The 72,089-nt window shown below is 36.1% G+C and overlaps 3 protein-coding genes across 3 annotated transcripts in view; 2 read left to right on the top strand and 1 right to left on the bottom strand.

Moving 5' to 3' along the window:
* Positions 1 to 8,214: 8,214 nt before the first annotated feature.
* LOC107190296 (paramyosin, long form) lies at positions 8,215 to 35,301 on the top strand. The gene is made up of 16 exons (XM_015579085.1): positions 8,215 to 8,707; positions 10,190 to 10,246; positions 13,544 to 13,630; positions 13,968 to 14,134; positions 20,408 to 20,645; positions 21,091 to 21,210; positions 21,677 to 21,826; positions 22,154 to 22,300; positions 22,633 to 22,849; positions 23,079 to 23,206; positions 23,816 to 23,928; positions 30,592 to 30,787; positions 30,862 to 30,990; positions 32,099 to 32,470; positions 33,720 to 34,179; positions 35,183 to 35,301. Exons 1-15 carry the CDS (start codon positions 8,594 to 8,596, stop codon positions 34,110 to 34,112), a joined length of 2,628 nt encoding a protein of 875 aa, XP_015434571.1. The 5' UTR covers positions 8,215 to 8,593; the 3' UTR covers positions 34,113 to 34,179; positions 35,183 to 35,301.
* A 5,902-nt stretch (positions 35,302 to 41,203) lies between these two features.
* Positions 41,204 to 56,415, top strand: LOC107190290 (dipeptidase 1-like). Its single transcript, XM_015579079.1, has 10 exons — positions 41,204 to 41,256; positions 45,715 to 45,868; positions 50,766 to 50,928; positions 52,132 to 52,415; positions 52,687 to 52,744; positions 54,167 to 54,343; positions 54,418 to 54,508; positions 55,096 to 55,171; positions 55,248 to 55,395; positions 56,296 to 56,415. Exons 1-10 carry the CDS (start codon positions 41,220 to 41,222, stop codon positions 56,413 to 56,415), a joined length of 1,308 nt encoding a protein of 435 aa, XP_015434565.1. The 5' UTR covers positions 41,204 to 41,219.
* A 1,948-nt stretch (positions 56,416 to 58,363) lies between these two features.
* LOC107190291 (ornithine decarboxylase 1-like) overlaps positions 58,364 to 72,089 on the bottom strand; it is a 14,666-nt gene continuing 940 nt past the window's right edge. Inside the window, exons 2-7 of the mRNA XM_015579080.1 lie at positions 64,445 to 64,521; positions 64,178 to 64,350; positions 63,811 to 64,111; positions 60,677 to 60,916; positions 58,498 to 58,706; positions 58,364 to 58,407 (exon numbers count right to left, since the gene is read on the bottom strand). Of these exons, the coding sequence (XP_015434566.1) occupies position 58,407; positions 58,498 to 58,706; positions 60,677 to 60,916; positions 63,811 to 64,111; positions 64,178 to 64,350; positions 64,445 to 64,521 (1,001 nt within the window). The 3' untranslated portion in view covers positions 58,364 to 58,406. The remainder of the gene's footprint in view (positions 58,408 to 58,497; positions 58,707 to 60,676; positions 60,917 to 63,810; positions 64,112 to 64,177; positions 64,351 to 64,444; positions 64,522 to 72,089) is intronic.

The following is a 72,089-nucleotide window of genomic DNA, read 5'->3' on the forward strand; positions in this document are numbered from 1 at the left end:
AACTCAACATGTGTCCGTGAAATTTTTTTTCCTGCACTTCGAGGAAAACGTAGTTTCTACTTTCTCTCTCGAAACAGTGGATATCCTGGAGTAAATTAACGAAGCCCGCGCTTCGCTGAAACTGCACGACGGTTTGTTCGTTGCACTTTTGCAAAGCACGTGTTTTCCTAGAGCGCTGGTTTCTTTGTACCTAAATCTTGTTGCGGCAGTGGGAGTGGACTCACAATGTAACGATGGGAAACTTCTTGGGGGTAGAGGAACCCTTACCGAAAAATTCTGTCAGTCGGTTAGCAATCGAGGGACAAAGATGTTCAGTTCACGGGAGTATTGCGCAATGTTCTGGTGGTACGTATAGAATAACGGATATGTGGTTGTTGCTGTGCAAGCGTTTGGCTACGTGAAACATCTGATAAATTGAAAACAATCGGCCCCTTTCGGGGCCACCAATTTTCCTAACGTAGGAACAACACGTTGGATTAAAAATACATTTAGTGATTGTGTCGGGTGATCAGTGTTAGTAGACGTGCGGTGTAGTGAATACGTATTCGGTGGAATATCCCGGACGCACTGGACGTTACAACCCTTAACTTCGGCTGGTGAAGTATACTTACAATCACCTTCGAACTGGGCGATACCCTGCCATAGTCTAGTGACCTAGTGACACAGGTTTGCCAACTGCAAGTGAATTGACGAAAGGGTGAGTTCTAATCAATTTATTGCTGATTATTATTTTTTTAATTTAACGCAAGCTATGACCTATTTCCGGCGACAATTCTTCAAGTTTCTGTACTTAAATTTTTCTTCGAGCTTTTTGAAGAAACTTATACATTATCAGTAACATTGTTGCCCGTTATTAAACTACGAATTTTTATGCCAATACCGAACTACAATCACTTCTCGTTCGTTCTCTGTTACAATACCTTTTCGTTCACGCGTTATTTGAAAAGGAAATTTACAAATTCGTAAAAAGGAATTTACAAGAAAGTAAGTGTGCATTCGTCTTTTTACGTTACACATAATTTGGCTGCATTTACGTTTCATTCATTAATCTCTTTAAATAACAAACGACAGATGATAAGAAGTATGATTTTATTTCTTACGTCTTTTTTATTTGCTATTATACGCAGTTTCTTGCGATGCGTTATTAAACTACGAATTTTTATGCCAATACCGAACTACCATCACTTCTCGTTCATTCTCTGTTAGATTACCTTTTCGTTAATACGTTATTTAAAAAGGAAATTCACATATTCCTTAGCCCTTCTCTACAAATAATTATTAGTTTGCATTCTGTTTAAAAAAGTAAACGTGCATTCGTCTTTTTACGTTACACATAATTTTCCTTATATTTATGCTTCATTCATTAATCTGTATAAATAACAATCGACAGATGATAAAAAGTATGATTTTATTTGTTACGTTTTTTTTATTTGCTATTATACGCAGTTTTTTTTGCGATGTATGTCAACTTGCTTGTTCGGAGATCTATAGCACAAGCGCAGCGCGTAGGCACCGCTAGCGCGGGAACTCGGCTGGCAAACTCGCGCTCTGATTGGTCGCGGTTTTTCGTTAATATCTCGGTAACGAAGCCTCAGATTACATTCTTGCTAAGGAAAAAGTTGTTCCAATTCACTCCCCGAGTGCCCCATTTCCGGTTACACCTTGTATACTAATTTTATCTGACCTTGAGAAGGAATGGGTTAATGTTCTCTGCTTACAGAAACTTCCTAGAGACTATGTGTGCATCATAAATTCATAATTAGGCTGCATATGTTTATGCAAATATAGAACTGTATACATTATTTTTTCGAAATTGTACGCAAAGAAAAATTATTTATCTTGTTAAAGTTTGAATAAACTTTCTACAAGTTTCTACTACATCTAATTTTAGACGATCGGATATTCTATAAATGCATCAAATTCGCAATCTATTCAAAATAATATTCACATGTTGTACTAATAAACAATTAATACGGGTAGCATTACCATAATGTTTATATTTTTAAGAACTTTGCAAATTTAAAACGTAATTCTTAATTCTTTTTAGTATGAACTCTCAATTAATTTTAGAAGCATTATTTCAACGTGACTAGAATAATCTTTGTATTGTGTGCAATTCCTAGTTTCATGTAGGTATATCTTGAATACTGTAATAGGCATAAAAAACATTGTTGACGTGAAATTATTAAAGAATGATTGTTTAAATGCATAGGTAAACAAATTTTTAACAATTTCATTGCACAGTCTGGTAGATCATAAGAAGCCATTAAACTTCACGTATTTCTTTTATTATTGATTTAGTAAGAGAATAACGTGCCCAATAATATGTCATGATTATAATTACAGAAAAGTTCTTAGATTAAACAATCTCATTAAGAATGACAAAATCCCGTACCCCAGTTAACTAGTTCATACTAAAAATCGTAAGATGGAATACTGTAAAACAAAAAATTCATCTAATAACAAATTGAAGTCAGACTATAGTCGAGAAAACAAAAACAAAACGTTTGGTCGCGTGAATATAGTCGATTTTGTATAAATTAAACCCGCACAACAGGCCCGAGTTAACTCAGGATAAAGGACATTTTACACAAAAGCGAAAATGAGTTAACTCGTGATAAGTCCTTAAGTGGTCAACCCTGAAGGAATGGTTGCATCCTCAAAACTCAAAAAGTAACAAGACAGAAAATTCCCTAATAGTTGTTTTGAGGTCACCTACCAACCTGCAAAGTTTAACAAAAAATTAGAATATTCGGGTTAAGGAAGTTCTTTTACGAAAAGAGTGACAGTGATCGATGACTCCCAAAACAATCAGTGGGTTAGTAACTCAAAAATCATGTAACCCTAAAAGAGAATGTTCCTCATCAATCCCCATTTTCCTTCAGCAACCTCGCCTGATCCACCCTGTAAACAAAATTCACAGTTGGTAGGGTGTCTTGGGTCAGTAGCCAAATATCCGACAAACGTGTCGTGTCGCGAATTGGAAACGTGGATGTACGAGGAAATTTGTGCACGAGTCCCCCATAGGTGTACACCCTGCAGGTCTCTCGGACCTCACTAAAGCTAGGTCCAGACACGTGCAACGCGCATTGCAGAACACTCTTGAAAGGGTCGATTTTAATGGGTCTACGCGCAGGTAACGACTTCGTGCAACGTCAAGCCGAACGTGAGCATTCTGACGCGCATCGTAGAAAATATCAGAAAGAATGTCTATTTGTTATCATGCCTATCCGAACATTAATTACTGTGTTAAAAAAGGAAAATTATATATTTATGCCGGGAGTATAAAAAATTAATTTTTAAAGAATTACGAGCCTACTTTTCTATTGCATGTTGCTCGAGTGTGGACGGGATTTTGGCTGTGCGTCGTGCTGCGCGTGTTCATGCTCGCTGTTGAACGTGTTTGGACCTGGCTTAATGGAGAACAGGAGTCGCTACTGGGTTGGAAAAAGAGAGTAAGAGCCAGTTATTCTGGTCTGAGGTCTTCCCGATGTGCTTTCCGATGCCTGGAATTCTCCACCAGACGGAGCCACGCGCTCGTCGGCCCCCGAAAGTGGGGAGCAAGGTGATGAAGATGACGCAGAAGAGAAGGGGCCAATCTCAAATTACTTGGTGAGCTCCGGGCTAGGCCGACCGAACATCTTTGCCCACCATCGCCACGAGCGACCTTTTATAGACACTCGACGGGAGTGGGGCGGGCTGGGTGGTCGTGGAAATTTTGTGAAAACTGGAAGTTTTCGGAAAACGTGACAACTAGCGATTTATCTTTCGGCGCCATCAGCAATGGAATATTTGTATTCGACGGTTTCGATAAGATTGCTTTGCGGATGAGAGTTAAATGTTGAACACAGAACAGTTTGCAGTGGATACTGTTCCCTGTGTCTTGCTGTTTTTTGGGTAAATAAAAATGGATTATAGGATATAAATACGGGAGGAATTCATGGCGGTTGGAGTGGGACAGTATGCTAGTGGAATGAGAATTCCTCGCGCAGACGGGTGGCTAGTAGTGAGGGTAAACGATAACGTAATCGACGCTGTTCCGGAAACAGTATAGAAAGAAGGTGGAATATTTTTTATGTGAATACATAGGATTTATAACAAGAACATTTATATTTGTGTTTTAAACATTTTTTAAGTATGAAAATATATTATACCCTTACAGAAATGTATGTGGAAGACGAAATATTATTCTCTCTTTGTTGTAGGTTTCAGTGCAGTACTACTGTACTTCTTTCTAATTATATCTAATTATACACAGCTTCACAAAATACACAGAAGTGTGAATTTTTGACACCATTATGCTTCGTCTCAAAGTTTATGTGTGTCTTTACTTTACTTTTAATCGTTAAATTAAACATTGATCGTAAAAAAATTCAGTCACTTATTCTTCTTTCATAACAACTATACTGCGGATTATATGCATTTATAAAATATTCGATCGTCTAAAATTATGTATTATAAAAAGTTTCAGAAGAATTATTCATGTTTTTTTTCTATATAGAACCTACTAGAATCCTTAATAAGATATATAAATGTTTCTTTGCGTCCAGTTTTGAAAATTAGTTTATAAAGTTCTATATTTGTATTTATATCCGCGGTCTACTAATAACAAAGCAAAAAGGTTTGAAATTAATACAATAACCTTATTTTTATTATAGGTTTATTAATAAATGTAACGTTATTGCCAATACAAATTATATTATTAATTTGAAACCTTTTTGCTCTATTATTAGTAGACAGCGGATGTTGATACAAATATAGAACTTTATAAATTAATGTTTCAAAACTGGTCGCAAAGAAAAATTTATTTATCTTATTAAGATTTCTAGTAGGTTTTATATAGAAAGAAAACATGATTTAACCTTCTGAAAGTTTCTACTATACATAATTTTAGACGATCGAATATTTTATAAATGCATATAATCCGCAATATAATTATTATGAAAGTAAGATAAATGACTAAATCATTAATTTCACGTATAAATATGAATACCTTTAAAGGCGCAACTAATATCAGAGTCAATATTTTTGAAATGTCCAAAAGGGTGATAATTAATGCTCAAGATAGTGATTAATCACAAAACCAAATAAAAACAAAGTTTTGTCATGGGATTGATCGAGGGCATATTGAACTTAAAAATTGTTTCCCTATAAGAAAGGCAAAATGTGATTTATCATTAAACTGTGGGTGTTTATGCATTTGTAACATCTTCTAATCCACAAAAGGAAGTAGAAGTTACTTGTATATTCTTATTAACCGATTAAGTCCCAAGCAGTGAAAAGTGGCGATTTTTGCACATGTAATTATTTACTACTTAAAAAAGTGCATAAGAAATAATAGGAATCCTATCAAACAAATTTTTTGATTGATACTTTTTATGTAACAAAATGGTGCGTTTATGCATCTTCGGGAAATTTTTTCAACATAGTAAAGTTTCTAACACAAGAAATACAATTCCGTCCAATATTAATTTCTGTATATTAATATCAGAAACTACTAATTTGGATATACTTTCCTAGTCTACTTATCATGTTTTTCTCCTGTGTGGTGTTCATATATTCGAAGAACATTGTTCGAGAAGAGGTAAGAAAGCCGCAATACCAATTGCGATGGAAACGCGCCCGGAATTCTCGTCAGCCATCGTCGCGTCGTCAACAACGATATTGCGTGTAAATACCGAAAAGCCCGCAGACGTTTCAACGCAGCTGTAAGATCAGCGAGAATTCGCGGTGGATTCGGGGAATCCGAACGGTAGACGACGATTTTTCAGAAGAAATTCCTTTCATCTGTTAAATCACCAGTCAACCCACTCTCCGATGGAAAAAAAATTAAACTACTCATATGACACTTGGAACGGCGTTTATGGTTTGAGCAACACGAATCACTTGAATTGAAGTTTTTGAATAAATTGAATAAATTGAATTGAAGAATTTAAACATTCATGGCTTCTATCTTGTTTCATTAATTTATAATAAATTGCAGCAAATGTTATTTATTCTTTAGGTTGCCTCTTTTAAATCGTAATAATTTAAATAACATATGTAATACATTGTAAATTAAATGAAACACTTAATTGTTTAAGTACAAAGTAATTCGTTGCTTTAATAGAAACTAAGGCAAATCGTAACTTTTTTGTAGTGCGAGTGGAAATACAGTGAAACAGCAAATGTTAAATGATTAAAGGTGGATGATTCTTCTGTAGGTAATATTCATCATATAATAGTCTAAATAAAATACATACTATTTCTAATAAAAGCATACTTCTATTTTATTCTATCATTTAAACGGAAAATTTATAATTTGTAAGATACTTGACTATCTTGAAAATATTGAAGATATTGATATACATTGGTGTTTGCATGCTACATCGTGCAAAACATAAATAAATTATCGGACTTTTATAAAAGACTCATTGAAAAAGTAATTCAAACGAATTAAAAATTAATTACCTGCGCTGATGTATTTACATTCCTCCGAACAGAACCTGTCTACACAAAGACCATGCATTTAAAAAAACAAACTTATATTCTATACATCACGCAAAGGAATCAGTAAAATTATTTCGTAACATTTAGTATCATCTATAGAAAAGTTTCTCTATATTTTATTTGAACCAACATTTCAGTAAAAATTCGCATATCATCCGTTCACATATTTCTTTCCTTTAATCATTATTATTATCTCTCAATCATTCTTTATTAATCATAAACCACATCACATATTCCCTTTATTTTAATCATTGTCATTTTATCATTGCTTCGTGATCAATTTCTAAAATATATATATATATATAGTTTATATTCTGTGATCTAGATTGCTTCCCCTGTTGGTACAAACGGTTTATTATTTATCACCGCGTACCATTATAAATCATATTCCCAACGTGGTGATTCGACCAGTAAAAATAGTCACGGATGATTCGGCGAGTTCTAAAAACGCTTTTGGCCACGATATTACTCCCGATTGGTGACGCGTCGCGAGCGATTGTTACACTTTTTTTAAACGGTTACGCTCACGCCGCTATTGGAGTTTCGGGTGAGTCAACGACTTCTCTGATCGATGGCCGATCTATGCGAAGTGATGACCCTGCAGCTTTTCAAGTACGTTATATCTAAATCGGTACGAAGAGCGACGCAGTTGCACGGCCGAATGTTGGACGAATAATTCCACGGCGCGAGAGGCGTGGGACGCTAGAAGCTAATTCTAATTCTAATTGCCGAGAACCACTCCCGAACAATTTCGAGCGTGAATTGATTTTTGATCGTACACTCGTCTCCCGTACACCTGTTGAGGCGTACACCATTCGTAAACTTCAAATGTGGCAAATTTATTTTCCCCTGTCGTTGAAAAAGTTTTACTTCGAAATCATTGGATTCGCGATCTGTACCCCCTGCGATACGCAGTATTCATGATATTTTATATGTTCTAAAATTATTCACCTACACAGCCGCTCACGAAAGTACTTGAGCAAGTTGTTTTTATGACATTTTTACGAAAAATTGTATGCTCCACACGTACTAAACTAACGAACAATTAACTATAATTTAAATGTATTCCTGATGAATTAAAATTATTTAATTTTGATCGCACGTAATGTTTCCTTATCCCCGTGAATTGTCCAGATACTCCTGTATCGTGTATAATAATTTTCTGTTTCATTTTGTCACAACTTCTGGAATTCTACTACTTCAAAACATGAAATATATAACGCACTAAAATGTGTAAATTACAACTGTATAACTCATTTGTATACACGCTAATACATACAGAAGCGCTGGCAGGCGATCAACAGGGTAAAAAAAACATTATTTCCCATTGTCACGAAACTAATCTAAATAAAGTAATTAATTAACAAAAAATTTCTTTCAATTCAATAGTAAATACATTATTTCATATATTTTAATATTAAATTCTTCTGTAGCCCCTATATTATTCTCAATTCGTTTGATGAAAGAAACGTTGGTGTCGACAATTAAAAATTAATAATAACCCTTCCTATTCACAAGTTACCACTAACCACGTGAGCATAAAATATGTCTCCGAAGTACAGGAGTTTTTCAAATCAATCGGACACGTAACGGTTCGAGGGGGGCCAAGGCAGATGCGTTCAGGAAACGTGGGCGTCCTCGGAACAGCGGTGGTCGTCGGCTGGTGGTTCCGCTCGACGGTGGTGGAGAGGACGTGGAACAACGGCAATGACGAGTCGTTCGTCGCGGCGTTCCTGGTGGGGCGGGGGCGCCGACGATCTAGCGCGCACGCGCGTAATCGTCATTTTGACGATGCCATGGAGCCGGCGGCGCGCCATACGAACGACGACGGGTCGCGCACTACGAGTAGGGCGCTGGTCGGCTCCGAAACCCCCGAAGAAGAGAAGGAAGAAGAAGAAGAAGAAGAAGACGACGACGAAGGTGGAGGAGGAAGTGGTAGCCTGACTACGACGATTTAAATCAAGACGACTTAACTACTAGCACCAGCCAGTGCATCGAGGCGAAAACTAAAGGTTTAGCGGACACAGCCCGAGGAGAAACAAAACTCGGCCGAACGGACGGAACGGAGGGATCGTCGAGAAATCAAGTGAACCAAGCGGACAGGATGTCTTCAGCGATCGCTAAAGCTTCCAAATACACGTACCGCTCCACCGGCGGTGGTACTGCCGATGTTAGCATCGAATACAGCGCTGACCTGAGCGCTCTCACTAGACTGGAGGTAGGTTTTCCCCGAAAAACGGATCATCTCTTTCTGTATTCGTCATTATTCTTCGTGTATTAAGTCTGGATTTGCGGCGCTGCTTCGTTTCTCTAAAACATGCAATTAGATAGTTGGAACTTTTTGCTTCTGATTAAACAACATTGTTGTCGGATCTGGATTACATTCATTGAACGAGTCCCTTTTTATTCCCGATTGTTAATGGTTCTGGTAGATTAGGGTTAACGAAGCATCACTATGTCTAGATCTTTAAATACTCTCTTCAGATCTATATGGGATCTCGTAAAACAGGTTGTAAAGTTATCAAAAAGTGAAATGGAACAGGAGATCGCTGAACGGCTGATGATTATGTGTAAAGTATTGAATAAAAACGTAATGACTGAATTTTCGATGAGGAGGATTCAAGATGACGGTAACATCTGATGTATCCAATGAAGAGGAACCAAAATAATCTATTAAACTTGATGTGTTCAATAAATATGTATTGAATAATGCAATACATTTAACAAAAAGAATGTAAGGTATTCTGAGAGCCTAAAGTATAGTATACCCAAGGTGTCTCGTGATACTCGACATATTTGAAAGAGATATTCAACAAGGAAAATTCGAGGTATCTCGAGTAATATCATATCGGAAGAAGAGGATTTCGGCCACGATTAAGGGGACGGAAGAGGTTCAATCAGCTAGAGGAGAACTCGTTGCATCCGCCAAGAGGATCAAAGACACGAAAGCCACGTAAAGATACCCTTCGAACCTATCCAGGTTGAATTTGAATCGAGGTGGATGAAAAATCGGCAGGATCATTACAGTGACTGTCGTTGGTGAATACGCGAAACGGAGAGCAGTGACCGATTTCGCGGTGGGGGACAGTGCAACGCGAGAAAGTTCAGTGACCATAAGGGATATTAGTGCCAACCCCGACGAGGAAAGTGCCGTAGACGGTTCCGTGGCTATCGGATTGCTCGTGTACGAAAATAGTCGTGAATATCGGTCCCAAACGACGATCGTGCCGCGATTACCACCACACCGAAGTGACATCTTCGATAGCGTCCGCGAAATGCTCGGGAAAGACGGACGACGCTATCGATACAATCAAACCCGACTGATCCACGATTTTCACCACGAAACGACGGACCGTGTGGAAAGAGGAAACGTGTGTTCGCCTCAGTAACCAAGTAAGACTGTCCTTTTTGCTTATCGATACGAGGAGAACCATCCCTGCTAGCTCGTTTAGAGCCATGGATAGACGAGTTCGCGTTCCCTCGTCCCCGTTGAAAACGACCCCGAAATGGACGGTCGCCGGGAGCGAAGACTCTCCTGTTCCCCTGAAGAACGCAGCCCGTTCGGAGGCCGTCCGTCTTTTTGAAATACCCGAGCCGTCCGCTGTTGGATATTTTCGTCGGCCGATTACGTAAAGGCACCGCGACCCCTCTATAACGAGACCCGTGACACACTCTAATCTTTTCTTGCCTCTCGTTTCAGGACAAAATCCGCCTGCTGCAGGATGACCTGGAGTCTGAGAGAGAGCTGCGTCAGAGGGTGAGTTACACGAATGCTTCTCCGACCTGTATATGTCATCCCTTTCGTATCGTCGAGATCGAAAATGATCGGAGAGATTGATCAAGCGTTAAGTTTCCACATTCAACCGCTATTCTATGAGTCAAATGATGACAGGCTAAAGTGACTAACTCCATTTTAAGATTTTTCTCAAATTTCAGTGCCAAACCATTTGACTGATGCTTAACTTTTTATATTTATATATTTTTGTGGATTTAATCACTTTGGCAAGTGAACGGCTCATATTAATCAAAGAATCTCCCGACTTCCTAAAACACTGGAGATACTCTATTCACCTATCGTTTGCTTATTACTTATAACTTTTCCATTAAATGGTATATTTAACGAATTTCATATTTTAAGTAGAACTGTTCACTGCGAAATTTGAAGCATATTGCTTTGTAATATATAAAGGAGTAGGCATTGAAGTAAGGAGAATCGAGATTAGAGCGTAATGTGGGGACAAAGATAAAAATACCGAGACCGCGGTGATAAACGTCAATCTTCGAAACGTAATGTAATGTCGGTATTGTGAATTTTGAAACTGATACAAAGAAAGACGAGAGTGGCCCGCTCCACCACAGAGTGGGGAGCAGTAGGTCGAAATGTCCAGCTCACGACTCGCGTCTATTTTTGGGGATGCGCGACTCTTCAGCGAACGAACCCGCATTCCTTTTTCGTGTTCGGCGTACATGTAACACATCGCATTTAAAGACAAAAAAATAACAACAATATAAAAAATTTTCGAAAGGCAGAACTTTGCAAGTAAACAGAGGTAGAACTAATTTTTATCTTAACGAATGTCGAGAATGTTAGGAATTGTTTATTTAATTCGTGAATTTGGAATAATTACAAATAAACTCGCGAGAGACCTGAAAATTTTGCTTAAACGACGGGATACATTTCTGAGAAGCTTGTACTGTTTCATTATTCGGTAAAGTAACCCATGGAAATCGAATTCATATGTTGCGCTCGTCAAGATACGCGGCTTGAACTGGTGCCAGAAATGTTCCTTCTGATTATGAGACGCAAAAAGCTGGAAACTATGATCGTCTCCTTTGTCTTTGTTGCAAAAAATAAATGCGGCTTATGTCCAGATACTTATTATGTAATCTTACGAATTTCTCTTTTTACGATACTGTGTGTGGCATGCTTAAATATTGTAAGTTTAAATGTAATAAGAATGTACTAACACTATTACGAATTTCTCTTTTTCCATAATTCTTAACAAAGTGTTCAATAATTTTCCTCGTGTTTTCCTTTTTGCATGTGTACCGGATAAGTAATCAGAATCTTGTAGACTTTTATTAGTTTCATAATTCTTTCCACACGGTTGTCTAAAATTTGCGTCCGCGAATATTACTTTTATTCATTTATTACATATTTCAATAGATTGTCGATGTACATTCATTAATTTCGTAAAATTTTGTATGTCTATACTTATTATCTCCACGCACTCGATCATTTCTGTTATTCTTCCTTATCCATAGAAAACATATTAAATAGAATTATTTATTTACTTCAAACAAGAATACATAAACGAACATATAAAAAGAATATAGAAAAATAATAAATACTCAATTTCAAGTAGCTTCTATTAGATTTTGAACACTACTTCTTACACATTAGTTTACAGACTGGCTGCAGACCGCTGTTAGAAATTCGATTAAACCAATTATTAGGTGTAACAAAAAGTATACTATTGTTCTTCGCATATGAAGCGATATATTTTAAATTAAAGATGTCTTGACAACTTCTCACTAAGGAAAAGAGGTGTATGATGATGGGAAACCGTTATCAGTATGAATAAAACAGTATAGATTGACTTCTACAGAAATGAGTACCGATTTCGCCAAGAAAAACTGGGTCATTTATCGGTACACCTAATAATGTCGCTTTTGATATGGAATTAAAGATTCGAATAGTTTTCATGTTTTAAAGTCAAATTTTTGCTATAAAAAAGATAGGTATTACAGGAAGTACGTGTTATGTCAGGGTCGGTAAATACAAGGGAGTGCCATGGAGAACGCGACGATTTCCGGAAAAGGGACAGTTATGGCGTTGTCGCGCGTTTCTCTTTTCCAGATAAACGCCTCGTTCGTAATATGAATAAAGCTCCGAATATAGAGCCGGTTCGTCCGGAATTAGATCGTTCTATTCGCGGTCCGAAGAAACCTGACGTCAAGCTTGCACCAAGCCGTTCGCGTCGTTCCTCGAGGCCTCTTTCCAAAACAATGCCGCGCATCTCGATTACACTCGACACGCATCAACATGTTCCTCCGACAGTGTTTGTACTATTGCGCTATGTACAATGAATTCGTTTAGTGATTACCCTTGGAAACAATTCGATTAACCTTTTAACTGGTGAAGTGTAACCTCTGTTACCAAACTAGTAAAATAAGGTCTGCGCATACCTGAATTTTCTCCCTATTTTAACGGTGTTAGTTTTTTCTTTGGAACAGAGAATTCTAGTCATTTTAGTAAGTACACTAAAATGAACAATGTTAATAAAAATTTATTTATGAAGTTTCTAATGGAATTAACTCTGTTAGATGAGAAAGAATGCGCAGAAAAATAAAAACAAACAAATAGGTATCTTTTTGAGATTTTATAACCACTTGGAAACCTAACCTCACTATTTAGGAGTTAGTTTCATTTCATAATTTTAAAAGAAAATAACAGTGATTGCATTGTAGAAGTCAATTACCGAAAAAAAATGGATTATGAGGAAGTGTAATAACTAGGTAATACAAATACCGTAGGAACTTGGTAATCAGATTCTGATTAAACATTAGCTTTGCATCGTTCTTGATCGAATCAACGTCATGATCTTTATTTCCTTTACTAAAGATCTTAGTAATACTTCCGATATATGACTTTTTTTTACTAATACTGTAAAATGTAAATACAGTTTTTATTAATCATGTATTTTGCAATTCTACAGTTCATTGACTAACATCAATGATTTTTAATAAATCCCAAATCAATTTGTATATTTAAATATTTTGGAAACTAGAAATTTAATAAATTACTTTTGTGAGTATATTAAATGTTTTTAAAGTTGCTACTAGTTGTCTGTTCACATTAACCACTCTGTAAGTGTAACATATGTATTAATTTTTACGTAAATAATGAAAGAAGAATTCTACCAGAATATCAATTAATCTGTATTAACAATAATGAAATCTACTTTTATTCCCCTTAGCTCGGAATAATAAATCTGTATTAATAATTTTTCATAATACAAATTCGTTCTTCATTTGCCACGTGCGTTTGCAGATCGAACGCGAGCGCGCTGATTTGAGCGTGCAAGTGATTCAGCTCTCCGAACGTCTCGAAGAGGCCGAGGGTGGCGCCGAATCTCAAGTAAGTTTGAAACATATTATACGACATGTACTATATCCTCTATATAATTCAAGAAAAGATATTAAATATATCGACTTTCTTCAAAGGTTCCGTGGTTTCAAGTTCAAAGGTTAAAGTGACTAATTCCACTTACCGAATTTTTCCAAATTTTTGTGCCAAAGCAATTGATTGGTGTTTAATTGTATAATTTTAGAAATTGTTTCCACTTACTGTTTTCACTTTGGTAAATGAACAGCTCATTCGCCAATGTGTTACATTCGATCTTCAAACTTATAAAATATATTCTTATTCCGGCGATGAAGGTTTAATATTGTTGTTTTCCATTGTAACTCTACAGTTTGAGATCAACAAGAAACGGGACACGGAACTGGCCAAGCTGCGCAAACTACTCGAAGATGTCCATCTCGAGAGCGAGGAGACCGCGCACCTTCTGCGCAAGAAACACCAGGAAGTCGTTGTCGATTTCCAGGATCAGATCGATCAACTTGCGAAAGCACGCGCCAGGTCAGTAGAATCTTGAAACGCACTATACCAAATGTTTTCCTCGCATTTAAGACTACATTTACGTACATACAGTACAACACCTAAGATATTACATTGCTCGAAAATAAATAGAGAAAACGTTTTATTCACAACAACTGGCGAAGGAAACAAAATTATACAATTGTTATGTCGAAAGCTGTAATCGTTTCAAATAACGTAATCTTTTCTTCAGTACACCAAGCATAAAACCTCCCTAAGATCAATGTACAACCACACACGCTCCTCAGAACTTCTGTTTCCCAATGTTTCACTATTTCCAACGATCTATTGTCCGCACGGACGGCTCAGAAGCGAAGATCTCGCAGCGGTCGGTTACCCAAATCCTCCTCGAGTAATATTAAATTTTGAGTATCAAAGCAGACCGCGATAACACGCTGTCGGGAATTGAACCTAAACACGCTCCGGATACGGCACCAAGCACTCCTACTCGATACCATACGAAACGAAATCGGAACACCAATAAACCGTGGTTAATTATATACACCTGTGAAAATAAAATCGTGCGGCCTCGGTATGCTCCGCTCGCGATTCACTCACACTCTTTGAGGTCAAAGCGCGGCGAGCGTCAATAAACAGTCCGCGGGAAGTTCGAAAGGTGCACCGAAACGCGAACCAAACTTTCGTATCCATCCGGGTTCCTCGTGGACAGAAGGAAAAGGGGGGAGGGAGGGTGTAAGAGGGATGTAAAGACACGATGGATGAACGAGGATGAATCACGACCCTTTGCTTCGTTAAGTATAGCGGGACATCGCGAGGAACGAAAGCATATTCGAAAATTGCGGGAATTATGCTCGACGGGTACTGGCCACCGGCCAAACAACCAGCTCACTCGCACCTGAAATACACGTAGACTCGTTCCCTCGGCTTTTCTAAACATAACCCGCGTCCTTTTCGACGTCCCGGCGCCCCGACGCGCGATACCACGCTACAAGGACACCCTCCGTTTCGAAAATTCACTCAGCTGTCATCGAGACGCCGTCTATTATCTAATTAATTCTATCCTACCTCGAGAGAGCGAGAGAGAGACTTCTTCGCCGCAACTTTGTGTTTCCTCAGATGTTGCGTAAGCTTCTTGCGTAAACACGAAGCGAAGGTTCAAGGGAAACGTGGAATAATTCTCTGAATTCCATGACGTTTTAAAAGCTTCTTTTAGGTGTGATTGATCTATCGCTTTAGTTCAGTGGAATTTATGTTGCTTGGAATCTGTTTGTTGGATGGATACTAAATTTTATGTTGAGTTATTTTTTCTTTAAAAGTAAGAAGTAAGTTAAGATGTGAGAAATTGAGAAGTAATTAAGTAGTAATTAAAAAGTAGTTAAGAAGTAAGAAATTACGGTCACCAATAGAATAAGTTTTTAAGTTACAAAGACTTATGAGAGATTCAATTTTCTGTTCTTTTTAAAAGTGTATTTAATATAATCGGAATAATATTTTAATATAAAAATAAGAAGTTAGAAGAAAAAATGGAAAAGTTTTTTCTACATTTATGGGCATAAATAGATGTTCTTACGTTATTTTGACCGACATCGAACTTCTCATTCCTATTTTAGAAGTCAAATTTACTTAGATTTGTTTCTTGATGTTTGCTACTTATATTGTTACTATAGAAAAATGATGAATTATAGACAAAAATGGTAAATTACAGAAAAATTATAATTTGAGTTGTTCTCTGTTCTTCCTACAAAATATAATACATAATCCTCTTTAGATTAAATAAAATTCTAAGAAACTTCTTTTAGGGAAGAATTCTCGTAAATATTATATTTCCTAAAATTGATTCTAAAGATTATGCTTAACGCCAATAATGCACATCTTAATTTATTCACAATTTGTTTTTTGTGTTCGTTCTGTTTACCGTTTTCATGTATTTTCTTTCTATAAAGATACATAATCAATAGATCACCTACTCATGCAAGAGGTCATCAAAATTTTCGAACAAATTCTGTGCAATTCATATATTTCACAGAAATTAAAGCTGTATTAATAGAAACATTAGATCAATTAATTAATTCTTTGACTCCAAAAAAATAGTGGAGGTTATGTTTCTGCACATTTTTGAGTAATTAATTTCTCGACACCTATTCTCGATTTTGGCCCCTTTGAACTCCACGAAGCATCATTTTCATTAACCTCTGTGACTACACAAAATTTCAATGGTTTCTTCGCAACACAATATCACACATTCCCAACTTAACAGTAACAGCAGATCATGAATATACTCTGAAATTGGATCCCAAGGGATTCCGTTCTAAGTGTACCTTTCAGTGAAAGCAATTACGACATTTATGCGTCAACGGCGTCGCGGCGGAGTAACAGTTAATTGCCTCTTAATAATTCAACCTGCAAAATAGAGCGAGCTGGTCCACCATTACGGCGACCGGGAGTAATAAATGGAAAGTACATTCCAGTGAGCACTTCCGAGACGGTCTCCGAAAAATTAAAAATTATTTTACGTCTGTTTTATTTTCAATTACCTTCGTAGAAAGAAAAGAACATAAAAAGGTGTCGGGGACATAAAAATTCGCGGTGTCCAGTAAAAAAAAGTCTCCACCTGTTGGTGGAGAACCGACATTTCAGACGCTTTTAAAATAGACTTGTCCCACCTTCCAAGTTGCTTTCAACACTTCCTTCATTCCACTCCTTTTTTCCCACTTTTCCGCACTCATGTGTTTCATCATTCTTAACTTTTTTTCTCATTTCCTACTTGGTTGTATATGTTCTTCCTTGTTTAGGTTGTTACTTACATAGTTTCTTTCTTCAAAATACCAACACTTTTCTTTCCGTAGATTCTCTCCAGTTTTCACAACTTTTCAATTTACATCTACAACTTTCATATCTCCTTCCTCACATCCAGCCTTCCATTGTATTTTCACAACAACTTCTGTTATCTTGTTTCTTTTCATGACATACAAATAACAATTATTTTTCGTTTGTTTTGTTCTCTCAATTTTTTCAAAGTGTTTGTTTCAAACTTTTACATGCATAAGGCATTCTTACAATATTAACTGCACAAATTTATTTATTGACAAAGATGTTAGGAATGAACCATTTAATTGTCTCAGAATGATTATTAAGGATCATTAATTTTATACATTCAAAACATTTGAAGTATCCCATGATTAACATTAACATTAACATTAGATATTTTTAAATTTCTTAAATGTTATTACACACTTTTCCTTCCGCTTGTTGATAACAAATTGTTAATCGATGTTGAATTTTTATATCTATAAACTGTATTTGACGTTCCTCAATTGATTAAACCGCGATAAAAATAGTATTCGCGTACGTAATTAGTTCACAAATGTTAGAACTAGTTCAAATTTGAAGCAGAAACCTAACGTCAAAAATAAAAACAAATCTGCAAAATACTGTCAAAATTTAATTCAATATTGTCAAAACAAATTACTCGTGTCTCATATATGTACATATATCTCTTTTTCCCAACTTTCCGTCTCTCGAACCACAAAATCTTTATCCTTACAATTTCTACGTCATCCACGTTTCATTTTCCAAAATATTGTAATCCTATCATCCAACTCTCCGGAATATTAGCACATAGCAACGAAAAAGTTCAAACTCATAATCTTCATCTTCCACCACATTCCAAATACGTAACATCCAAAGGAAATTATTTTTTCAACTCTCTTTAGACTTCACCACCTTCCTTCAGATCTTCAATTATCAATTATCAAAGATAAATTCTTGTTCACAAGAAAGAAAACGTTAGGGTACACACGTGCGTCGTAATGACCCATCCCCACAACATTTTAAATTTAAATCTCCCGTTTTCCTTGACCCAATTTTACAAACTTTTACAACTTTCCATCCACAATTCTTTATTTTTCCGTAATAGCCTGCTCCCCTTGCCTCTTTTACCCCCTCGATCCGTCACTGTCTCTCTCTCTCTCTCTCTCTCTTCCTAGGTCTACCGTTTTTATTCTCTCAGTCTCTCCCTCTGCGTGTCGTTTTGCTTGCTCGGCCACTACTCCGCTTATGACTATTTTTAACCGTGCGAGTCGCGCGCGGCAATTCTCAACCCCGTGTTACGCGCCATATTAGTACAGGCGACCGGCCGCCTGATCCCCACTATCCTCGGAATCGGCCGACACCTTACACCCTCTGTTACGTGTAGGTGGACGATACCAAGAGGACTCGATATTTCTTTGCCCCTCTCCCCGCCACACCTCTTTCCAAGATGCTCGCTAGATAACCCGCCGCGGGGTAGCGTAGAGGCTTGCAATATGGAGTATCTCTAGAATATCGCGCGACTTTTATAGTATTCTTAACATTTTATGAGGGGACCAAACATCTTCGACTCAAGTACAAGCATAAATAAGTTAACTCACTAATGCAGATTTCGTTCTTTTCTTCCATCCATTTTCCAATGATCATTGAATAACGACTGCCACTTGGTACCGCGAAAAATAAATTACTTGTATGCTGGTACATTTTCGTACCAATCAACATTAACCCTTTAACTACCACTGTTTTCAACAGACGTCGAAATGAAAAGAACTAAAAATACAGAGAAATAATACAATATCTTTCTACCGCATTACACTCGTTTTGTTATTTTTTCCATAAAACCAAACATTTGCTTGTTTGTATGCCTACCTGTTATTTTCATTAGTATCACTTATTGAACTAGTTTTTTAGGAGATCAGTTTCATGAATATACAGGGTGTCCTGTGACTGGTGATATAGCCAGCTAGGAGTGATTCTACGTGAAAAAATAAATCAAAAATATAGAATAAAATTTTTTCGTTTCAGACTTTGTCTTCGAGAAAATCGCCTTTGAAAACCTGTTGGATAGGTGCGTAATTGAGTAATACTTGGCTGACGCGTCTGTTCATTGCATTCCATTTCTACTTACTTCCATGACGAATACACGCATTTCAGATTAATTTTCAAAGCCGATTTTCTCGAACATTGAGTCTAAATTGAAACAATTTTATTGTATAATTGCGACTTATTTTTTCACGTAGAATTACCATCTACTCAGTTGTACCACCAGTTACATGATATCCTGCATACCTGTAGTTCAAGGATCAATGGGGTTATAGGTAAAATAAATCTTTGAAACACGATGTCGTTTTTTTACAGTCATGTTATAGTCTATTTACTGGAGAAGACGAGTTAACTCGTTTGTCTTCGACTGTAGTTCTCAACGATCTTTTGCGGTCTTATTTATTTACATGGAGATTTGTGTAGTTAGTTGTATCCTATTATTTGTAGTAGTGTTAGTTACATTGTACTTACAGTAGTGGAAATATCTAATGTATTACTCGAATATTAAACACGTTGTCACTTATATCTGTCTTGTTATTAGTACTAGGAAAACTAATAAAAACAAGTACTTATTGCAAAAATGTGTAGCTCGCTATCTTCGTAAAAATAAGTTGGATACGAACCATATTGTCAATTATATTACTATGAAAATTGTGCGTACTACGTGAATTTGAAGATGATACAACAAATATTTCCAGTAGTGTATGTTTACTTACTTTACTTTAGATTCTTATTGTTTGTCTTTAATTATGTACATATAAGTGGTCATTGTCGACGAACCATCCGCTTGACAAGTTAATGACAAAATAGAGAATCCTTCAGTGAAAATCACTAGAAAAAAGAAGAATCGAATACAGACATGCAGAATAATACCCAACACTCTAAATTAATGTTAAAATAAACCCAATATTGAAAAGGTAATAATTTAGAAAACCTTAGAAAGTTAATTATTAGGAAACTAGAATTTAAACATGTACATATGTAACTATATTTTACTTATAAAAACATGGAGAGAATAGGAAGGATAATTTTGTAATTATTCTAATGAAGATTCTCATAAATAATTAACCATTTTATGATAAATCTTTCTAAAATCATTTATATAGAAATAAAGTAATAATTTAATTAAAATCTGCTAACTATTAATTATTTTGTTCATGTTTCCTAAACGTTTTTTAGTTCACATAAGGAATTTTTCCTTTACGTTTACTTTTTTTAATTATGTTTGAATTCGAATTTAGAGTACTGAACGCTATAAAAGACTTCGAAATGAATAAAAAAACATGATATTTACATATTTCTACTATTATTATTTTTTATACAATACATAGGATGTAGAACTACCAAACAAAATGATAAACAGGGTTTTGATTTGAAACAACTTATACTTTTTAAACATGCAAAAAATAGTGTTCGTTAATATATGATTATAACATTTTACAGGGCTGACAAGGAAAAATCAAAATTCCAACAAGAAGTTTACGAACTCCTCGCTCAGCTGGACAATGTCAGCAAAGAAAAGTTGATGTCCATAAAGACAGTGGAGAAGCTCGAGATCCACGTCGCCGAGCTTAACGTGAAAATAGAGGAATTGAATCGTACCATCGTTGACATCACTAGCCACAAGACTAGGCTCTCCCAAGAAAATATTGAGCTGACCAAAGAAGTACAGGACTTGAAGGTAACATCCTGTTTCTGCTGATTTATTAGCACAATGTTATTTCATATTTAAGTCTATTTGATAATTACGGCAAATAACACGTAACATCAGTGCAATAATACATGAAGTTTAAAATCATTGTAATTGAAGGTAATTGTTAAAAGTTACTGTAAACTATTTTAATTTTAGTTAATATAGACGTTCAAATTTAAAAATAATAAACTATTGGAATTATGTACTGAGTGTAGCGTTTATGGTTTTTAGATATATTATTCATGTCATATCAGTAAATCGGTGGTAAAAGAAAATTTATTTTATTTTTTATCGAAAAAGACTGATAATAAATTTCAGTTTTATACTACACTATTTGAAGTATAATACAGATTGCGTATTTCAATTGTATTTTATTAACTGTTCCCGGGTTACGAATATTTATTTACTAACTATAAATTATGTACAAATGTAGGTCAGCATCGAGAATGTTGTTTACCTGAGGACTCAGATCGCTGGACAGCTCGAGGACGCTCGTCGTCGTCTTGAAGATGAAGAACGTCGTCGTTCATTGGTTGAAGCCTCTTTGCATCAGGTACGTTTCCTACTTATTTTCAACAAAAACTAAACACTTATTGAGCAAGACTTCAGCCGTTCGTTAAGCTCTTCCATAACAATCAAAAATCGAATACAACGTTAAAAAATGTTTACAAAAAACAAATGAATAAATCACATACTCGACGCATGTAGTACAAAGAAATTATACCATACCATTGAAATTTTTTAGAGAAAATTTCTACAGTATTAAATTAGTAAACGCAGTACCTATATATTCAATGTTTTTAGGAATTTGAATGACTTCGTGCTTTATAAAATAGTACGTAATTAATTTATTGATCCGATATTCTAAATATTTTTATATTTTCAGCACTCTATTTAAGTTAACATTATAATCCACATAATTGTAACGACTTAATTGTTCGCCAGAAAGTTATTCAGATTGATAATTATACCGATTAGAAAGAAATTAGAATTATTTATTAACGTTACATTATCAATAGGTCGAAACGGAGTTGGAATCCGTTCGCATCCAATTGGAAGAAGAATCTGAAGCACGTTTGGACATTGAACGTCAATTGGTCAAGGCCAACGGAGAAGTTCAAATATGGAGATCGAAGTACGAGACCGAGGCTAATGCACGCGCCGAAGAGGTAATTATTGCAAAATACCTTTTTTAGTTCCAAAAATTAATTTTTTGCGCTTAATATCTCGATTTACTTTTATGTTTCATTGGTGATACCTACATTTTAGTAATTGAATATTAAAATTTCGTAATACAATATGTAACAAAATGTTATTAAGTATGAATATATAATGAAATAAACGTATATTCATCTAAAGCGAAGTATAATGTGTAATCAAGTTTACATAGGTTAACAAATGCTCAAGACATCTTAAATGATGTACTCTACATATTTTTATTTATTTTTATTATACTATAGTATGGTAAATAGTAATACTGTTATTAAATTCTGCAGGTAGAAGAACTACGCCGCAAATACAGCGCGCGTATCCAGGAACAGGAAGAACAGATCGAAACCCTGCTGGTTAAGATTAACAATCTTGAGAAGCAGAAATCTCGCCTCCAATCTGAAGTCGAGGTCCTGATCATTGACTTGGAGAAGGTACATTTTCACAATCAATATTATTTTACATTAACTCTATAAAATTCTATTTTGTAACTCACGAGTTCCTTAGTAAATCAAATTCATAAATATAGAAATATTTATAAAATTTGATTTATTAAAAGAAATTTTTCCTTTTAAATGAACACAGTAAACCTATATGTATAAAATTATAGATTCACATGAACATTTACGGTCTAGCGACAATAGATATTTGAAATTTTTATTTCACAACCGTAGAATAATATTATCAAGTTCATGAAGAACTGCTATTCAGAATAATTGAATATAATAGAACAGAATAGTTTGAATAATTTAATCATTGTTTTCAGGCTAATGGAACCGCACGCGAGCTCCAGAAACGCGTAGAACAATTAGAGAAGATCAATATCGAACTGAAAGCACGTCTGGAGGAAAGCATGTCGATGTATGAGCAGAGCCAACGCGATCTTCGCAACAAGCAACAAGAACTCCAACGCACCAACTGTGAACTGGACAAGACTCGCGAGTTGAAGGACCAACTTGCTCGTGAAAATAAGAAATTGGGAGGTAATTTCTACAACACACAATTTACTTAAAAAAGTTTTCCTTTTATTGAAACAGAAATATTTACATGGAATTTCAAACCTATATCACTTTTATATAGTTCTACAATTATAAAAAGATGAAGTTAAAAATTGAGATTGCGAAAGTTGTTTCTATTTTGAAACATTGAAGAATTGTGGATAAGGATTAGATGAGACGATTAGGTTTATAATCAACTGTTCGATTGTTTCAGACGACCTAGGTGATGCTAAGAACCAACTGGCCGACATGAACCGCAGACTTCACGAATTGGAACTCGAACTTCGTCGTTTGGAGAACGAACGTGAAGAGCTTGCTGCTGCCTACAAGGAGGCGGAAGCAGTAAGTAAAAACAGATTTACATCTGTCCTGAGCAACTTAAAAAATTTGCATCAAATTAGTTGAATATTTAAAAACATATACATAATTTTGAACACAGTAGTTAAAACAAAAATTCTCTATGCTTACAATTTAAAGTATTTATGACGAATGTCCTATCTGCATTTGTTTTGAATTTTGAGTTCTCGGCTCAAAAGTTATATGGTAAAGATATTAATTTTAAATTACTATAAAAATGGAAAAGAAAATAGTAATTCAAAAGACATGAAGTATTATGTAATCTATGAATTTTTTAGAAGATTCGATACTTTTAGATTACTGTCCACGTAACGTAACCGTATATTCTGTCAACCTTCTTGAGAGTTTCAAACGTATGATAATCATACATTAATACGATTATTAATAATAAAATTTCCTGTCATAATGTGCTACGTGAAATGCTAATGTCTTCATGATCTTCAACAATTAAATTTGTATATAAACAGACTGGAAAATATGGCACCAGATGCAAAGTAAAAATGTTTTAAAAATCATCAAAAATTTATATCATTATTAAAAACTTATGCTATAATTGAATATTGAATTGTCTCTAATAAAATTTATGAATTTCAGGGCCGCAAAATCGAAGAACAGCGGTCGCAGAGATTGTCCGCCGAATTGACCCAACTTCGTCACGATTACGAGCGTCGTCTGAGCGAAAAAGACGAAGAAATTGAAATCATCCGGTAAGTACAGAATTGATTCCTGATTTTGATATTCTTCTTGCATATCTCCCTTTATTGGATACCTAATTTTCTAGAATTGTAATATTAACACACCTATCCTAACTATAATATTAACATCATCAATAAAAAGAGTGTGGGAGTAATTCAATTTCCAAACGTTTTACGTCTCATATCAACTTAAAGAAATTCATTACTAATATTAATATCTGTTTAAGAGACGATTTCACATTGGCACCTGATAATCTCATTTTCAAACTTCCTAACAATAAAAGCTTTTTTTACTAGAAGTCTTTTGAACTATCAACAACGTTTTGTGAAATAATTGTGTAAAGAAGGTTCTTTAGTGCACGCTTATGATTTATAAACAAAACAAGAGAAAGTGAATTACTACTCAAATTACTAAATTTGAGTGATTTAACCTAATAGAAAGTATCGTCTGAACAGAGAGTACGAAAATTTGTGGCTTCTCGTGATCCATGATGCAATCGATTTTATTTCCGGTGCAACCACCGTGCGTAACGCCAGCCTATTAATAAAACACGTTTAATTCAATCATCGATCAACCCTGGGTGTTTTCCGACATATCGGATGTTCAAGGGAATATCCTATTGCGGTCTACTTATTTATTTATACTCGCGAGATGTACAATAGTCGTGGATTGCCAAAATCGGATCGTCGCATCGACGTGACGATCGAGCACGATGACTTTTCTTTTGGCTCAGATCTTCAGAACTCGTCGCTACGCAACATCGATCGTTCGATATACCGATTATATCACGGTGAATGGCATTTATACAGGGTAAATCAGAGGAAAAAAATTCGTGAAACGTTATTCTAATTTTATATTGTCGTAATTGACGAATAAGATGATCGATATTTTAACTTTGATGATTCTCTAAATTTTATTTATCTAAGTTTATTTATCTTTAGCAAAGTGATTTAATTGTCGTGACACATCGAAAGACATACTACTAGTTTTTGCTATTAAGATAAAAGAAATAGTAAGAAATTCTTTTTAAACAATTTTATATGAAATGTTTTGCAAACATAATATTACAATTTCATTCTCAATTAAGTAAAATAAATCTACGATAAAGTGAAGGATACTATTATGAACGTATTGTATTCAGTAAAAAAAATATTATCTGACGAAATAGTTATTGAAATTTGTGAAATACAAAGAAGAGTAATGTGATCAATTGTGAATTCAATTTTGTGTGGTACAAGAATGTTATTCTTCTTGTGGGATAATTTATCAGGGAACAATGAAACTTCGAGCGTAAGTATTATTAAATAATCAACATGAATTGAATGTACATTAAGTAATTATGAAGTGGAATAAGGACAAATTATAATTCTTCTATGAGAATATTAAAATATTAGTGTCAATAATATAATATAATCTAATAATATTCATATTAGAAAACGATATCTCTGAAGGAAATATAAGGAGTAGCGCTCCAATATTATTTGTATTATTTGTCTGTAGTATCACAATTGATACAGAAGATTTTATTTGATCAGATAAAAAGGGTACCAACAAAAGAAGGAAAGATAAATGTTAATAAATCTATGAAGACTAATATTGAAAGCGGTATTAGTTTTATTCTTACAAAATTACGAAACAACTGAAGTCTAAACTAATAACAAGTGAAACTGTAATAAAGTCCTTAAATACATATTTCAAATACTGTACGTAGTTAAAATCCGAAGAATGTTACCAGAATAATAATAATAATTTTTAAACTACTTAATGTGTGAATTAGTGATGGCGATGTTAAAAGAAACAATCATATTAAAATATTGATTAATAATTTACAGAAAAATTTAAATAAACTAGAATAAAAGTGAGATAAAATTTTTAATCTATCTAAATTTAAATGAAACGTAACATACTTACATGAAGAGTAATACGTCAGTTTGTACAATTTTCATTCATGCTTCAAACAAACTCAAATATTTATTAATAGAAACATAAATCAACTTTATCGAACCTTGAGGAAATAATATGGAAACTTTAATAAATACGTACCATTTCTATCAACAATAACTTTGGAATTTTTGAAGAAATAAATAAATACGAATAACTAAAACCTGTCGAACCATCGTTGAAAATTTGATTTCACCGACACGTCTTGAGTCATAAATGAAACAATGGCGTGATGCCGATACGCATACAGTGCGCAACCCATCTATTAATAAGCATCGCGCAAAACCGATCAACCGCGATCCAATTATTACCGAGAGGTGCTGATTGGCCGTCCTCAATGTGGCAACCGTAGAAAAAACGTACAAAAGATACCACCGCACTCGTTCGGCCCAATTTTTCTCGACCGTTTCGTAGCAAGTGTCAACTCCGATCATCCGACTATGAAAAATTCGTAAGTAGAGTCGAACGTACTTCGTCTTCGTCCAAAAAGGAACCACCTGCTCTATAACATTGGCGGGCGTGAAAATTAACGATCCTACAACAAAAACAAAACTCTGAACTAGCACTCTGAAAACATTTAATGATTTTTATTTAAGGTAAAGTTGGATGCCAAATTAACATACCTACACAGACACTTGGCACAAAAAAAAACCGTCAGTCCCCTCGAACTACCGTTTTAGAAGGAGTCGGTTAAAGAAAAAGTGATCGATGTTCCTACTCGAAGAAAAATAACGAATGGAAAGAGGAAAGAAAACGCACCAATAAACCTTTAAAGCAAGGGTGTCAAAGGGATTTTGAAAGAAAGCAGGCTGTCCAAATAACAGTTACCCACCAGAATTAGAAAAACCAGAACGGTGTCAGTAACTCCTCGAGTCAACCTTGTCGTCTAATAAAGAAACAATCAAAAGAGTTGGAAGTTAAATCAACAAGAAATAAACAGAAAAAGAGATTAAATCTATCTCTTCCTTCCAAAGGAAGAGGATTCCCAAAGTTCAGAATCGCCCTAAACCGGTATCGAAATGGCAGGTTGCTTGCCTCCTATGTACGTTCCCTTGGAACCAAAATGGAAGCACTGGCCCACGTACATCTACGATACGAATTATAAATACGGAATAAACTTCTACCAGCCGATGATCGATTACATAGACAAGAAAGGAAGAACCTCGTCGGTGCCCTACAGGGAGTATTATTACCGCAAAAACATAGAAAAACCAGAATTACCCTGGTCCGATGGCACACTTCTCTGGGGAGACAAGCCGGTGGAGTCCTACACGAGACGCGAGCTGATCAAGCACGCGATCGACGCGGAGGACCACGCCAGGGATCATCTGTCCAATTTCAAGGTACGAAGTGCAAATTGGGTAGTGAAAGCCGGGCTGGTCGCGCAACACCGGGATATCGTGCTAGTCCGGGAAACACGGACGGCCCATTTTCTTAGGCGTCGTGCGACTTGACGACTGCCTGACCTTTTCGGTTTCTAAATTTGGTGACGCGGAAGTGGCTGGGCTTCGGGTGGACACCTAGCTCGAAGTCAAATGCCCTCGTATTCGGCAGACGGTGACGGTTCTCGTGACAGGAGAATGTGAGTTTAGGAATATGAGTTCGTTGCGGTTTCGGAAAGTAGCTTAGCACGTTCACCGCAGAGACAATTCGTCTGATTGTTCGTTTACGCTGATTGTGTTATTTGATATTGGAATTTGTTTTACACGACGGTCGCTGTTGACCATCCGAAAATCCTGTGTCGGTCACCAGTGGCCTAGCCAGCGGTGAATGTGTTGACCGAATAGGAGACTGAATTTCATGTTTTATACGATCGGGGATGTTATGGTCATTAAGTACTTGACAACGAATTCGGTGGTTATTGACAATTCTTGCGGTTACAGATTGTGGGTTTAAGAAATGGGATCGGAGTGACGTAAATGCTTTGTGTCAAGAAATTCAGAAATAACTTTCCTTGGTCACTGTGACCATGTGATCGTACCAAGCACTTAAGTGGTTAAACGTGAACTTTAAATTGACGTTGTAGGGATCTTGGCAGGTTTCAAATAAAGGAATCTACTGCTTTTGTTTGAATGTACGGAAGGTTTTCTTTGTTGGGTCAAATAGTGGGTGGTGGTATTCTTATAAAAACAGCGTAAATTTACCAAGTTTTAAACTTTTAATTTTTTTTTCTTTACTTACACATGTTCATTTGTATGCTGTTTATTTTCTTCTTCTGTAACTTTCGGCATTGCCCACGGATTATAAAGGTTCTATTACAAATGTTGCAAAAATGTTTATTGTCGTAACATCGGTACCGATTAAAAGTTTACTAATATAAAGATCTATATATAGTATTATAAATCAATAAACACAATGACAGTGTAAACACATAAAAGTAACCAGAAGTTACTTCAGGTTCGTTAGATTCTCATAATTTCATCGGACCACGATTCAGTTCGCTAGCTCCCCACTGTCAGCGCAGATTAATTTAAGACTGTCCCGCGACGCGGTCTCGGTTGCCAGTACGGAAAATCCTCACTCTAAATTCACGCGAGCCGCGTAGAAATCCGGAAATTCGTTATCGACGATCGTTATTAATAACATCGGCCACCTGCCACCGTTGACAATCCGAAATCGTCGAACGGGGACAATAAAAATATCACGGAAGCCCGAGAGAACGGCCACCACGATTGGCAGCTAATAATTTGGACCATTCGTCGGGGAACTGATCGCGCACGGCGTCTGCCAAATCGCACGTAGCCCGTACACATGAAAAATCCATCTCTAGCGTACCGCTCGGCCGGGGACGCTTGGCCGTTTAGTGCCTCGGACTGGCAGTCGTTCGCGAGTCTCTAGAGGGAGTCGATCGAGTGCATAGGGTCACTTTCGAATTCTGGACCGCTCGCGGCTAAGTTTAGGCCTCAGCTCGACCCGCTCGATAGAACGCGATCCCTCGCAGCGGAACGTATTCGCGAAAATCACGGCCCGTTGCTTTCCCTCCCGCGAAGCAAGCCCCTTCGCGATCGAACCGCTACGACGCAACGTCTGATTTTCGTTGTTTCGTCCAAAGATAGCAAATCGTTCGGACTTCAGCCTGTCCAAGACAGCGCAGGCCAGCCACGTGACCAGAGAAGTATTTCCGCGACGATTAGAGCAGATCAGGCTGAGTACTATACCGTTATTCGTGGAGAGCGCCCGCGTCAGAAGCCAAGCCAGACAGCTGCAACGAGAAATGGCCGCCATTGATCTTCAGTGCTTGAAGGACATGCAAGAGATCACCGAGGCCCGCACCACCGTCGATCAGAGGAACAGTTTGCGTGGCAAATCGGCCAAGGCGATCGAATTCAAACTGCGAATGGATGCATTAAAGAATCTGAACAAAAGCCAAGAACTCGCGGACATAAAAAAATATCAGCTGCTCGAAAACGCGATATGGGAGGGTAGGGAGCAGCTGAGAATGTCCCGAGATCTGATGAAAAATATGATCGACGAGGAGAGACTGACAGCACCGTTGGACAGCCTGAGTAGAGAACTGAAAGGATACGAGCATAGATCGAGCAACTATTTCCTGGACAAGAGGTATCAGCACCCGACGAGACCGAGACGGTTGTACGGATGCCTGGGATAGGGACACACTTTCGAATGGACGTGAATTCTCTTGTAGATAAGCGTTTGTAGTTGTGGGTAAGATCTATGTGACACGGAACGACGATGATGAACAATAAAAGAGAGACTTTCGAATACTCGATGCAACTGATTTGATCCTAAGGATCCGTAGATCTAGTGGCCCGTAGCAAAAGGTTGCTGAATCGATGGCAATTTACGTCGAGCTCTTGTTTTGAAGATTTTTTAACGCATTTTTGGTTAGAGTAGCTGTGAATTCGTACTCACTAGATTTTAGAGGATCAAGTACTTATACTACTTACAAGTATCGTTGAGATACTGCCTGCACAATTTATTATAGCAAATAGTGGAATTTTACCTTCTAACATGATTTTCCTACGTCGTTTTTTTTTCACAAGAGAAAGTCCTGTTAATATTAATAACAAACTTGAACTAGAAAAATAATGTATATTTCGTAAACGTACTTTAATTGAATTGTGTATTGCCTTGAAAGACGCTCACCTCCGAAACCTGAAAATAGATCGTCACTAGCCCCACCCATTTTAGAGCTTACTATTCTATTAGTATACATGTACTAGGAGCGAATGAATATAAGACACAGTTGCTTTCACTGATCAAAGCCCAAAATCTATGTAGTATGCACCGGATGATTCATTCATCGATAAAAAATGAAATTTTCTATGAAATCCTTATGATGGCTTTTTTAACGCTTTAACAACTCCTTTCTAATAAAAGTGGGACTAAATGTGAAATCTACAAACCAAAGCCAATAGAATAGATTCCTGGATCAAATAACTGTCCAAATCTCCACAAATACTCATCGACAAACTCGAAAGTCGAGCAACTTTTAAACCGTGACTGAAAATCTCACACAATGCTAACATTCTTGTTAACGAAACAACAATCCCCGCAAAAGGAACATTTACTTCAAATGCAGCTTATTTTAGAACGCTAACAAATAACTCTTTTTCAAGTGCTATAATCATGAACCGATCGCTTGTAACATGAAACATAGCTCCTTTTAACCCTCTGTCTCGCCTGAAGAAAACACAATAATATAGGCGAGAAAACCGAAACAAAGAACTGATCGCGGTTTCGGTGTGTTCACATGAAACGAAATAATGTAGCAAGCAAACCAGCATCGAGATTGAGCAGCTGAACGCTCGCGTGGTCGAGGCCGAGACCAAGCTGAAGACCGAAGTGCAACGCGTGAAGAAGAAGCTGCAGATCCAGATCACCGAGTTGGAGCTGTCGCTCGACGTTGCCAACAAGAACAACATCGATCTGCAGAAGACGATCAAGAAGCAATCGCTCACCTTGACCGTAAGAGAAATCGCCCACTAATTCTGACAGACATTTGGCAACGCGTGTTATAACCGTCCGTGTATTATTTTCAGGAACTTCAAGCTCACTACGATGAAGTTCAACGCCAATTGCAAGTCACCCTGGACCAACTGGGCATCAGTCAACGACGCCTCCAATCGTTGACGGCCGAGCTCGAGGAAGTGCGCGGCAACTACGAATCTGTGAGTAGTTTAACGTCTTGCGAGCAGACATAAAAGATTCAAAATCCAATGTTTGATGTTTATTGACAATTTCAATTTTCCTATTTTGATTTATTATGGACAGTATTTTATTCATTCCAATATTTAAGCATCAGGACTGCCATGATGGTCATTCCTGGTAAATTCTGTGTGAATATCACGATAAGAAAATATTTAATAAAATAAACAACCAGATAATTCTTTAAAGTTATCCATACACTGCTTAACCATTTATAACGCCGTGTAGCTTTGAAGTCACATATCAATTTTACTATTATTAAACAAATGAGAATGTTTTTAGCTACAGTTGACCAGTGTAACTTTAAAATTACAATATGGCTGCTCATTTGCAAATGCACTACTGACCGGTTTGACTATAAAGTCGAAAATCTATTTCGAAAAAACTAGAACCTTAAAAATTGAATAGTTAAGCTCCATATGTTCAACTAGTCAATAGTAAAGAATAGGTATATACAGACAAAAACATCTTTTTACTGATAAAAATTAATTTGGGTTATAGAGGGTAAATAATAATTCTAATATTAATTCAGCACATTACGAAACTTTCATGATCATCAATGACCACCATTAAAGTACTATCTATAAGAATATATTGTACTTTATTTAACTGTGTTACAGAATATTTTCTAAAAATCTTAAAAAGCAGTTTTCTGAAACTAAGTTTTGCAAAACTTTGTGTTAAGAACAATTTATAGTCTCAGTCCATTATGTACAAGAACTGTTTCTAATATTAAAAATTTTTCACTCTCATAAATGTTTTGAAAAATGAAATTTTTCTACTGTGTTTGACGTTTAAAGTACCTAACCAAAATATTTCTAATTCCCTGGCAATAATAATTGTTGCGATATAGTATTCTGTAACAACGTTCCCACTTGCGATTCTTGTTGCAAAATAGTCATTTTTAACTGTATATTGGACTTTAGATTGTTCCCACTAAAATTTCCCATTCTAAATCGAGGAAAAATGTAAATTAATTTTCTTTTATTTTTTCTTGAAATGCGGAGCAAAGCTGATCGATTATTGGAGAATTAATAATTTGATCGTTAACTGAACAATACTTTTTATCAGGCCCTCCGTGCGAAGAGAACCGTCGAGCAACAATACGAGGAATCGGTTAGCCGCATCAACGAACTGACCACCATCAACGTGAACCTTGCATCAATGAAAGCCAAGATCGAGCAGGAATTAGCAACATTGGCTGGCGATTATGAAGAAGTTACCAAAGAATTGAGAGTGAGCGACGAGAGATACCAGCGAGTGCAGACCGAGCTGAAGCACACCGTGGAGATCCTCCACGAGGAGCAGGAGCGTATCGTGAAGATCGAGGCCATCAAGAAGTCTCTCGAGATCGAAGTGAAGAACTTGTCCGTGAGATTGGAGGAGGTTGAAGCTAACGCTATCGTTGGAGGCAAGCGTATCATCAGCAAACTTGAGGCTAGGGTAAGATGTTTAACATTATATCAGATAACTATTAAGTTGCTAGGAAGTAAAGTACTCGCGAAAATTTATAACGCTAAAGTGTAACTTGTAAATAGTTCATATACATGCAAGTCAGTTTAATTCTAGACAATCTAACCTTTATCAGTCTACAAAAACAGTTCGAGGTATTCTATGTATTTTACAATTCAATTGAATAAAGATTTTCAACGCAATCTATGAAATGATCGAAAACATTCAATGAAAATGATTTAGTAACAAAAATTTGTAAACAAAAAATTTGTTTGTATTACCACTAGTTAAAGATTCCACTTGTTAGAGAAATACAAACGGGCGACGAGAAGTGGATATTTGGAAAAAAACTGTAGTACGAATTAGAAGCGACATTTAAATTTATCCTGAATAAAACGAAAGTACTCTTTGTGTTTCATGGGATATACGGAGGATAAATTAATAGTAGTATCAAATGTTGACGTTTATTGTCAGCAGTTAATGCAAATGTAAACGAATATTGGACGAAAAGTTGCTTTTACATCATCAACGAGAAAGAAGTTGCCTTGGACTGGCAACTACTTGATTAATATTTGCTCCAATTATAAAATCATGTTAACGTAGAAAATTTGAAAGTTCTAAAGTGATCAGTCCAAATATTTATACACATAAATCTTTGTAAAGAACGATTCGATAAACATGAGAAACGTTGAGAGTTAGTTAGTGAAGAAAAGAAAAAGGTACAAAATCGTTTCGTCCAGACCATTAGTATAAATTATTATTTCAGAATTAGACTGCGGCTTTTATGTATTTATAGCATAGTCGGTTGTTTAAAATTCAGTACAGTAAAAACATAAATAAAATATAACGTGGCTTTTCATTAATTTCAAGTCTGATGAAACCCTTAAAGAACTGAAGAGATATCTATTTTATCACAGTTTTTGTAAACTGATTCATGAAGACTTAGATTTGCATAAACATCCGCAGCGAATTCATAATACACTGCTCAAAAGACTTAAAGAATCCTGTATTGCAGTACTGTGTCTGTCAATACCACGTATAATTCCTGGAAACCTTTTTATAGATCGAAACTAGACGTCAGTATTGTATGCAAAAGATCTAACTTATGAGATCTGCAAGCATTTGTTTAATTTCCTTGGATTAGATGAAGCAATTTGACCGTACACGGTAGCAATCCCCTAATTGTTCTGAGCAGTGTAGTTCGAGATACCATTTCATTGAACCTCGTTCACCTCTGCAGATTCGCGATCTGGAACTCGAATTGGACGAAGAGAAACGCCGACACTCTGAGACCGTGAAGATCCTACGCAAGAAGGAGCGCAACATCAAGGAGGTGATGATCCAGGTGGAGGAGGACTCGAAGAACATCGCGCTGCTGCAAGAATCCCTGGACAAGGCCAGCCAGAAGGTGAACATCTACAAGAGACAGCTCCAGGAACAAGAAGGCATGTCCCAGCAGAGCGTGACCAGGGTCCGCCGATTCCAAAGGGAGCTCGAAGCCGCAGAGGACCGCGCAGACACCGCTGAGAGCAACTTGACTCTGATCCGCGCGAAACACCGTAGCTTCGTCACCACCTCCACTGTGCCCGGTTCCCAGGTGTACCTCGTCCAGGAGACGAGGACTGACATGTAAAAACGCCACCGCCATCGACACCCCCATCCTTTGCCACTTCGAACGCCACCTCGTCGTCTTTAGAAACGTACGTGTCCACGTTTCATTAAATTTGCTTCTAACCCTTTCGTCACGACCATATCTACCGCGAAACGCACGCTTGTATGGGACCACACGCACGTTTTAGAGCGATAAAAAGCTATTAATAAATAGAGTATAGTGGTTATTTCGCGACTAGTGACTTAGTAACAAAAATTTTCAAACATCCCAGAAAAATGGGGTGTCATCAATTTCTTTACGCTGAGCTTCTTTTTCATCGTAAGCCATTTTAATATAGGAAACCGTTTAAATCGTTTTTATTTTATTTCTTTTTGCACGTCACTTATATATAGAGTGACCCAAAAAAATGGGGCCATCCGAAACATACATATTCCGCATGTCAATACAAATCGAAACGTCCTTTACCATTTTGTAATCTGAAGCTCCATTTCCGAGATACATTTGCAGTTAAACGAACTCCAATCAGCTGACCGGTGGGCCATACGTACGCCTAGACACTGTTAAGAAGCAGAGACCCGTGACTTAGGTCTGCGCTTCTTGACTGTGTCTGCGCATACTTGTGAGTTCGTTTAACTGCCAATATATCTCGAAAATGGAGCTTCAGATTACAAAATGGTAAAGGACTTTTCGATTTGTATTTGCATGGGGAATATGCATGTTGTGTATTGTCCCATCTTTTTGGGACACCTTACGTAAGTATTCTATCTGTATTTCATGTAATAACTTAGGACTAACTAACTTATTAATTGATGTTATATAGGACAATATAAACCAGTAAAATGATCTGAAATATAGATGATACAATTAATGAAATTATTTCTCGCGCCGTAGAAAGCACGCAGGCCATTATAACTTTAATTAAAAAGTGATAAACTTGAGAAAAGATAATTTGTTACACAGGGCATTTTAACTAAAGAGAGCAATATAGTAGGTCATAATAGATAAATGTCACTTTGTGGCAGACGAAAGGATTAATATTCGTGTGAAAAAAGTCTACGAATAATTAGTTGATCGTCTTCTCCGAATTGCAGGCGTAACGAGCAAACGACGAAAAAGAAAAAAAGAAACAACGGAAGAGCCCCGATACATCATCGTAAGGCACGAGGGCCGAGAAGAGTTTCCAACGGGACGCACAGCAAACATCGTGAAACGTAAATATTAAGGAAACTGCACCGCCCCATTATTCACCCGTGACAGCGCCCAATGACCCGTCGTAAATTCGAAGATACTTGGCCAACGAGACGCGGTACCCATCGCAACGAACACAAAAAAAGAATGAAAGCAAAGGCAAATCAACTAGAAAAAGAGAAAGATCATCGAGAAACAATCATCGTCGCTATTAAAACAAAAAGATAATTATATAAATTATATCGCATATATGTAATATGTACGCACAAAATGAATCAAAATTTCATTCTATCTTCCTTGTATCTGTTATGTGAATACCGTGACGCGTAAGAAGAAGGAAATAAAAATTTGTGTAAAAGAATAAATATTGAGACGCGAGATGTAGAACTGCTCTTTACGCCTTCTGATCGCGCGTGTCGCAATTGTATTTAAATGGATTAATTATAATTCTACTTCTATTATTATATACATAGATAGGTACTATTGCCCATACACACAACTCTCACTGTACGACATACACAATAACCTGTGTCAACATTAATTTAATAAATAAACTGAAACACGTACGTACGAATTCTGTGGAACGCATTACCTAACCAGCTAAAACAGTTTATAAGCGATAACCGCACGCGGTAATCGCGATAATTACGCCAATAGCGTCGGGACATTCAAATGGTTATCTCGCGCTGGTCGAAGGCTGCCGAATTCGGTAGGAGCCTCATTCCTGAACAATGGGAAAATGGCACAGTCAATTTTATATTTCTGTTCGTTTTAGAGGTATCATTATTGCTCTGCTGTCTATTAAGATATCCTGACGATTTCCTCGTTTTTATACCATTCATTTTAATCTAATATGTATAAAACAGTACATTTCCACGTTTCGGTACTAATTTATTATCACGATGAAAGTGTATTTATTTCACCTACATGAAAATCTTACTTCTGAGAACAAGAAAGTGTTGTCTGTCAGTGTCAATATCCTGTTGTTCTCGAAATCATTTTTCTTTTCTTTGAGGAAGTTATTTAAAAAGTGGTAGAAATCAAAGTCGATTGAGTCATATTTTAGTTCATATATACAGACTAGACTGTAATATACCGTGAATAAATAAACAGCATAGAATTTTGGATAGTGCAATATGAATCACATCGGTACGCGGCCTTTTAAACTTTTTTGTCTGTCTCAGCTCATCGTCGGCTAAAGAACGGGAAGCGCACGTGTTGACATTGTCGCTTGACTGTTCCTTCGAATAGCTTTGGCCAGCAAAAGAATAACCTTGCTCTTGAACGTCGAGCGAGAGGCCGAGGCCTGAACGTAAAAGACCAGCGACCGACGATCGAAATACAATGTAAACAGATAAGGAATTAAACGCATGAATGTAAATTTAATCTTTTATAGTTTTCAGTATACATTCATTAATGTGTCACGAATGAACTAAGGTGATTCTGCCAGTGGAAATGAGTCCAAATACGACATCATTCGGACTATTTTCAATAATATATTATTTTTATCCGCAACATTACGTATGAGTCAAAATTATTCAAGTACATTCGAATTTGGACGCATTTTAACCGGGAGAATCTCTTTAATTCATTCATGACACTTTCATTAATATATGTTGCAAATTGTAGAAGTTTAAATTTTCATTCATGCGTCATTCCTTATCTCATCTACGTCTGCTTACATTTTATGCCGATGGACGATCGCCAGTCTGACTTTCGGCGATCATCGCTCGACAGCGCAATTATTGGTACTGGCAAAAGTTGTTCGAAGGTTTACTCGATGTCTTTGATTATAAGAGATTGTATGTAAGAAGAATAGAATTACAGAGGAAATGCGTAACGCAAACTATGGTGATATATCTCAAACATATTTTCATATTTCACATCTTAACATTAAAATTATTAGGTGTTGAATATACATGGGACTTACAAATGTAAGTCGTATAAGACAAGTTTTGTTCTTTTTTATAACTTATGCTTAATAAACAAATCAGTAGAAAAAATTTCTAAAAAGAAGTAAAAATTTTGGGTTTTAACTAATTGTTTATAGAATTGGTCACGCTATTTCTAAATATCTCGACGAGGTACCCCAAAAAAATCATCGCTCTACGTTAATTTGTTGCACAGAAAACCTCAATTTTTTAGGGTCCGCTAGATAAAACGGGCGAGATTAATTTCAGGCACCACAAGCTTGTCGCGCGGCGGTCTCTCCCCAATCCGCTGCCGCCGCGTGCCCTCCGGTTGCATACTGGATCTTTATGATTTTTATAAGAGAAGCCACTGAATGGATTATTCCAAAAATTAAGGAACAGATAATGTAACTCTTTAAGTTCGTCTAAATTTCAACTCTTAATGTTAACAATTGACGTTACAGTGATTTTTCAAAGAAAAACAAATTATTACAACTTCTAATTAACTTAGAGTAAAATATTTTGTTTTAAAATTTATAGCCAAGTTACAGTTATCGAATGGTCTATACGGCAATATAACAGAATCAAAAATGACCCGTTCTTTGGAGCTATTTTTCGGTGATTTAATTTTAAAAATTCATTTCGTTTGAAGTCTATGTAATAGTACAACTCTCAAAGAGTAAAAAATATTCGCGCTGCTTGCTATCCGCCTTGTCCGAGATGTAGAATTTAACTTTTCTGGAGACGCGTTTGGGATAAATTAATGGCTTTTTGTAAAAACGAGGAAATATTTGCTTCAGAAATAAAAAAAAGTATCTTTGTTCATTGCATAAATTCTCATCGAATAAAGTTGTCCATTCAATGTTCTTTTTGCGTCCGTTGCATAAAATATATGTGTACGCCTATAATACCCATATCAATTATGTCAATAAAGGATAAATAAATATCATTTCCAACAAGAGATTTGTATAGTATTCCATATTTTTTGTATGTGGAATACCCGGAATATATATTGTGCCATTTTTACAATTTGTTTCTCGGGAATACCATGTCAAATATCTCGTATGTAATTCCATTGATTTAAAAAATAAGCATTATTACAAGTACGAATAGAAAAGGTTTATCGTTGCACACATTAGTACGTAAATATTGTTTCATTATCGAATCTCTTTCGGTCGCGCCATTCTTTTCCTACGTTCGGCGAGAATCCAAATCTCGCCACGAGCCGTAGGCCGTAGGCCATAGCTATTCCATTGTTCTACTCACGGCAGAATCACATGCGGAACATGAGGCAACAGCGTCAGAAAAACGATACTGTACGGCAACACTGTCTTCGCATAGCAAATACACAAACCCAACTTGATGGTAACGGGGAACAAAATTTATTTGTGGGTACTGCTAGATGTCGTATTATCAAGCCGTCCCAAATATCGATTATGTGTTTCCGCTAGCGTCCGATTGTTTACATTAGCCCTTCGATCGATTCAGAGTTGGCCCCGAAGGAGTCTACCCCCTTACATATATCTCGTCTGCGCTTGTACTTTATCAGATAGACATGGTTGCTCCATCCAGTGTTAAAGATGCAATACGAAATGGTTACTAGCTTAAGTCTTTTGCCGTAGACGGCGTGGTATGAACATGAAACACTGATCTGTATACAGTAGACATTCGTTTCCCGCGCCACCGTTATCTGTACGAAAGCCACGCCCCTTGCTCATACGTATATCTCACACACGTGCGCGTACCGTGCTCTGTCGCCCAGTACGCTCAGGCAGGAACACATACGGTGTCGCGTTTAACTTGTATATCTCATCACGGAAAAGCGCAGTATACATAATACTGTTTTAATAATGTTTTTATTGGTGCAATGATATTGGTGGAATGAATATTGGTGGCAATTTGATTGCTTCTTGTCTCGCGGATCACACGTAATGGGTAAAAGATTCTAACCAAGCTAGACATTTGCTACTAAAATATGTCACGAATTATTACCTTTTTCACATAATACTTTAATACTTTATTACGCAGAATGTTTGGAAGAATCGATTTATGTAATAAAAGTATTTTATTCCATAATACTTCAATATCATTAATAAAAATAACATAATTAACTTTGAAAACTTAGAAGACACTCCACCTACGAAAAACTTGTTACTGCTACGTAATAGCCCTCTTCACACTGAACAACTTCTGTGAATAAACTTTTCTGATATCTCTAAACATAACGGAGATAATTAATGTAACCGTAAATTGCGCGTATCCAGCCCACCCTATATATAGCTGCGTCGCCTGACTGACGGCCGAGTGGTGGGGAAAGCGCTCGGGTAACTGGCGTCTGCTTCCTGCACGTTCCTGGAATTCTGGCCCGCTACAGCCCCCGACTAGTGCGGAAAACGAATGTCTACTGTATGTACACAGACGAGGAAACTCTGCTTCCGCTGGGGAAAGAAGTGGCATAGAAGAACAGTCTCCTACCACTTAGTAAATTTATTTCAAGTACTAAAATAAATGATAAATCGAATGTTAATTTGACATATATTTCAATAATTCTCAATATCAAATAGCAGGAGGACCTTCCCTACGTCACTGTGGGGAAAGGGTCTCCTTATTACTGAAATGTATGCCAAACTAACATTCGATTTAACATTTATTTCACTACCTGGAATAAATTGGCCAAGTGGTAGAAGATTTTTCTTCTACGCCTTTTTTTTCCCTAGTGGAAGCCGAGTTTGCTCGACACCGTATACATAATATACGGGATTGGGCTTTTACTGAGGCTACTTTTGATCTGCGCCATCTTTGCGAATAAACTCACTTTGCCACGTGGGTAGAGGCAGGGTACTAACGATTTTCGATTCCTCCTACACATAATTCGTAGACTACATATGTAATACAACATGTTTCTTACAGAAAACAGAAAGCGTGAACGATAAATCAGTCAGAAATTTCGATGACGAAGTCACTGATACTATATGTATAGTATACTATACATCTGTGGCTTGGTACAAGAAGTACTAATGTCAGTATTTATGAAGTTGAGATATTAGCATTTAAAGATATGTTAAAAAACTTATGATCAAATAATTTCTAACACAGAAGGTAGAAACAGTTTATATGATATGCAATACAGGTACGTAATAGATAAACAAAATTCAGATGAATCTATAGCAAAGTGCGCAATAATTTAAAAAAATCTTTAAACCGATGGTAGAATAGAGTTTTGATACATGTATTAAACACACAACTGATCTAGGCAATAGATAAAAAGGAGCGACGGTAATCAAACAATGCGATAAGAATTATTCTTATCAGACGTATAAATCCTCGTATCAGACCTATACACCTCGTAATTGAATATAATCACGCAAAATTGTCAAATCACTGAATTTATGTTTACTTTAACACTTCATATTTAAAATATTACTATACTCACTTGATCACTGATACCGACTTTAATTTAATAAAGTCACATTCAAACGAAATCTGTTTTTACAAATGAATAGTATACATAGTAATCTGTTGGTGACAACCGTGTTAAAACGTTTATCGTATTCAACATATACATTGAAACTGTACCATTGTCTCGCACGAATTGTACCAACAAATGCTAGAGAACGTGCTAACACAGATCACATTAAGAACGCGTGAAATCAGTTTCCAATATAACACTTGAAGAATCTAATGTCTTTACTAGTCCATAAAATGGCAATATTTCGTTATACGAGCCCGTAATACGTACCCAAGTGAAACAAGTACGATACACGATATACATGTTATTCCGTAGCGTAGATAGAAAAATCAACACAACAAAAACGGCCTCGTGAAGACAGCAGAAGCATGCGTAAGTCTCTCTCCAAGCAATACATGTAGAGAGTGAAAAGTAAACTCTGGTTAATCTGCTCTACACACCTATATAGAGAACATCGGCGTGCACAGGAGATACGTGCTAAAAGGCGTAACTAAGCGAGTTATCTTCGGAGATCGTGTGTGAATAGTGTCATCGGAAGAACAGTCTGCTCCACATTCCAGCATGGGTGAATCAATTATCGCGGAGTCAAAGTGGAACGGTTCGACACGTTTGTTATGTTGCGTCATTTAATATTAAATTATCATAATCTGCTTGCGTTTCATCTGTGGTTATGCCATGGTCAGAAAGAATCACTGTGAATTAAACGTCACATTATGCAGGAAAGATTCTGTTCAGTTAATAACGCGCATTATATCACGGTGTATTGGAACATATTGCACAGCTTAATTGCTAACACCGTACGAAATATTTGTGAAATCATAGATCGCAATGGAATTGATTTGACGATTGAAAATATTGTTTTGTCAAAACTTGTGTTTCAATAATCTAGTGTTGCGAGATCCACGAGATTTTTTTTAAACATCCAAGTAATAGCAAAAATCAGTAAAGTAAACGATATTAGAAATGTGGGCTAGAGGTGTGGGGGGGGGTGGAAATTTATTTGTTCGTAAAATATTCCAATCTTATCGTTTAAAACAATGGCTTAGTTTGAAAATATCTATAGGAACATGAAACGACTGTTTAATTTTCAATAATTCATTATCACTAACTTTAATCAATTGCACACTAGGAAATGTGGACAACGACTCTATACAAATGCGATTATAGCCTATCTTTAATATGATGAATTTAGAAATAAATAATAATTTATGTGATTGGATCACAATACGCATTCAACTTCTGTATAAAAGACGATAATCAGCCGTTAATCGTTCAATTGGTTTCTACTGGTTGGTTTCAATAGATATAAGAGGTTCTTCCATACTACATGTAGTGGATTGAACTTCATACATCTGGGAAGTCCAGTGCATTGTATAGAAAAGATAGGAATCCACTACTTTATCACCTAAAGAGAAAGAAATAGTGAATACTTAAATTGGTGAACGGTTCACCCACTCGAGGCCAGCGACTTTTCGAAAGTTGGTCCCGAGGAGCCAACATTTTTATAACTCATATTATAAATCCATGATCATTACACACACGGTATGTCATTGGTCTTTTCACCTAGAGACAGCATTACACACCAGGTATGTGATTGGCCTCAAATGGGTTAAGGGAAAGTATTACTTACATAACCATTACTATCGGAGGCTGTCCTGTTGTGCTAGTTACAAAAAAAACAATAAATTGTCGAAAATCAAACAACGGCTTCATTTTATTATACATTACTGTAGTTAATATACACTACAAACGGTCACTCTAGTCAGATGAGCATGAAATTTTAAGTCGACGATCTGTCATTTTCTTTTTACAAAATCATACTCATTATCTCTAAAACTAGTTTTGTGAACCTATATATTTCACAATATTTTAGTTTTTGTCCAAAAATATTGAATTAATTATTTTTATTTTTTATGTTGAATTGCATTAATTTATCAATTAAAAATAAAGCAAATACCTATTACATACTGAAACAACGCAAAACTGTTGTAAATAAAACGTTATTTATAAAAAGAAGTAATTGTGTTTGTGTATAACTCGAGTATAATAATTTACACATTTTTGTAGTTTGTATAAACCTTCATATCCCTTGTTACTACATAGAACTATCCAAGCAGTCAAAATAACATAAAGTCTTATAAACATTATTTAATGTTATAACAGTGCATTTTTTAAGGTCGTTCGTAACTTCCATTGCTGTATACAAAAAGAGAAATTATATAAATTTGTGATTTTAACACTTTCGTTTCCGCTGTTGCCATATGGCTACGCATGCTAAATTACGAAATAAAATATTAGGTAGTATCATGTATTTTTTCATATTTGTGAGTATATTATAGTTTCTCCTGGTCTTGTATAGATGGTATGGCACAAATTTGAATCTGTATTTAGAAGTTTGTAAGTAAAATAAGACATTATTTGTCCTTTGTCTGTTTCATTCAATGGAATTCAAGTCTTTAGCATTATTACAAATATAATAAAAACTTTCAAAACTCTAATTGTTTTCAAATATTTCAAGAGGGGTTATTCATCGAAGGTAAGAAAAATTGGGTTTCATTATGTATAATAATATTATAATGGGCATTATTATACTGTATAACTGTAATAAAAGTAAAAATGTTGTCAAACGACAACAAATAAAAGTATGATTGGACGGTTCCAAAATGTTAAAATGTTCTTATAAATCATCTATGTATCATGTAATATACACAAAAATACAACAAAATATTTCTTTGATACTTCTTATGGTCTGTCAATCGGAAGAAGATGCCTGGGAGGTAGGCCCGACTTTTCGCGGTGTTGTCGCGATCGCGAGACATATACGGCACTTATGTCTCTCTCAGTCTTTGGGTCTTGGCCAATGACGTTCGACCGTCGACGTGCGTCCTCGTCTACGGTCGTCTGTCTCCATCGCACGTATTACAACCTCTCGAGAAGGACCTACCTACAAGTTCAAGTAGTGGGGACTGCGTTCTGCACACGTCCGTCAATCATCCATTGTCACGGAAATGGCGGAAAATGTTGACGAGATGCTGAACATTTTCACACGTCAAGAGTTAAAATACATGAATAAGAAAAAGTTTATTTCTTTTGAAAGGATGTATTGTACCCAAATATTGAGCAACGTATTAAAAAGGGATTAAATTAATACGTAGGCACTGACGAGATATAAGGATAGACCAAACATGCAATGTAATTTTCTGTGCCATGCTTCGGGAGTGTCAGAAGCCCCTGTACCATTTCAGAATTCCATTCCTTGCTAGCGAAATCGGGGCAATAATGTATGTAGGCATCGCTATATGCAGTCACGGATGTGTGTGTGCTGTGCGTTATCACGGTGTCGAATGTAATTTCTGATATCGGAAACTTTTATGTAGACGTGCGCTCTAACCAGCGTAATTTTCGTGGGACACCACGTCCCATAAGATGTTAGGTCTATTCTTATATGTCGTTTGTGACGTACGTAAGTTATTAAACGCTACACGTGGAAATCGCAGGGTAAAGAGGGAAGTTGGTTTACCGAGCGTCTGAGCGAGAGGCTCTCATGCCGAAGTACCGGAGGATGGAAAGAGACACACAGTGACATTGAGACCGTGACAACGTCGCACGAAATACGCAACTCGCGTTGGATCCCCACCAGGCCATGCCGAGGCAGGCCTATCTCCCAGGCATCTTCTTTCGATAAACAGACCATAGACAATATGCGAATGAAAGGGTTAAGAAAGCTGCCATTTTTACAGATCTTATAAGAACAGGTATAATCGTCGATAGTTCTAGTGTTAAACGCAATTGAAATAGCTAAATGTGAACACCACGCGAGAAGTTTGGACTACATTGTTTTGTATTGGTCATGCGTCACTACTCACTATATGCGAGCATACTATGTAGGCATCACTGCCCAAAAGAGTCGCTAGCCAGCCAGTTTGTTACTGGAGTTCATTGAGAGAGCATAACAAGGGCGTATTGTAGTTTAGTGAGAAACGGTGCCTAATTTCACTGAAAGTTATCAGTTTTATTTAATTTCTGTAAATTACAAATTTTGAAGTGACATGCTTCTTCCTGTAATATGCGTCTATTGAAAGCACAATGGAAAAATAATTTCACGAAAATATTGCAAACGTTAAACTTTTTCTAAAACTACGGATGCTTTTGTAAATGTAGATTTTTACAGATTATTGTATAAAATAGAGATTGAAGCAAACATTTAACTCGTCTTTCTAAAATCTCGTTGGGTGAAAAGAACAATGAAAAATTAATTGAAGACTAGTTGAAATAGCGTTTTATCTTATATATTCACTATTACTGTAAGTGGGACAGTACATTCGTAATTTATCCAACGCATTATTGTTCGTGTTCACGAATTAAAAAATTTTACTACCATTACTTTACTTGTGTCATATGAAATTATCTGCAGCCACTTATAAAATGTCATTCTTACTGTAAAGAATTCCGAAGTGCAACTCTGCAATGTTCTGGAATTGTTAAATACGTTCTTAACTTTACACAAGAACACATTAATTAACTAATATGATTGCTTTGTGAAATATTACTTATAACTAATGAGTATCGTATAGTAATACAAATTGATCCACATATGACTTTATTCTACCTAGAAATTAATTACCATTAATTCAACCTTCGTATCGTCAACGTAAAATATCAACTTTTTAAACAGTAAAAAAAATGTCAAAAACTGCTACTTCTTATAAATCGAAAGTGATATTATTTCGTACAAGCAACCTTGATTACAATAGCAGAAAATTGTTGAAACTCACGACACTCGTGTTAAAGATCAAAAGGAGCACCAACGTATACAAATAGATAAAATCATTCTGTCTGTTAAAATCAAAACTTGCATTCCCGTCGAGTCCCTATACAAACATTGAAAAACTTCCATCTTGATCAAACAAAAGCGTCGCGGTCGTTTCGTGTGAATGGGAATGTCAATAGATAAGAAATCGATTAATTGGTTGCTATCGACCGATCCTATAAAACCAGTATCTATCGAAAGTACTCTTCAGTCATTGTGATATACTTGCCACCGACTCTTTTTCAGGTATCATAGCTAAGTTTTGCACTGGCAAGATGGTCTATGTGAACGTAGCCGCGGGCCTGTCACTGTTACTCCTCGTTATTGGCCTCTCCGTAGGACTGAACGTTAGTACTTTTAAAGGAAGCGACACCCTGGACTCGGTGCCACTCATCGACGGGTAAGTCAGTGTCGACGTCACGTTATATTGAGAAAAATTATCCGATGGAATTCAAATTGTCAGCAATTAAGGTTTCAAGGTTCAAGTTTTTGCTTAACACGTTCACCGCAAATCGTATTTCGGCGGACTTTCTGTTCACGCCGATTGTATTATTTGACATTTAATTCATGCTACATGGCGAACACCAGTGATCCACGTAGCATCAACAGAAAATGCTGTGTCGATTATCGGTGACCAATCCGCAATGCAGTCAAGAATTGGTTATTTTTTAGTACGTCCACTCTGAAATGTCGTCAAATTCTTGTAATCTTTCTGTTGCAAAACTAAAGCATGTACATTCCTGTACAAAACGTATGACAGGTAATCTAATTCACTGGTAATATCACTTTTCACAAGAGGAACAAACCTAACTGCCAAATAGTTTTCTTCAATACGGTAGAGATTACAGATTTCTGTGTACATATTATTCTACTTTCATGGGTAAATAATATTCCAATTAAGGCTCCTTAAGAATTTAGACAGTTAAAGAAACTGAGAATTAAGTAACAGGAAGTGATCAAAATTATAGGTTTCTCGCGGTCACATGACTGTTTTCAAACTTTTCGGAAAAATCTATTTTTTTTTATTGTGTACTTTCATTGTATAACATCTCAAGAATGCTACTTCATAGTTACAGTAAAAAATTCGCAGAAGTATAGATTCTGCAAGCATGTGAATGACCTTAACGTGCCAACCACCGGTAGTACTCGAAAGATTAGATTTAAAAGTACAAGAAATCGTAAAGCCAATACATGAAAACTTGACTTCTGATGAACTTTTAACACGTTGCATAGAACTAAATACTTGAAATTATAACGAAACTGTCACTAAGTACATGGCAGGTCGCTCCGAAATATATGTTTCATTGAAGAAAAGTTCTTAAAACTTCGGCCTGAGTTTCGGCATGCGTGTTTAATGAAGGATGCAAACCTACGTTTGCTTACCACTTCAATTAATTTTCATACGGCCAATTTTAAAATGTCCATATTTTTGAAGATATGTCCATGAAGAGGACAAATAGGCCTATATCCTCATTTTTTTTAAATTTTTAAATGGTTCGACAGTATAAAAACAGGGCATTTATTTAAAACAATTGCAATATAAATGGTTGAAAAATATCTTTTTTTAACTGAAATAATTTTTATTGGTACTCTTATGTCTCCACTGTAATTACCCGCAAAGCTCATTTGGATCAATTTGTTAGTTCAATAGTTATGATTTATTGAAAAAAGGTTGACCTTAAATTTCAAACAGCTGTAAAATCTACACTTTCTTAAATTGTAAAAAATCCTTCGAGATACATTTATATATCGATAAAGACTGCAACATATCTAAATTGGAACAAAATCCGAAATGGTGCTCCAAAAGGTGTCCGATTTCGCGTGGAAGACCCCAATCTAGTGACGGTTCAAATCTTCGTGGATCAATTAATTTCTTGTTTTGCAAATTGTAAGCCTTGATGTGTGTATATCGTCGCGTTTTAGCAAGAGAATGGTGAGTGCGAAAGTTTCAATAGGCCTTGCTGGAAACGAATAAACTGCGTTACTTTATCAAAAATCGTTTATTTAGTCAATCAAATAGTCGCCACGACTATCTATGACGTTTGTCCATCGTTCTGGAAAAATTTGTTCCTTTTGTTATGACAGGTATTTGATGTACCCGCTAAAAATGAAGAGATTTGGCTTTTTGAAACTTCAAACGAATGAAACTGGTCATCCATTAAAACTGTCTTCAAACAGAATAAATATGTGGTCAGTTGGCAAAACGTGATGCGTGGTTTTCCTAATGTTACAGTACAGCAATTTTAAAGTTTGTTTACACGTGAAAAATTATAGCATGAATTGTCACCTCGCCTTTTTTCTAAACTACAAGATACAAAGATGTCATCACTCGTCAACTTCTAAATTTCACCTAGAAACATATTGAAGAGCACATATCTCAATTTTAACAGAAAGTTGGACGTATCACAGTTTGCAGTTTGGCCGCAGTCATAAAAGCCTAATGAAGCAATGTCTGGTGAAAATCGGAAATGCCTTACAATATTCCAATTCCATTCACAGAGGTTTTTTATGTGACTCTATACATATATCCATATGCGGTGTGGCGTTGCCACAATGTTCTATAACATCTTCGCAATTAGTGAAACCTGGGCGTTTTTCTGAAATTATTATGGCCACCTTATCCCATTCTTCATAATACCATTGTAACCTAATACGTCTATAATATTTACACACATACATATATAAACGTGTAAAATGGTAATGTCATAAGTAGACTCCGGATGTTTATGCACAATAAATATGTAAGAAACATATACAATTTATGCACGAAAAATATGCAAATATGCAGGAAAATATGCAAATTTGCAATGAAAATATTCAACATGAACAATACATTTTGCGATTTATTGTGACATATTGTAATTCGAGTTACAGTAAATGACAAGCATTTTTTCTAAATGTTCAGCATCAAATAATGCCGTCTCAATATACGTACCCCATCTAGTTAACATAGGTTCCGGTGGTTGAGGAGTACATATTTTTTAATATTCTTCGGAACATTTCAATACAAAGCGGTGCTTTAACAAAGACCTTGCTTATTGATAATATTAATTTATTCACTGGTCGAAAGTGAAGACGTACTTCCTTCGCAATTCTGTGTAAACCATGCACTATACATGTAATGTGTACCATATTTTCGTAAAATAATTTTAGTTCTTTTCCTGCCTTGATCATGTATGTTGCTGTATCTGTGACCAGTAAAAGAATTCTTTCCTCAATACTATTCAGTAGTAATATTTGTAGGGCTGAATTCACAAACCGAGATACCGCAGAGATTTCCTACCACTAAGTTTGCAATGCACTGGCCTATTGCATTAGTGGTTTCATCCACAGAAATCCACATAAAATGATCCGCAATGTCTTCCCTAATATTGAATTTTGAATACTTGAATCATAGCAATCGTCCAAGTAATTTTTTCGTAGTGTCGATTCATCCTGCACAATGCGGTCTGTATATTTAGGAAATTCCTCCATACATCGTTATTTAAGACACACTAATTAATACACGCATATTAACAGCAATCATTGCTCGCGTTACATTCACGTAAAATTTATTTCTTTTTAAACTTGTCTATAGCTGCTCATCTTTTCTGTGTAGCAGTATTTATATTGCACAAACTTTTTTCTTAAGAACACGAAAGATATATACAGGGCAAATAACATATGCAATAAGTTATTGCACATGTTTTTCAATATAAAACATAAAAACATATGCATTATGCAAAAAGTGCAAAATAAAAAATATATTTTCAGAATTCTCTAATCATAAAACATATTTCTGCTCAGATCCTATTGTTCTATCCGTTTTCTATAAAAATATGCATTTGCATAAACATCCGGAGTCTAGTCATAAGATTTCCAAATTCTTTGTAATTTAATAAAAGAAAGAAATTCCTCATCGATATCTATTCTTAAAACCTCCAAAATAGGATTTGTATAAAGAACCGTGATCTAGTTAAACTTTAATCATCTTTAAACGTAACGATGTGAAATTTGTTATCATAATGGAATCACATTATTATTTTGAGGGTTTTAATATCAAACGATAAATAAAAAAAGTAAATATCTCAAATAACAGTGCCAATGTCGGCCGAATGCCAGTGACCACTTTGCAAAGAGCTTACTGATGTGCTTACAGTTGTCAATAGATTAATGCTTTGACCTAAATTGAAACCTTGAACTGTTTGACGATGTTGTTACGGTCAACAGGAAGTGATGGAACACCGTGATGCGTTAGTCATCCAGCTAGACGGATATAGCGTGGTAATTACTAATTACATGAGAAATACGATATGTCTTGTAAATAAACAAGCAATTACGTAGAATTCAAACTTCATAAAATTTCTGTGAGAGTTTTCCGATAGTTTTTATTAAAATAGGATGTATAGTAGAATAGAACACAAACTGTTATAATGGAGTAAACTATTAAATATGATAATTCAATTTTATAGTACTACAATTATTAACTCTCATGATTATAAGATTATTAATGAGAAATCTACAGTTCCTTCGTGATACAACATTTAACAAACATTATCGAGATTGAAACTTATCTCGAAATAAGGCTATTTCTCATCCAATGTTTTATAATATAAATAATACACTAACGATACATAAATGCTGTACAGAACAATGACACGCACTTTCGAAATTTAATATCCCGTATCTAATATTCTCAATATTATGTTAGATTTGTTTTGTATCACTTATATAGCTGTCGCACTATCTCTTCCCTATTTTGTTATCACTTCAGGAATGATTCAAATTACCGCATTACGAACAGACATTGTATCAGATTTGTTCCTAATATTACCTACGATTAAATCAAGCTGTATATCTGAGAGAAGTGTCAAATTATAAAATTTACATATTTAAATTACACCCCTGAAATTATTTGCAAAATATAGCTCCCTAACAACAATAACCATTTATCTCAATCCATACAGTAAGTTGGCATTGTAAAAATCAATTGTTTTCAAGTTCAAATATCTATTTACTAACGTATTTTGACACTTATGGCCACTTCAATTAGTCTAATTTATTGCTTTTTGAATCTCACTGTTCTATAGTATACAATATTATTTTTCAGTTTTCCTTTCCAATTAATCTCTACATAATCGATCTTTCGATTAATTGTCTTTCAGATTTATCAGCGCTGCATTGTATATTCTTGTTTCAAGATAATTGAGCATGTTATCCGACGATACAATGAGAGACAATAAATCATCGTTACTAATTGCAAGTCACGATTGTTGTCACATAAAGATGAATCGATTGTTTTTCTTACGTTGTTGCAGACACAATGACTTACCTTTCAATTTATACTCTAAATTGAACAATAAGCTAGCCGGTTTCGATTTAAAAAAGGATCTCAGTAACGACAGTATATGGGGAAAAGTCGCTTGTAAATCGTGTTTCACGGATCTTCCGCGATTAAGGAAAGGAAAAGTCGGAGCACAAGTGAGTGAAAAATCTGCTGGCTCGATTTCCTGATAATTAGACTAGTCATATTGAAATCGAAGAAAAATGTAGGTATTTCTTCTAAAAAGAATTTTACTTTACGAAAAATTGAATAAAAATATTTTTGAATATCCACAATGTTATTTTAGATCAATTTATAAGTCCGTGTATACTATAAGAGCATAAAATTATCATATTAATCGCATCAAACCAATTTTATTTGTCTTTTACCCCGTAAACATTACGGTTCATCATTGGAAGTGCAATCCACAGTAGTACGAATTTTTCATTGCTGGCGTACATGTACTATATGTACATACATCATAACCATTACTTGAAAATAATTTTGCACATTGCAAGAGGTATATATAAAATTATACATTTTGAACACTGTTATTTCGAAATAATTAAAAAACAATTTTTTAATCTTTATTTTGAAAAATTAAGTATTGACTTCGGTCATGACGCATATATGGGGATTCTCAGGTGAGGTCGTACAACCATGCTGGAAGTAATTCTATAAGAAAAAATAAGTAAAACAAAAAGAATAACATTTTTTCGAATGATGCTTCACTTTCGAAATAATCAAAGTTGGATAAGCGGGCAATAGAATAGTACTTGGGCTAACGCGTTTGTTCATTGCAGGCCGTTTCTACTCATTGACAGCACTACATACTCTTGCGAGCAAACTCAGCTTCCATTAGGGGAAAAAATGGTGTAAGAGTAAGGGCCTCCTACCAGTCCTACCCCTCGGTAAATTTAATCCAAGTACTGAAATGAATGTTAAAATGAATGTTAATTTGGCGTAAATTTCAGAAAGTTTCGAAACCAAGTGGTAGGAGGCCCTTTCGCTACACAATTTTTTCCCCTAGTGGAAGCCGAGTTTGCTCGCGGGTGTACATACACGCGCTTTAGATGAATGTTCAAACCCAAATTTCTCAAAAACGAAACATTCAACAAAAACACTTTATTCTTTTTTTTCTTACAGAATCACCTCTTGCCAGGTTGTACTACCCGACCTTAGAAACCCTGTTGTATAGATATAACATAACCGCTTAAAGGGTTAATTATGCTTATATACCTGTATATAATTAAAAATCATGCAGTTCACAGTTTAAATTGTTTACTACAAACATTTAGATACTTTTATAGCCTTCATTCTCTTATCAATGGAATGATGGTTATAACACATGTTAATTTCAGTTCTGGGCAGCGTACGTTCGTTGCGACTCCCAGTACAAAGACGCGGTGCAATTGACGTTGCGGCAAATCGATGTCATCAAAAGACTGGTCGCGAGATACCCAAATGATCTGGAGTTCGTCACCGAAGCTGATAACATCGAAACGGCTTGGAGAAATGGAAAGATCGCCTCCATGATAGGTGTTGAGGGCGGTCACTCCATTGATTCAAGTCTGGCGGTACTCAGACTCTATTACGAACTTGGTGTTCGTTATCTTACGTTGACCCATTCTTGCAACACACCATGGTACGTTAAATAATTATTAAATTCATATGATCGCTAACAGACTCATTGAAATGATGGTACAATACAATTGGAACCAGTAGAAATATTGGATTGTTGCTCGTGAAATACTGTTTCTCAAAGAATTACGCAACTTTCTTTTGGTTTAAGGTCGCATCAACTTCTTGATTATTAGCGACCATAGTCCACAGTTATTCTACATGTCAAATATACATAAACGATATGAACCAAATAAGTATAAAAATTAAACGAGCGTTTTGTTACATTTTATCAGGGCTGATGCATCGCCGATAAATGAAAATTCTGTCCACAACCTTACAGATTTTGGGGTAGTAAGTTGAAAGTTTTAATATATTTATTATACATATATGGGATTTATAGTATAGCGGATTTTAATGCAGAATCTTAGTAATTTTTACTGAATACTAATCCTTGACGAAAAAGTAATCAAGTAACTTCTTTCATTAAAACCATGTGCCTCATACTTTCTTCTATATAGTCTCAAGTAAACACATGAGGCGACGATCATCACTTATATTTTTAAAATATTTCTCTTATTTCACTACCCAGATAGCACCGTACATTCTAAAGACGTCCATTTCATGTCCAGTTTATATCCGAATATCCTACGTCCATTTGGGACATCCCTAGGACGTTCGTAAGACTTAAATTTCAGATGTTCTAGAAACGTCCGTCCCAAAAGTCCTACGGATGTTCTCAAGATTTAAATTTTTGATGGTTTCGTATAGTAGTTTTGCCAATGTCATTCCGTACAAGGTGATGGAACCCTATAAACAAGGTGTCAGTCTTTAAAGAATCAATAAAGCTGTGTACCGACACTAGTGGTTTTGTGCGAAAACCTCAAGAAAGTTGAAAAAACATGTTTTTTCTTAAACTGTCTCTAACCAACACAGAATCAGAGTTTTGCTGTGAAAATAGAAATAAAAACAATGTACTTGGAGATCATAATCCCCAGACCTATATTGTCATTATAATTCCTTATAGGAAATTTAACCTTTTATTTATTAACAGGAACTAACTAGATCTAATTTCTACTAAGTGCGGAAATCGCAGGAAAGTTAATCTTTCATTTGTTAAACACAAACCAACCTAACCTAACTCCTGTCACCTTGTACAGAATGAAACCTAACCGCAATTGTAAACATTTGGGAAATGTTTCTTATACGTCTTTTAACACATTACCATAGTGTTTTTAAAGTCTCTTTAAACGTTCCCAAAACGTACAAGGAATGTTACTTTTACACATTCGGGAAACGTTCTTAGAATGTTGACACTGGACGTCCTCAGGACGTTCCACTTTGTAAATAGGAGACTTTCCTAGGACATTTAAAGATCTTAACGAGGACCTAACGGGGACAAATGGACCTTTTCGGGATACCCTCCGAATGTACAGAACGTCCGGAACGTACGTCCATCGGACGTATATAGGACGTTTTTTTGCTATTTGGGTACTTGATACCAAGTCGTTCTCGAGATCGTTAACTGAGTCGTTCATTTGCCAAAGTAATGAACTCCACTAAACTATAAGTTGAGAAAACTAACAAAATTATATAATTAATCATTACTCAAGTTCTTTGGCATTAAAATGTGAAAAAAATTAAAAAGTGGAGATAGTCACTTGGACCTGTGAACGGCTCGATTAACAATAAGTTGACAACCTCATTATATCATTACCATCGCCATATATAATTTTCATGTGGATAAAGATCCATGCGTTCTACAATTTAATTTAGGTAGTTGTCCATGAGATGAATCGACTCGGAATGTTGGTCGATCTGGCACACGTGTCCCATAACGTCATGAGAAAAGTACTTGCAGTAACGAAGGCTCCAATTATATTTTCTCATTCGTCGGCTTTCAGCATTTGCAATAACTATCGCAATGTTCCTGATGACGTGCTTCATTCAGTCGTAAGTGTCTTTCTTGATTTTTCGTGGATATCTTCTAACTGTGCGAGGCACGTGATCTTGAATGTGATTCTCAGAAAGAAAACAACGGAATCGTGATGGTGAACTTTTACTCGCACTTCGTGAATTGCAACTCGTCGAGGAACGCAACGATACAAGACGTCATTGGTATGATTCATAATCAAGATTCACTGACAATCGAAGACAAGTTAACTGACTTCGACATTCATATGCTTTTGCAAAAAGACAATGCGATAGTTAGACTACTCCATACGTTTGTGACACATGTAAATGTGTAAAAAAAACAATGAAACAAAAATCTTCAAAAAAATTAAAACAGATAAGAACAATAGAAAAGAAAAATTAGATTTTTTACGTTATTTTCAAAAAGAGAGCGCCGTAATATATAAAATAAACTGTTTATTCAAATACGGATTCGGCGAATATATTATTCGCGCAAACGTACTCAATCCAGTGATAGCAAAAGGATCGTTAATGATATTTTAAAAATATTTATTATATTTATAATAAATAATTAAATAAATATTATAAATTATCGCCTTGTGCACGATTGAAATAGTTGCGGGATTTGTTTATTTCATTTGTGAAAGCGAATATGAATTACGAATTTCCTATTGAAAAAGATATGCTGCAATAAACGATCCTATACAAATGTTAAGTTTTATACTTCAAAGATATTTAAGAAAATTAATTATAACCTTATCTCCAGGTGTCACCGATTTCTCTTTTTATAGATCACATTAACTACATTCGCAATCTTATCGGACCAGATCACGTTGGTATTGGCGCCGACTATGATGGCATAAGTCAGTGAGTATTTTCATTGCAGAAAATAAATTTAAAAAGCTCATATGAGAAAGGAAGAAAATGTATCAAAATATTCCAGAGTGCCTGAAGGTTTAGAAGACGTTTCTAAATACCCAGATCTATTCGATCGTCTGTACGAAAGTAACGTGGAACCTGGATGGACCAGGGAGGACCTTGAGAAACTCGCTGGAAGGAACTTAATTCGTGTATTTAAAGCTGTGGAAGCGGTAAAGAAAAAAAATTTTCATAAACACGTTAACTGACAAACCAAAATTAATTTGTCTTCTCGATTAATTTATGAATTTTCAAACGCAGTATGTTACATAAGCATGAGCCCAGTTTTATTCAAGTAATTCGTCCAGAAAAGACAGAATATTTTGAAATTTTATACTGAATTGAATACGTATCATTTGAAATGAAATAATAGATTATTTTGTAATTGCAATTCTCATGATTACTAATATTCAATCAAAACTGGATAGTTAATTGCCACGATAAAATTATGACAGAATAGTGCCCTTTCAGGTTCTTCGACTAGACATGAAACTGTTATGAAAAGTTATTTTCTAATTAAATTCTTACAATCTTAATCGATGACCCTTTTCACGTCAAATAACTTTCGTTTGAAACATGTTGTCTCCTGTAGTTTCAGAGATATTCAAGCTGATATGTATTATGTTATTGAATAGTAAATGTCATTTTTCAACGCACTTCATTTTAGCCCATCGGTACACATGGAATCGTGAAGCTTGTGAGTTGCTGGCAACAGAGTTTCGATCCAGGCAGATCTACTTTAATTGAAAATGTTCTTTTCAAGACAACTTATAATCGTTTAAACACTGCAGTTCAAAAGTGACATTTATTGTGCCACAACCTAATAATGTTATATTGGTCCACCCTGTCTGATAACGCTTCTTTAATTAGTTTCTTATCGATCATATGTACAAAATTGTATATACTGCTATTTAGACATTAAACTTCTCTCACAGAGCGTATTATTAGCAACGACTGTCAGAAACTGAAATGTTGAAAACGACAATAAGTCTGTCAGCCAACGTGTTAAATACTTCCCCAACGTCAATATAAAATCATTGAAATTAAAAAACGTGTCGTTGTACATTTTAAAGGTACGAGATTCATTGGCAACAGAATTACCAAGAGAGGACGTGATAAGTGGTTTGGATTTATACAACGCAGAAGTAAGTGCGGGAATGAAACCAGGCTCGTGTCAGACTGCAAAAGAGTGAGTAATTTCTGAATGAATAAGTCCTGTTCATGTACTCACTTCTGATGATTTTTTTCTATCTTTTTTTCTATACAGATGGGACGGACTTAACGCTACTTCAAACAATTAGACTCATGATTACGTAGATGAAGTCACGAACTTATTTAATCTGTATAACATCGTACATGATTTCCCTAACAAAGCGTTTGTTAACCCCGTTCATATGTACATAAGTTACTTGTAAATGAATTTTTATTTTGGTTAATAAATTCACAGAGTATTTGCTATTCTGTCAGATTAATTTTTAATATCACACCGCCGCTAGAGGTTTGATATGATGTGAATTCATCGAATGTCCTATATACATATGTATAAAGACGACGTAATCTTTATTGAGAACATATTGGGAATTTATAATAAGAACAAACTCTTTACAATAACGAAATATTTACTGTATGAAGGTATTACATAGAAGATACTATTTTAAGGGTTCTGATTGTTGTGTGTTCACTGTGTGAGTTCTATGACATCTGTTTACGCATCTGTAAATCGAGGTGATAAAACGATTCGCAATACGCACACACCTGGTATACAGTTATTATACATAGCAAACGCAGAATGGGCCGAATTCTTTTTTTTTTGACGGGGAGAAAGCCTTGAAAAGGCGATACCGTCTCCGCTGGGGGCGGAGATGGACTGTGCGAGATTACACTACGCTAAAAACCCCTCGGTGACCCTCCCGGGCGTAAGGGCCTGCCACGGGAACACCGACGCACATATCCGCGACCGGGACCGCCCATGCTCCTCCCCCAACGGGGAAAGAACTCTCCTCAGAAGGGGGGGTGGTATTCCACCCCCCCCCCGCCCAGAGACGGCTTTTAATCCGTCCTGCCTCCTCCATCTTACAGTGCCGAAGGGTCACCTCTCAACACTGTCCTTCTTTGGGCTGGTCGCGACAGGGATGGTACCCCCAGTACCACCACCTCAGCCTAGCAGCCCCGCGAGCAGCGCGAGGGGTCACCGCAGCAGTGACCCCATGAACTCGCATGCCCACAGGGCGAACGGGCCGAACTCTTACAGTATTGCGTTACTGCACAAATTTTTTTTGTCAATTTCTTTTCAACAAAATGTAATGCTTTTTGTCATAAATATTTATTAATACATAATTATTTTTTAGTAAAATAGTGGAATTTCTTCCTCGCGTAACAAATAGAACTTCTGTAGCAACTTTACGTCGATACTAAAATTCATTATAATAGCATAGCAATAAAACACTTAAAACATGATTATAAAGTTAATGGAAGTTTCAGTGCTTCTTCCTGCCTTATATTACTACAATAATTCTAAAACTATGACAAAGGGCTCGTATAAGAATGGATATTTAAATTATATGAAAAGGCACACGCTTACTCACAATTCAAGATAAAGACACCTTTAATTACGCTTTCATGGAAACGTTTTCAATTGTTCGCATGATTGCTTTCTAAACAGTGAACGTGACTAGATTTACACAGAATGTAGTAGAAGATTTTTAAAAATCTATTACTTTGCCTTTAACAGTCTAATTTATACAGAACAATTCATTGGCAACTTTCTTCGTGAGTTTCTGCGTGACAAATGTTAAAAAATGAATAATTAATTTTTAATCGTCTCGTAATACTTACACATTAAACAGACATCAACAGATCTGTGAATGTTATTAGGTTATAATACGTTACAAATTTTTTTCATTCATGATTTTAGCAACAATCGACTAGAGAATAATTGTTTACGTCGTGAACTTACCAGGGTACATTAATTTTCCAGATGTACAGAAAAACTAATTAAAGCCTAAATGAACAGTAAAAAATACTCTCACGGAATTGTCTAATTCAGAGTTGCATGACTTTTTCAAGTTAAATTCAATAAATAATAATGAGGTGAAAATGTTACTAGATTAATTGAAATAAAATTCGAATTAGAATTTTCGTTCCTGTTACACCGAAATTAAAATCGATATGTGGTAATAGCTTCTCTGAAATTCAATAAACGTTCAAAAATCAGCTATATTCTTTTTACTTTATAAGAATAATTTTAAAAATTCTATAACATAAATTCTACCAACCATTTACTTTTCCTGGTGAACGGGTACACTACGGGTTCCTTGAAACCGTTAAACGTAGAAGAGATGGCAATGCTGTACGCGCCCATATCCCTCCATATCAGCCAATTACCGATTTCGAGGTCTGGCAGTGACACGCTCTTTAGTATACAGTCAAACGAGTCACATGTTGGGCCCCAAACCCATGACAAAAATTTTTCATCACTCGCTGGCTGGAACAGTATAAAATGTTTCATACTAAAGACACTACTATTTAAAATGTAAGACGGTATTACATAGCTGAAAGAACATTTTAGTGGGACGTTGTTTTCAAGAAATGTTTCTCCTTCATATGTATGTATAAGAAAAATACATTCTTCGAAGAAATTTATTTATAAACGAATATTTGATTCGAATTATACGATTATTCAGTTTCTTTTGACAAGAAATAATTCGTTGGACTCTTCTGAACAAAATGATGTAAATTGTTGTTACTATAATAGTTATTATTTTGATTATATTTTTGAATTTATTTAAAAGCTAAGGGTCTAGGAGAAAATTAACCATATCACGCGATAGAGCAGACCTTTTTGCGGAGGAAGGTGTCAAGAAAAGTTACAAAATCCGTTTTATTTTCAATAGAGAAGCGAAATAGTTCGGCAAAACACGCGGCGGTGACAGTGGAACGAAAGTAGCTGCCAGAGTTTTTACTCTCAGATAGTCATTAAAACGTCATAGAGATTCGTCCGTGCTCGTCTGACCTACAGTTTGTTTTGAACTAAGCGTAATTAAATCAAAATTCAATCAAAATGTAATTACATTGTTGATTTCGTTTTCACACCAATTTTTCTTGCCGGACATTATATTTCTCGCGCGACAGTTCTCACAGAAGTACAAAATTATTTTGTTCTCGGCGAGCGACTGTCGGATAGAATATTATTGACTGCCGCAAGTTGCTCTCGAGAGTATTTCTCGTGAGCGAATCGCTCAACTGTATGTCCACTATCTGTGTTTATTGTATGTCGTAAAGGCAGCCATCCATTTGATAGTATCTCGCGTGTGTTGCCCTCGAGAGTACTGTCACGACATACAGCAAACACAGTTGACATACAGTTAAGCGATGCTCTCGGACAGTAATTCTCAGAGGTGTATCCACATTATCCACTCGCTTTTTGTATGTCGTGACAGTACTCTCGAGCGTAACTCGTGCGAGATACTCTCAAATGGACGGCTGTAGCGTTGAACAGATACCGCCAAGGTATCAATACTTTCACTCATTGCTAGTATTGTATGAAGGTATCGATACTTACTCAGTACCGAAACAAAGATATCGATTAATGTACTCGTATGTACTTGTATCGAGTCATCCCTAGACGGCAGCCTTTACGCTGAGTGGCAGGCAAGGCGACCGCCGTCATTGAGTACCACTGACGCCACCGCGTGTTTTGCTGACCTATTTCGGTTCTCTAGTGAAAACAAAATAGATTTTGTAAGTTTCCTTGGCAGTTTCCTCGACAGGGTCGTCTCTGTCGTGTGATATGGTTAGATTTTCTGCTAGATCATTAGTTTTTGAAATAAAGTGAAAAATATCAGCAAAAATTGATCCGTTTTGGGTGTCCATTTCACTTTGAACATTAGTTAAACATTTAGATATCTATAATACAACATTTTGTTCGGAAAAGTCCACAGAATTATTTCGTGTCAAAAGAAACTGAATAACCATTACTATAAAAGCATAACACAGTTCCAAAATTGAAAATTTACAATTTTCTTGAAAATTCATTTTTTCAAGAATCCGACGTGCTGAGTAGAAACGGTTTGCAGATTCATATTCAGACCATAAAGATCTATCACAAACATCGGCCGAAAATAGCAAAACTTTTTACATGTTGAACAGTGTTATTAACCCGTCGAAATCTGTTACGTGTACTATTAAGTAATCCACTAATTCTTTTTAATAGGTTGGTAACATTGTTTACATATAAAACATCTTTCTACCCTTTTCTTCTTTTAAAATGACTGTTGCCGCTGAAGGTCGAGGTAAAGTATCACTGAGTTGGCATAGACTTCTGAGTTCCTCCAGAAAAAATTACTGAATTTGATAAAACATAGTGAATTACTTATTTGTACATCTACTACTTTAGATGAATATCCATTTAGAATATACAGTCTAATCATTATGTTTGGGAAATTGTGCTAGTACCTTGTCCAACGTGATTGGAATTCTAGCTCTCACGCCCAGTAGCTCTTCTATAAATGAAGTGTACACACCGCAACCTACGTAGTACATTCTGATCAATTTCTCTTCCCGAGAGAGTATCTTTTTCGTGTGTATGTACGACGCTAAAGTAAATGCCGATGTCACGTAATATTGTCCTGGTTCGCTGATAATCTTGATACTTGGATCAACGTCCTGAATCGCGTCATTGATTACACTGGCAAACTAAGTACAAAGAGATGAAAAGATAAACATCATAATATTTAACATTATGAAACATAAATACAGGTGTTTTCCAAAAAGTTAAATACGATGAATGAAACAATACAAACGAGAAAAAATAAATAATTTTTTATACTTTATTTTCAGTCCAGTAAGTATGTTTCTACAGGGTGTAACATAAATGTTGTCCGACCCGGAAATGGGGCACTGGGGGGGGGGGGGGAATTAGAACAACTTGTACTGTAATCGTAAGCTTCGTTACCAAGATATTAACGAAAAACCGCGACCAATCAGAGCGCGAGCTTGCCAGCCGAGTTCCCACGCTAGCGGTGGCTACGCGCTACGCTCGTACTACGAAGCTCCGAACAAGTAGGTCACCATGCATCGCAGGAAACCGCGTATAATAATAGCAAATAAACAAGACGTAACAAATAAAATCATACCTTTTATCATCTGTCGTTTGTTATTTAAAGAGATTAATGAATGAAACGTAAATGTAGGCAAATTATGTGTAACGTAAAAAGACGAATGCACATTTACATTTTTGTAAATTCCTTTTTACGAGTTTGTAAATTTCCTTTTTAAATAACGTGTGAACGAGAAGGTAATGTAACAGAGAATAAACGAGAAGTGATCGTAATTTGGTATTGGTATAAAAATTCGTAGTTTAATAACTGTCAACAACGTTACTGATAATGAATAAGTTTCTTCAAAAAGCCCGAAGAAAAAGTTAGGTACAGAAACTTGCAGAATTATCGCCGGAAATAAGCCACAGCTTGCATTAAATTAAGAAAATAATAATCAGCAATAAATTGATCAGAACTCACCCTTTCGGAAATTCACCTGCAGTTTGCAAACCTGTGTCACTAGGTCACTGAACCGATCCTGGTCATCGACTGCCGAAACGGTTTATGGCAGGGTATCGCCCAGATAGCAAGTGATCGCAGGTGATCGCAGGTATATCTCACCAGCCGAAATTAAGGGTTGTAATGTCAAGTGCGTTCGGGATATTCGGTGAAACTGCACGACGGTTCGTTCGTTGCACTTCTGCAAAGCACGTGTTTTCCTAGAACGCTGGTTTCTTTTTACCTACATCTTGTTGCCGCGGTGGGAGTGACCTCACAATGTAACGATGGGAAACTACTTGGGGGTAGAGGAAGTCCTTTCGGAAAAATTCTGTCAGTCGGTTAGCAATCGGGCGACAGTGATGTTCAGTTCACGGGAGTATTACGCAATGTTCTGGTGGTATGTACAGAATAACGGATATGCGGCTGCTGATGTGCAAGTGTTTGGCTACGTAAAACATCTGATAAATTGAAAACAATCGGCCATTTCAGGGGTCACGAATTTTCCTAACGTAGGAACAACACGTTGGATTAAAAATACATTAAGTGATTGTGTCGGGTGATCAGTGTTAGTAGACGTGCAGTGTAGTGAATACGTATTCGGTGGAATATCCCGGACGCACTTGAGGTTGCAACCTTTAACTTCGGCTGGTGAGGTATACCTGCGATCACCTGGGAACTGGGCGATACCCTGCCATAAACCGTTTCGGCAGTCGATGACCAGAATCGGTTCAGTGACCTAGTGACACAGGTTTGCAAACTGCAGGTGAATTTCCGAAAGAGTGAGTTCTAATCAATTTATTGCTGATTATTTTTTTAATTTAACGCAAGCTATGATTTATTTCCGGCGATAATTCTGTAAGTGTCTATACCTAAATTTTTCTTCGGGCTTTTTGAAGAAACTTATTCATTATCAGTAACATTGTTGCCCGTTATTAAACTACGAATTTTTATACCAAGACCGAACTCCGATCACTTCTCGTTCATTCTCTGTTACATTACCTTTTCGTTCACACGTTATTTGAAAAGGTAATTTACAAATTCGTAAAAAGGAATTTACAAAAATGTAAGTGTGCATTCGTCTTTTTACGTTACACATAATTTGGCTGCATTTACGTTTCATTCAGTAATCTCTTTAAATAACAAACGACAGATGATAAAATGTATGATTTTATTTGTTACGTCTTTTTTATTTGCTATTATACGCAGATTCCTGCGATGCATGCTGACCTACTTGTTCGGAGCTTCGTAGTACAAGCATAGCGCGTAGCCACCGCTAGCGCAGGAACTCGGCTGGCAAACTCGCGCTCTGATTTGTCGCGGCTTTTCGTTAATATCTCGGTAACGAAGCCTCATTGAATCACTCAGATTACATTGTTGCTAAGGAAAAAGTTGTTCCAATTCACTCCCCGAGTGCCCCATTTCCGGGTCGGATAACATTTATGTTACAGCCTGTATATACAACTACTATAAAAACCAACTAACAAATGTTTACAAACAATATTTTCAGACTAGGTATCCGTTAATAAAAGAATAAATATTATTCTATAACAATTTAATGAAACTTATGAAATTGGTAGGTATATAAACTATATATGTAAGTTTGGTAAATTATAAAACGGTAAATTTAGTACATTACTTGCAGTAAATTTTTGCGAAATGATAGTTTACTCTATAGTTTATGATATAATACTAATGCAAATTATAATTATCTTTATCTTTAACATTGAATAAATATATAAAATCTATTATACACATAGCATGTGCAAGGCAGACAAATCTGCAAGCACGATTATCTCGAAAACAAAAGCTTGTATAAACAAATTTCACTATACATTTTAATCTTATTTTTCCACATAAAAACTTCATTGTCAGTTGTACCACCTGATGGATTTTCCGTACTTTTAAAACAAAACCCGCAAAACTTGGTGCATAATTCCGTCAAACAGCTCCGACATTCTCCCATGAATAAATTTTCGTGAATTTTGCGGTAGCCTTCCGTGAACAAATTTTTTGTCAGTCTATATGGAAATAAAAATTAAATAATCTCACTTGGTCCAATCGGGATCCAGTTTCCCCAGGAAACCCTCCCCCGATATCGATCAACTGGGCATCGTGACAACCAATCGTTCTAGCAATGTCGATCAATCTTTTGCATATCTCGATGCCTCTTCCGTAAGCGGCCGCCTCGCCGCAGGGACTTCCCACGTGAAAGCTGAATCCGTGCAATGTCAAACCGAGATCTTTCGTTAGGTGTATCAAGCGAACAGCTTCATCGCCCGGATCACAACCGTATTTCGTTCCGAGACACACCATCGAGATGACAGCGTCGCATCGAATGCGAATCACTATTCTGATAAATATTCATGACAGGCGAAAAACATGTTTAATCTATTGAAACAAAAACAAGGAAACCTACTTTGCTTCTGGAAAATACTTTTTGATTTTCATCAGTTCCGTCTCACTGTCCACGGTCATTTTCTCGACGTTCACTTTCCTCGAGAACCTTATGTGCGTGGGCAGCTTCGTTGGATTCGCGAAAATGATTCGTTCCGCGGATACACCATGCGACATCACTTCCCTTATTTCTTGCTGTTTCGAACAGTTCAATTACATTTGTTTATCGGCGACAGAATAGTTAGCGGAACGCTGTCAGGTCAACTGACGATAGTAAAGACTTCAATACCTCAGAGGCGCAATCGAAACCGCAATTCAAGGCAGCCAGTGTCTTAATAACCATGGGGTACGGGTTGCATTTGACAGCTGCAATTGAATTTATACAAGGGTGTTAATAAATTGGACATTTAAGGGGATATTGTATTGTGGCATTCGATTTTGTTAAATTTTTTCAGGAATTTCTGTTAAGGGCGTTTGTTTTGTATGTTTATTATATGTATATCATAACGAAATAAAGATGACATTGCAGCCCATGAAATTTAACCACCACGAAAAAAATTGCTCGATTGGTTACCATAATTCTGGTCGTTCTGTTCATTTGAAATAACAACAAAAACTAAAAAGATTCTTAAATTATTCGGATATTGCTATCGCAAATGCCAGATTTGAAATGTTCAAAATTTGGAAAATGGCTGCAATTTGAAAATGAATTATCGATTTTTGCGATTTTTTTTTGTCTTTTTCGGGATGTGAAATTAAAGAAGAAAACTATTTTGGCTCAGTTCTGGTATAGACGAACTGCTAAAGATGTGTGCACAAAGTGGGCATCGGACAAATAGAATTTGAAATATCGTGGTAACCATTTTCCAAATAATGGTTTTGAGAAAAACTTTTACGACTTCACTCTCAAGTATTACTTTATTGTTAATATGATTCCAGATACAAAAGGCATTCAATTCATATGACAAGTATTACAATTTATTCTAAAGCTGAAATGTTAATACCAGCGAAGCTGTATTTCACGTCGACTCAAAGGAAACAAACAACACACATACATGCAAGGAGTTAAGGGGGGAGATCCGCAACGGCGAAGTGACTGGGTGCATGGCGTGCAAATCTGGAAGTTCAGTGATCGAATCCCAGTTGAAGAGAAAGTATTTTATTCATTTCTTGTTCTTGCCCGCGAGCGCGCGAGTTTTGGGATCATTGCCGCAGTGACTCCTCGCGCCGCCCCCGGGGCAGCCATGGCCGAGGGGTGGTACTGGGGGTACCATCCCTGTCGCGGTCGGCCCACACGGAGACAGCGTCGAGTGAGGCTCCCTCGACTTTATTAATAGAGCGTTTCATCCATAGTGTCGAATTACATTTTCATCTTTCATCTGTATCTTTATTTGAAAGCTTTGAAAAAAATATCAAATACCTTTTTCCAGCTAGAATAATAGTCCAGTCGAATTAGACTTTCAACAAAAAGTAATTCTGATTAGCTATTTGTTTGTATAAAATGGTTTGGGAGGTCATTAGAAATGAAATGTATACGTATGACATACTAGTTAGTAGATCGAATTCTATTCAACACTGTTCGTAACAGAATAATAAAAAAATTCTATTTAACAAATTTATATTATACATTTTATTTACTATTAAATCAAATTAAAATAATGTTACATAAAAGTTAAAAATACCACGAGGTTTACTAAGTTTATACATAAAGTTTAAAAAATTGCATAAAAATTAAAACATACTGCATAAAAGTTAGTAATGAAAATGGGAAAAGGAATATAAAAGGAAACAGTTGATTAAATTAAAGTATTTTATTCATAAGCATATTAGTAGAATGTATGTGTGGGGTGAGAAATAAAATAGGGATCGATGACCATGCTTCCGTGCCCCGTGCTCGGAGGGTTAAACAACACTCGTGACCCTTGAAATCTTGTAACTCCTTTTTTTTTTTTTTTTTTTCGCGGGGGAAATGCATTATGCACACCTCGGAGTCCTGGGGTGGGACTCCGAGGTAGTGTGGGACTCTCACCCACTAAAACCCCCGCGGCGGCCACCACCGCGCCTAAGTCTTGTAACTCCTATTATAGGAGTCCTACTATATGTATATCATTGGAAAAGTGAAAATGCTGCCGTCAGTATCAGGTACTATTGATTGCATTTTAGAATTGCCTAATAAAGTTTTCCAGTACAACGTTTCCTTCACGTAGGGAAGGAAAAGTTAAATAAGTTTTCCAGTACAACGTTTCCTTCACGTAGGGAAGGAAAACTTTATTAGGCAATTCTAAAATGCAATCAATAGTACCTGATACTGACGGCAGCATTTTCACTTTTCCAACTGATTCAAGTTTGCTTTCAGAATAACTCTCTTCTCAAAGTTACTGTCGGAAAGTCTGTTACACTTCGGTGAATTGGTGATCGTCGCATATGAAAACAATCTTTCTACTGATGCAGACGACGGCAGTGGTGTATTATATTTAAAAAAGATTTTCTTCACTTCCGGGTACTTTTCTAAAATTTTCCAATCTTTATCTCTTTCTTCCAAGAAATGTAGCATCTGTAAAACAAAATTTTTTAAAATTAATAACATACATACTGCATTATATTAACTTGACAAAAATACATGTATTTACCAATTAGGTAACAATTTACTGACCTGCAATGATGCTTTTGATGTGTAGTCTATAATTTGATCCGTTGGATTGTCATCGAAATAAAAAAAATCATCATGTGTTGATGATGTTGTGGCTGTGGGCATGGCTGTGACCGAAGAGTTGTTGTTTTTTAGTTCCTGTGTGATCGTTTTCTTGAACAGTTCCATGAGTTCATCACGATAAAATTCTTCTATACACGGGAACCACCGGTTTTTAAATTGCGGATGTGTCAATGCCGCAAGTGCAACATTATTTGCCTCCGGTGTATTGAAATTGAAATAATTTGTAAATCTATTTTCTAAACTAGCAAGGAGGCATGCACTCAGAGACCCACAAAATGTCCACGTGTGTTCTGTTAAATCTTTCAACGTTCGTTGAAGAGACAATAGACAAGGTAGTAATATCCCGTAAAAGATATCGTTTTCTCCTTGCAAAATATCTATTGCTCTTGCTATCGGTGACGTACATCTTGAATGTTCTTTTATGTATAGGAAGTCATTTTCTCTTAATATATTTTTGATTCCCAAAACTCTTGCTACTTCAATAATTTTGTTTTCATTTTCCATTATTTGTGTTAGGGAATCATAGAAGGAATTCCACGTAGTCTCGCAAGGTCTTTTTAAGGTGTGGCCAATAATCCTCTCTATTTCTTCAGCTGATTTTGGCCTCATAGCGGCCTTCCACAAAATATTGCACTTTTCCATGACTCCCGTGTGAATCGCTGATAGCAAATCATTTCCGCGGATCGTTTGCATCATATCCGTCGTTACGCACAAACTTAAGGTATGTGCCGCACATCGAATGTGTCGGGGCAATACAAAATCTATGAGTATCCTGTTGGTATTTTCTTCTTGTTCTCTTTCTTCTTCTTCTTCTTCTTCTTCTTCTTCTTCTTCTTCTTCTTCTTCTTCTTCTTCTTCTTCTGTCGATGAACTCGATGAATCCGATGAATTGCCCTCTTCATCTTCTATTGTAATACAAGATTCATTTATGCCAAATAGTTTAAATGCTTTAACAAAGTTACTAGCGTTATCTGTGATAGTAGCCACGATTTTATCAGTTGTCAGGCCAAATTCTCCGTGAATTGTCTTCAACATATCCGTTATCTTATCGAATGAATGGACACCCGCGAAGCGACGACATGCAAGTGCCGCTGATTTCCTCTCATACTTTGAGGAAATCCAATGTACTGTTACACCGAAGAAACTTCTTCTTCGTGCAGAAAATATATCTGCCGTGGTGCAAACATATGAAACTGTTTTCAAGTGTTGTTTAATTTGATAAATATTTTTCAAAAACAGGTTGTTCATTACTCGTCCTACTGTGCGTCGGCTTATATTGGTCACTTTTTCCGAATGTCCTAGGTTCTTAAACATTTGGCGAAAATAAATGTCTTCCACTGATTTTAGGGGAATCATTGCACTGATCACATATTTCGTCACGTCCAGTTCAAATTGATCGCGGTCGGTCCTCTTCTCTTCTTTTCGGACACGTGTAGAGTCTTCTACGTTTATGCGTTGTCTCCTATTTTGCAGTTCGGCATTATATTGTTCAAATTCTGTAAGATGTTTCCGCTTGAGGTGTGAGCGAAAATTTGACGACGAGGTCAAATGCTCCTTTATTTCTTTGTTATTGGGTAAACAAATTTGGCACAAGCCAATAACACTTTTATCCTGACGCACAGAAACTTTAAAATACTTTCCATTTAAAATACCTGGCAATTGTTCATTTGCCAAAACAGGTCCTTCTTCGATTGCTGAATCACCTTGGTACGTATCCATTATGAGGGGTAACAATAAGAAAATACAACACAGAAAAGTTTTTCAGACTAACGGGAATCGCAGGTCAGAGTTTACTCACGACGCGAAGCTCACTGAAGTCACTTAAAAACTGGCTGACTAGCATTTCTTGCGTTTAGGATGAAGGCGGTTGCTAAAAATATTGTCCACTGATTGGTTACCCTGAAGGAGGAGAAATCTGTTGGATTTTCCAATACGTCATGGAAAAGTAAAACCTCCCCTCAGGGTAACGTGTACATTTGCAAACCATTAAGTTGGTTACTAAGCGCGTACTCGAAGGGTACAGGTTTATGACCCTTTTGTTCCGAATTCTGCTAGTACCGCGCGGACGAAAACGGCTGTCGACCAAATGTCGAACCTTCTGACAACGAGATTAAAAAAGGGAAATAACTGTATACAATGAGTAAAAGAAAGTTTTGTTCGATAGCAATAGCCGCTGTGACCGTGCAGAAAAAATATAAAATTAGGGAAGTTATTTCTAAAGGTCTTTCGTACGTATAAGATTCTTAAATTAATATCTTCCAAGCTTTCATTTCACTGTACGTAACATATTAATGTAATGGATTTAAAATAAAGGTAACATCTAATTGTAAGAATAATTTTTGTATATATAAGAGAATATGTATTTGTGTAATATAAAATTTAAATATTAAAGAGGAATAAATACATCAACCATTTTTGTAAAATGCTTCTTAAATTAATATTTTCGAACCTTTCATTTTACTGGCAATTTACAAAATGAAATTATACAATAATTAAAAATAAAAAGTAAAACCGTCGCATCAGGATCCGAACGGGGTTTCGGACGGGGTTTCGGACGAGGTCTTCATCATGAGCGCGTGAGAGAAATCATGCAGCTCTCCGCGTTTAGGACGTAAACTTTAGGTTGCTTGGGATTTGGGATTTTTGACCTGGCTTGGGCCACTCGACCGTCGCGTCGTAAACGTGTGACGTAGGACTTTTGCCGAGGCACCCGAAGCAGAGCGCACAGAACAGAGGTAGAAAACGCTTGTGTTGGGGTGTCGCCGAGTAGGACGTAGTGGGGGCAGAGGTCACACGGACAGGCTAGAATATGCTTGTGTAGAATACCCTTGGCCCAAAGCTATTTTGAGGCTTTACTCGAAGTTTTCGGATAAAGTTAAAAGTGAAAGATGAAAGTAACGGCAACGCTATAAGTGAAACGCCATGATTACAAAAAGTAACTTTTACTCATCGGATAATTCTCGTTGAATAAAGTTATTTAATCGACGCTCGTCGATAAAGTTACGTTTTTTATTCAAGCTTTGAGTAACGATAAAAGATAAAGTATCTTTTATTCAAATAGTTATTTAAATAATTTTTTAACTAGTTAATGCCCATCTCTGACGTATGTGACTCGTAAATATTGTTAAAAAAATTCGAAACTATGTGAAAAACATGTTTTTCGCATGCAGAAGAAAATATAATGATTTTAGGGAAAAAAGGTTCAAATAAAAAACGCGAGTATTTTTACTACCTAAAAACTTAGATATAGTACGTTAACATCGGTGCAGATGTTCAGTTGCAAAAGAATTAAAACTGTCGAAATAGACCCTTTTACAAGTCGTCATTTTTTATTCTTTTGAATTACCGTATAGACTATTCAATAACTGAAACTTGGCTACAAATTTTAAAACAAAATATTTTACTCTAAATCAATCAGTAGTCGCGACAATTTGTTTTTCTTTGAAAAATCACTGTAACATCAATTGTTAACATTAAGAGTTGAAATTTAGACGAATTGTGGGGAAAGAATTAAATTATCTGTTCCTTAATTTTTAGAATAATCCATTCAGTGGCTTCTCTTATCAAGATCACGGAGATCCAGTATGCAAACGGAGGGCACGCGGCGGGAGCGGATTGGGGAGAGCCCGCTACGCGACAAGCTCGTGGTGCCTGAAATTGATCTCGCCCGTTTTATCTAGCAGATCCGGAAAAATTGAGGTTTTCTGTGCGACAAGTTAATGTAGAGAGATGATTTTTTTTTAAATTGGGGTACCTTGACGAGATATTAACAAATAGCATGACCAATTCTCTAAAAAGTTAGTTAAAACGTTAGTTAAATTGATCCATTTTGTGTATTAAGCATAAATTATAAAACAGAGACAAATCTGAAAACTGCACATGTTTCAAATTGAAAGAACAAAACTTCTTTTATACGACTTACATTTCTAAGTCCCATGTATATTTAACACTTAATAATTATAATATTAAGATATATAATCTCTTATAATTGAAAACTTCGAATAAACATTCAAATAACTTTTGCCAGCACGAATAAACGCGCTGCCATAAATAGAGCGTTGACGTAAAAACCAGCGACCGTCCATCGACATACAATGTATGCAGGTAAGAAATCATGCAAAGTGCATGAATCTTGAATCATCAGTGAAAATTTAAACTGTCACATTTTTCAATACATTTTTATGAACATGTCACGAATGAATTGTGGATTCTCCCGGCGAAAATGAGTTCAAACTCGAGTGTAATCGAATAATTTGTATTCATACACAATGCAGCGATAAAAATGATATTGAAAATAGCTCGACTGATGCGTTTGCGCTCATTTTCATCGGGAGAATCTCTTCAATTCATTCGTGACACTTTCATTAAAATATATTGAAAAATGTAAAAGTTTAAATTTTCACTTATGCATGAATCCTTACCTGCTTACATTATGTACATTATGTTACATTATGTAATGCTCAATTGTTTAAGACGTTGGTAACTAAAGTAACCGAGAGGAATATGTGCAAACAGGACTGTATACATATGTATACAGAACCGTGAGAGGAAAGTTTTTGTTTCAAACAAAAGAAAAATTGTCTCTGCTAAAATCGAGGGTTTCCAGTAACCGTTTGCTAATTGATTTCGTGAAACAAGGTTGCAGTTCTTCCAACAATAGAAACACCGCTAGTATATTTTTTGTGGACGCCGAAATTTCTGCGGAAATTACAGAAATTGATGTGATATTAACACTAGGTTTACGGGACGCGTCATTTTGACGCATTTCGAATGCTTTTTAACCTCGAAATTCTCTATGTGGTACACCTATCTCTATAGCTATGCATTAATTTCAGAGATCATAAATTGTGTATTATATAAAATAAGTTGTTTTTTAAAGAAAATCTGCGGGTTTGTTGATGCGTGCCGTGGAGATACCTACACGATAAGTGCCCGTAAACCTAGTGTTAAGAAAAAGACTTCACACAATACTTCAAGTAATTTCTTCGCCTCATACAATAAATGTGACTAAATTTCAAGAATACACATTTGAGACGGCCAAATATTGTGTTCAGAAGTATGGTTGGTACTACATGCCAGCCTCTGTACATAAGCTGTTAATTGATGGAGCTGACATAGTAGAAACTGCATTGCTACCAATATGATAACTGTCTGAAGAGGTACATGACTCAAGACATAAGGACTTCAAAAAATATAGGATTACAAGTAGTAGAAAAATGTC

This window comes from Dufourea novaeangliae, unplaced genomic scaffold (genome assembly GCF_001272555.1).
Source record: "Dufourea novaeangliae isolate 0120121106 unplaced genomic scaffold, ASM127255v1 scaffold186, whole genome shotgun sequence".
In the NCBI taxonomy this organism is placed as follows: Eukaryota; Metazoa; Arthropoda; class Insecta; order Hymenoptera; family Halictidae; genus Dufourea; species Dufourea novaeangliae.

Bases quoted from the DNA above. Each gene is read 5' to 3' on its own strand.
- LOC107190296 (XM_015579085.1), top strand. From the start codon at position 8,594: ATGTCTTCAGCGATCGCTAAAGCTTCCAAATACACGTACCGCTCCACC. The intron at 10,247-13,543 runs GTGAGTTACACG...GTGCGTTTGCAG, and splicing joins AGAGAGAGCTGCGTCAGAGG to ATCGAACGCGAGCGCGCTGA. The intron at 23,929-30,591 runs GTAAGTACAGAA...GAAATAATGTAG, and splicing joins GAAGAAATTGAAATCATCCG to CAAGCAAACCAGCATCGAGA.
- LOC107190290 (XM_015579079.1), top strand. From the start codon at position 41,220: ATGGGTGAATCAATTATCGCGGAGTCAAAGTGGAACG. The intron at 45,869-50,765 runs GTAAGTCAGTGT...ACGTTGTTGCAG, and splicing joins TCGGTGCCACTCATCGACGG to ACACAATGACTTACCTTTCA. The intron at 55,396-56,295 runs GTAAAGAAAAAA...TACATTTTAAAG, and splicing joins TATTTAAAGCTGTGGAAGCG to GTACGAGATTCATTGGCAAC.